Raw genomic sequence first — 72,089 nt, 5'->3', positions numbered from 1 at the left:
TAATCAGGGTGGATGGCTAATTCCCTGGAGCAGGGAGGGAAAGAGGAGCTTAATTGCTGGATGGTTGGAGGTCCATCAGACCAGGGCTGGAGCAAGGATTGCCAGTTCAAACAGATGGTGCTTAAGTGTATGGGACAGAAGCTTTAATTGGCTCATACAGTGTATTTCACATGTTTGCAACGGTGCCAATGCAACCAGGATGAATATGACCCTCAATATGTGGGCCTGCAGATTAAAAACAAGCTGTATTAGAGATAGAGGTTTGGGGACCTTTTCCCTTTGCACCAGTTCCCAGAGTCCTTTATATCAATAGACATCCCACTCTTTCTATTATATTATTCAATAATGCTTCTTGCTCACTTTCTTACAGGCTTATTTCCCAAAGAACAGGGGCTACTCCTTTCTCCATTACTTGCTGTAAATGAATCAAATCATATTTTTATATAAAAGTGTCAAAGAAAGAGTTTTAAAAATCCCAAAGATGGACATATTCATAGGGAGTTTAAAGCAAGTTTCTTTTAGTTTTCTACTTGAGGTAATATTAGGTAATAACTGGATATAGTCTCTACAGGTTTTGTAATAATTCTTTTTTTTAAAGAGTAAGAACTGGGCTATCTATATTCACAGCATGGCTCAGAGTGTCAGTATTGAGAAGAGTCTTAGATGTTGTCTTTCTTGCAAGCTGACAAGTTAGCCTGCCTCTGTTTCATGGACGTTAGCAAGACATGACATTCCCAGGTGAGGCACAAATGACTTGATTAGACACAACAACTTCAGTAGCCAGAATATCAGCATTTTCTTGAGCAAGTTCCTCAGGCTCAAGTTCCCACAGTGCATGGCAAAGATGGCCAGGTGAAGCTTGCACATGAGTGAGTTGTTCAAGAGGGAAGGGTCTGTGAGCTTAGGGAACCTAATATTCTATTATAGGTACTAAGCATGACTTCCCGTTGCTCCAGACATAGACATTCTTTCACTGTACTGGACAGTTAACAGATCTGCCCTTTGTGTTGAAAGGAGATACTATTTCTATCTTCCAAGTCTCTTTGCTGTGCAAACATCCTTGAAAGAAATCTATACCAAGATGTACAGAAATAAAAGACATCCATATAGGATTGTCTCCCAACAATATCTGCACCTCAGTTTTTATAATCTTGATTTCTGGGAAATTCCCTCATAAGTACACCTCTCCATTGACTATGGTGGTTAATCTGATGGTGAGTGGCTGGGACAAAATCTGTTTAATTTGACTCCTTCAGCATTTACTGTAGGCTGTTATCAACAAGACTTCAAGTAGCAGGATCAAGCCTACCTGTATATTTCAAATATGCCCTGGCATCTTGGTCTTAAACAGCTGAACAAACGAGGGTGTACCTTAGAAAGCCATGTACTGCTCTCTTTAGGTTTCTGAACAGACCATTCCACATGGCCTGAGGCATTAATCCAGTACCACAGGGTATAGTACCTGTGGTACACAGACTTCATCTTTGCCGGTAAGAAAGAATTCTAGGGCATATCAATATCCAAAACAGGCCAATGAATTGAGAATGACCTGAAAGTCTTCCAGGGCAAAAGGAATACTCCTTAAACACTTGATGAACAAATGGTGTGGCCAGAGTCAGCAGTTCAGACTAAAAATCAACTCTCCGACCTAAGAAAGAGTCAGCATGATGAAGCATGACATTTCCAGCTCCCGAGGTCTCCCTTTCCATGTGAGTTGGGTTTTCTAAGTTCAAAGGCAAATGGAAGCTGGCAATTATTAGATAAAGAATTCCCATAAACATCAATGTGGGGGCGCCTGGGTGGCTCGGTCGGTTAAGTGTCCGACTTCGGCTCAGGTCATGATCTCGCGGTCTGTGAGTTCGAGCCCCGCGTCAGGCTCTGTGCTGACAGCTCAGAGCCTGGAGCCTGTTTTGGATTCTCTGTCTCCCTCTCTCTCTGCCCCTCCCCTGTTCACGCTCTGTCTCTCTCTGTCTCAAAAATAAATAAACGTTAAAAAAAAAAGTTTTTAAAAAAAAACATCAATGTGTTTGTGTCCCACAAAGATCAATTTATCAGCAGGTTTGATTCCTTCAGAGGCCTCTCTTCTCAGTTTGCAGATGGTTGCCCTTTTGCTGCCTCTTCACATGTTGGTCCTCTATGCACATACCTGTCTGATGTCTCCTTATGTGTCCATATTCCCTCTTCTCATTTCAACACCAGTCAGTTGAATTAGGGTTCACCCATATGACTTCATTTCTTCTTAATTACCTTGTAAAGACCCTATCTCCAAATACAGTCACATTCTGAGGTACTTACAGTTAGACTTTCAACATATGAATTTTGGAAGGACACAATTCAGCCCATAATGGCTTGTTTCCTTAACCATTAGTGTTCTAAAATGTCTACTTCATCAGGGTCACTACCCCTCATTCCTTAGATGTCAGGAAAATTTCCAAACCTTAAATAGAATGAACCGGAAAAAGGAGAAGTCCAGAAGCCAAGACCCAGCAAAGGGAAAACAGGCATGTTTTGCCCATATTCTCATCATCCCTTAGAGGGCCATGCTGGTGACTGGATGATCCACTAGGCAAGCAATCTGATCCATGGAGGAACACACATAAGTTCCAGATTTGGATGCCAGGCAGTGTGGATTGGCTTCTACTTGTTTTCAGGAATTGTCCGAAAATAAGGGCATCTTGAGAATTGAATCCCTTTCAGTTCCACAGGAGCTAAATGTCATTGCAGTCACTTCTGTTAGAAAAATATCGGTCACGGTCCTATGTAAGCAAGGCTGAGGCCAAGTCTGACAGTTCAGCCAGTAAAGATACAACAGCCACTTTGAGACTCAGTTTATTACTTAATGTATCCAGTGAAAGGAAGAAATAATCAAAGCTACCACCTCCTTATATCCATATCCCACATGCCAAAAAGGATGACATTTGAAACAAGAAGAACAACATGGATGTGGTGCTGGTTGTAAGAAAATCTGCTGAGAATCAATTCTCAACTGCAGCTCGCTGGTTTTAGTGTTTGCAGCTATACTCTAAGTGGAGGGGAGATACTTCTTCAGAACCCTGGGGACAATGAGAAACTGCCTCAATGGCCTCCCAGGGGAAAGGGGGGCAAGTGAGAGATAGCCCACAGGTGGTACCTCACAAGCCTCTGATATTCTCCCTTTCAGAGGGGACTGCAAGGCAATCTGCTAAGATTCAGATAATAGTGCTTCAAGCCTTTGCATCCATGGCCTGGGTAGACAACATGTAAGGTTGCCAGAGCACCATGGCATGCCATTCCCCTCCAGATTCCATTGGATCATTTTTCATGCAGCTAAAGGCAAAGTTTCAAGGTCATTGTCAGACATTCTTACTCTTTGTATGAGTTAGATGTAATATTTTGTGATAACCAACGTCTGTGTGAATCTTCTGCAAGAGAGATGATTTCTGGGTATTGATTGCAAGATGGAACCTGTAATAGTCTGTAGACATAATTGGATCCCAGGGTAGCAAAATAACTCATTTTAAGAAAAAAAAAGTCAAGTTTAAGGTTGAAGGCAAAGATGCATTAATGGGGATTGCCTGTTATTTCTGTCTTTGTTATTACTGACCTTAATATTACTGGCAGGAATTTGGTCATGCTATGGGAGGTTACTAGGGCCCTTTGTGAAATGCAGGTTTTAGCAGATGTTTTAAATTTCAAAACACCACCATCCTTTTTAAGTCATTTTGCATTTAAATTAGTCAATGTTGGCAGATAGTTGGAGCCATCTCATTAATGGCAGCAACTATGGGTTGTTTTTCCTCTTTCATGTAAATTAAAGCCCATTGTGATGATGGGTTAGGTCACTTGGGGTGTCTGGAGGCCAGAAACTTTGAAAGAAACCCAGGATTTTTAGAAATACAAAAGCTCTGTTCTACATTTCACTCTAATATGAAAAACCACAAGATTGGCACCATCATAGTGAGATTAAAACAGACTCATTCAACAAAATGTCTCTTTGGTTGTGGCATGTATATTATCTGATTTTTCAAAATGTGAGAAACTTAATCTCATTTCCTACCATAACAGCATGTGATTTTTCAAAAATATATATTCACACAGATAAATTAATGTCATTAGCCAAATGATCATATAATTTTAGTTCATCACCTTTGCAAATTGAGAAAGAAAATGCATTGCATCATAATACCTTTCACTGAAACATTGCAAAAATAGTCAGTTTTAATAAGCTATAGTGCTCAAGAGACATGAAAATAGAGTATTAAGAGTCAGCTTGGGAATACACAATGAGGATTAGTCACATTGCTTATTCAGTACCATACCCCATAGCATCTAAGTAAATCTGTACTACATTTGGCATTAACATCTCACAGTAGAAAAAGGAGAGAATCATTAAACAGTAGGAAGTGATCTGTACCAGTTATCTAATATAATGGCTTCTAAGCAAGAAGCAAAATTGCAGGGGGTCTACAGTATGGCCCAGTGAAGTGCTGAAGGTATTAGATATTCTATTCACATGTGTTCTGTCTCTTCCATTTTAATTTAATTTTTGATCTATTAAGTATGTTTGTTTATTAGTGTTACATGAATACTACTGTAAATTGTATAGTCACACAGGCATTGTAATTGAAAGGAATATAAAATGTTAGCTATGTATGATTATTTTTGCTCATGAAAATGAGAAAATAAGTTTTAGAACTAAAAAGGTAAAATGGCAGATACCATACTACTTATATTACTGAAAATTGAATATTCAAAAATATTTCAACGACACAAGATGTTGATTAACAACCAACAAGCTCAAAACCAACTGTTAGAAGAACAAAACAAAACTCAGTGGCATCATTAGAAACCATCTTTCAAAATAACACATATTTGTTTCTGGTTACCACAGACGGTGGCTTAAAACAACACATATCCATTCTGGATGTTAGAAGTCTAAAATGGGTGACCAGGATTGTGTTCTCTGAGGCTGTAGTGAGATTCCATATCCTTGTCCTTTCCAGCTTCCGGAGGCCGTCTACATTGTTTGGCTCCTGGCCTTATTCCTCCATTTTCAAAGTTAGAAGTGTAGCATCTTCAAACTTCATTCCCTGTTCCTCTGCTTTGATAGTTGCATTGTCTTCTGTCTGACTTCAACTCCTCCTGTGTCCCTCTTACATGGACTGTTTTGCTTATAGTGGGCACACCTGGATAACCCATGTTCATCTGCCCATCTCAAAATCTTTCACTTGATTACATCTGCAAACTTGCTTTTGCTGTATAAGATAACGGTCACAGATTCTGGGGATTTGGATGGACAAGGACACTCGGGAAGCTATTATTCAACCTACTACACACATAAAACATTCTTAGCTTTTAACATGCTTCTAATCAAAATTTTTTTTAATTTAGTGCTAATACCGACTCAAAAATACATCTTTGCTCTCTTCTTTCCAATAATTCCTTGAAGGAGAAGAAGAAATTGTGTGCAAAGTCGGCTCAAACTAAATTTTACCCCTGAGATGTGGAATCCAACTGAAATGCTTACAAAATACCACCTACCAGGATTTATTAGACTGAGATTCAAATGAGGTAAGTTAAGTCTAGATAAGCCATTTTTATAATTCTCTTAATCTTGAATTATTAATCTTGATTAACCTCTTTGCTTTTGTCTCAATCTGTTTTCAGGAAGTTTTCCCAAGTGTCTATAATTTCCGTGTTCTAATATATGAGAATATTTTTGTGGCCTTCACGTGTGAAAGACAAGTTCATTTGTGGTAAAATTATTGAAGGAGCAGATTATTTTCTTCTTAATTCTGAACATATCACTTCATTATATTCTTAAATTATGGCCAATCTCATTTTCCTGCCATGTGGATAATTTTCCTATACTTATAAAATGCTTCTTTGCCTAACAAGCTCTAAATATGAGCAAGGAACTTACAGGTCTACTTTATTTAGATTAGGATATCTAGTCCTTGAAAAACTTTGAAGTATATGTACAATCATTAGCCATTTGAAGACACAAAAACCAAGTTGTAGAAGGATAAATATCTTACCTAATGTCACTCAATGTATATGTTCCTTATTAGTCAATATGGCTAAATTATGTTGTAGTAACTAACGCCAGAAATCCACAAAGGGTACCTTTTTATAAAAGTATGGTGCAGAAGCAGATAGCTTTTCAAGGCAGCTATGCTCCTGGTGGTGGTTCAGAGTTCAAATACTTTGATCTGATGGCCCAACTTGTGCTTCCATGTCCAATGTAGGGAAAGAAAGTTCATAAAGGCCTTGTACTGGAAATCAAATGACTCAAACAGAAGTGACATACACTGGCCAAACATATAGGACAAAACTAGTCACATGGCCTTGACTACAAATATGATGATACAAAATTATAATCCTATCACATGGTCTGGAGAAAAAGAGAATTAGTTACCAATAATATTTACAAGTATTTATGACAATGGCAGAATCAGAGTTTGAATTCCAGACATTCTAGCTCCAGAGTACTCTTAAATCATATGCTAAACTGCTTGGAAGAATTTATATATATATATATGTGTATATACATATATATACGTATATATATATATATATACACATATATATTCATATGTATACGTATATACGTATACATATATACATATGTATACGTATATACGTATACATATATACATATATTTATAATTTAAATTGATGTCAGAATTTATGCAATTAATTGAAAATATTTATTCATATTTATTACATACATGGCAACATTCTTGGAGCTATCAATGCTGTAGTAAACAAAGTCCCTGATCTCATGTAACTTAAATTCTAGGCTGTGATCTCTACTTATTGTGAGAGTTCTTTTCAATCTGGATATAGATTGAAAATTCAGTCTTTTTAATTTTGTTTCTTTCCTTTTTTTAATAGCTTCTTTTCTTCACTTACCCAGTTTTGTCAATTCTATACCCCCATCAGGGGTACAACATGCCACTATTTTATATTCACTATGAAAATAAAAGTCCTGCCAATTAAACTATGGCATTTATTTTAAGCTTCTTTTTTCATTCTTTCAAAAATACTAACATGTAGGAAACGATTAGGGTTTTAGAATTGATTATAGTATTTCTTGAATTATTATTTTGTTCTCATTTCTCTTTTTTCTAACTAAAATAGCTATAATTCTTATTTTGGCTTTTTTGTTCCTTGACTTAATATTTATGAAAGTCTGAGCGCCTGGGCGACTCTTGATTTCAGGTCAGGATCTCATGGTCATGAGATTGAGCCCCGCATCGAGCTCCATGCTGGGCCATGGAACCTGCTTAAGATTCTCTCTCTCTCTCCCTCTCCTCCTGCCCCTCCCCCCCAAAAAAATTTATGAAACTCTCTTTCGAAACCCCATCTCTTTTTTAATTTGGCTTAAATTTGAACACAGCACTTCAACAATCCTAGATTAAAAATGGAAGGTGGCTGAATTATGCTTCTTTCAGGGGTGATCTTGAAAGACAGAGTTTAGTAAAAATGCTCCCAGTGGGCAGTTTCAGGAGCAGCATCATGTCATCTACTTTATGTAGAACAAAGGGAACCTACGATTATCAAATATATGGTCATATGGCAGTTTCAAACGGCCTGGTCAGTTGGTCAAGGGCCTGGAAAGAAAAGGATTGGAAGAAGTAAGGAATTCAGGGGGAGAGGCATGAAGATGACACAGTGGAATCGGCACAATATGTGAAGATATGTCTATCACATGTTAACAACCACCAAAGGACATTCTACTACAGATATTAAACAACGAAGAGGACAAAATCACTGGGTAGATTAATATCTACCAGCTGCTGCCATTGACCACTCCAGGACTAACAATAGGCACAAGAAAGATGTTGTCAGTATGGCAGAAGTGGAGACGATGTATGGGCCTGACTGAATGGACACTCACTTATCAAGACTGATCTAGTTACTGCCATTGTCAAATCCAGTCTACTAGAAATAAAGGTAAGCACTGAGACCCAGTGTGGCACTATTTTTCTAGGAGGCAATCCAGCCACTGTTGAAGGGGACAGCAGTTTGGTCTCATAGAAACAAGTACATATTCTGGATATGAATTTGCCTTTCTTGGACTCAAGACTTCAACAAACACCACTATTTGAGGGTTTGCAGAGTGTTTAATCCATTGGCTTGGATTCCACCTTATATTTTCTGAGTCCAAGAGGCACACTTTTCAGGACATGAGTAGGCCCATGACCATGGGACCCACTGATCTGGTTACATACTATACGAGTCAGGATCTACTGACCTGATATACAATTGAAGCAATGGCTGATACATATGTGAGTCAGCAGTCTGTAGGCAATATTCTTTGAAAATGGGATGTCATCACCTTGTAGGCAGGATATACACTGACTCAAAGACCTTTATATGGTTCTGTGTCCCAATAGAAAGATACATGTTTCTGTAATACAAGGACAGGAAGCAAGAGGATTACTAGGGGCCATTATTCCAGTGACACACTAAAGGACTTTCTACTTCCTATCCTTGCAACCCTGGGCTCTTTACAGTAGTCTTTAGGTTTCTAAAAGATTCATGTTTTTCGCCAGGGCAAACAGCAAGTGTCCGACTTACCTAAAAATTATAGTTGCCTTCTGGGTACATTGGGCTCCTTGTGCCAGAGACAAGTAGATAAAAAGTTAAGTAACCATCTTAGCAGTGGTAATTGTTGCCAATCATTATGAAAAGGTAAGAGAAGCTAGGACTAGGGACACCTGGGTGGCTCAGTCGGTTAAGCATCCAACCTCAGCTCAGGTCATGATCTCACGGTCTGTGAGTTCAAGCCCCGCATCAGGCTCTATGCTGACAGCTCAGAGCCTGGAGACTGCTTCAGATTCTGTATCTCCCTCTCTCTCTTCCCCTCCCCTGCTCATGCTCTGCCTTTCTCTGTCTCAAAAATAAATTTAAAAAATTTTTTTGAAAAAGGAGAGAGAAGCTAAGACTATGTATGGAAGCCAGGTAGTCCACATAGGTGCCCCTTGGTAATTCCTTCCCCAATTGTGACTATAAAAAGACAAATACAGCAACCTGGCCTGAAAAGTTGTAATGATAAGGAGGTCAGACCCTCAGAGATGAGGGTCTGGGCCTAATTATTAAGTCAACCTGGAAGCCAGCAGAAGTGGTAGCTGAGCATGAAGGTGCAAGAGGCTGATAGTGGAGAAAAGAATCTGAGTGTCAGCTAGGCCCACAGTACTGAATCTGTAGTTCATTCAACTAACCTCTCTCTTCTGATTTCCTTCCAGAAAAGAGCCCCATGGATTCATGGAAGAGCTGATCACTGAAAAGTGTATGAAAAAGCAGATCCAAGAGGCACAGGGGGTGGACTGTGGTGGTCACAGAGATGCTTCATCCACATTCCCCTTCAAGAAAGCACTAGTGGCTTGACTCCTTCATGATTCATCTCAACTATAGAGAGCTGCCTTCCTGAAAGTCACATGCTGCCCAGGACAGCCCATATCTGATGACTGAGGTGGGAATATAAAGGTCTGATAGAGAAGTGATATCTGGTGAGTGATATTTGCTCTAGAGCTCCAAGTTGTGTTGGTCAGAACATTATTAGGCTTGTGTTGCATGGGCAACTGCTCTGTGGAGACAAAAGTGAAACAAATGTGAAAAACGTATACTTGAAGGACAGACGGAATGACTATCATGCTAGAGGTTCCAGATATTTTCCATTGCCCAGAGTTCCTTTGAGGGCTTGCTACCCTTGAATTCCCTGGCACAACCTGGATCCTTTCATAAAATCTCCCATGTGTTTTTTTTCCACCTCAGTCTTGTTGGAAGTGGATTTCAACATCTTACAACTGAAAGTTCTTGGATTTAGGCAGGCTACCTATTTTGTGCTTACTAGTTTATGTTCTTTTACAAAGGCCACTTTGTTCTATGAAAAAAAATCTTAATTTTCTTTGAGTTTCTACAATAGATAATTTTCAGATATTTGCTTTTCTCTTGAATCTTCATGATAATGTTTTCTTTACTTCACCTTACATAAAGTTTCATAGGAACTTTTGCTTTTTTTTCCCCCTTTAATTTCTTCATTATAGAGTGACCAAGAAGAGATTTATTCAGGTGCATCACTTCATTAATTGAGATGTGAGAATCGTGCCTTATCTGGTCATGTAAGCACTGGTTCAATCCCCTCCTCATATTTGGACTTAAAAGCTGATTTGTAGGATGCAGAGTTCTGCCCTATTCCCATAAGCCAACAGCATCCATAGAATACAGGTTTTCTGTACTAAGCTCTAACTAAAACCATTGTTTGGTTTTCTGATAATCTAAAATAAGGGATAGCAGGATGCTGAGAATGTACTATTTCCAAAAATGTTCTCATTTCTACCCCGCTGAAAGTGCTTTATTTTGGATGAAAGTTCTCCTAGGTTGCAACACTATAGCCTTCTTCACCACTTTCAGTCTCCCTGACTCCCTGCTGCATTGATTTCTTAGCATTGCAATTCCCAAATGGCTATAAAACTATGAACAAGAGTGCAAAAAAATCCCTTCAAACTGTATCAATTGTACAGCATAATGATAACTATCTGGTTTTCCAGTTAGTAGAGATCTGGGTCTCTGGGTCAGACTTTAAAGTCAGAAAATAAATGACATTTCTGTCTATGTTGCTGCTAGTAAGTCTGCTCGATGCCACCAGTACAGTATGGGTAAGTTCATAATTACTTTTCTCAACCTGGTTCAGTTACAGTTAAATGATTGTAGCTTGTGGAAAAACTTCCAAATTCTGGTATCAATATCTTCGTGTTTCCACTCTGGCTAGTGAGTTGATTGATTGTTTAAGCTAGCTTCGGGTCTGAGTCCACCACAACTATTTTGAAGTCATAAATTTCTGTGAATTTTTTTAACCCATTCTTTTTTTGTTCTTTTACATTCTCTCTTCATTTTTGACCATGCACTATGTTTGATTATAATAGCCTTCATACTCACGTCTTTGCTTTAGCTGTTTATTAAGCTGTCGCAAATATGCTTCAAACTTACCTTTCTATGTTCACGCTTGTTATGCTAAAGCTAAACCATCCTTCTTAGTTGGCTACCTGGCATCAGTGAATTATGAAGTGATATGGAATTTTAATTATGACATGCTGGTCGAGAAAGAAGCAAGATACGAAAAAAAATACATGCACACTGTATGATCCCATTTATATGAAATGCTAAAACCAGGCAAAATAAATTTAGGTAACAAAACTCAAAATAGCCTCTGTCTGGGGCACATGAGTGGCTCAGTCGGTTAAGCATCCGACTTTGGTTCAGGTCATGATCTTGCAGCTCGTGAGTTCACGTCTTGCACTGGACTCTGTGCTGAGAGCTCAGAGCCTACAAACTGGAGCCTGCTTCAAATTCTGTGTCTTCCTCTCTCTCTCTGTCCCCTCCCCTGCTCACACTCTGTCTCTGTCTCTTTCAAAAATAAATAAGCATTAAGATATTGTTTTCAAAAAATAGCCTTTGTCTATGGCATGCATGGTCTGACCAGAAGAGGAACAAAAAAATGGTGTTGATTAGACAGGTATGTACAGTTGTCAGAATTTACAAATTGTACACTTAGTATTTGTATATTTAACTGCGTGCAGATTTTAGCTCAGTTTAAAAAATACCTGGGAGAACTGTTCCATGCCTCAGAAAAAAACTGAGTGAACAATTACAAAAACAAACCCAGAAAACAAAACCAAAAGGACTCAACAAACAAACAACCCCCCGCCCCCAGCAAAATAGAGGCCTAAAAATTAACCTATGGTTTTCAAATTCAAAATAATGGCTACATTTCAAACACGCGAATAGTGACTAATTGCCAATTACTAGCATTTCAATATTTCTTGAGAGAATTATCACAGAACCTAACATAGAACCTAGTCATCCACAAATTGGATTATCAGAAAAAGAAAAAGGGAAAAGCACAAGAGAGGAAAAAAGGAAAGGCTGATGATCCACCAGACAAAACACAGGTAACCTTGTAAGAGGCAAAGTTTTGAGCAAACCAGGCACCCCTTTGAGTCTGAAGGAGCAGTGAAGTCTGTCCCACGCTTCATGCGATGTGAGCAATAAATTTCAGCTCTTCCTTCCTGGCTGACAGCTGTTTTCAGGGTAAGAAAAAGAGAAAAGAGAATGAGTTCTACTTGAAGAAAACAGATGGCTACTTAAGTGTATAAATTTCTGCGATTTAAGAGTACGAAAGCAAAAAGAAATCCACTGTGTACATAGCCTTTATTTTTAGACTTTGATTGAGACTTTCCCTCTAGCCTCACTGCCCATCGCCATTTCAGGTTGTCAATAATGTAGCCAATTTTAAAATGAGAATTAAACATCATGGTCACTACAGCTATTGCTTTATTTGATGTGCATGTATATATCATCTGTTCGATAGATGTATCTCTTTTGTTATGTGTTTATTTTCCAATTTTACATGCCTATGTGCATTATTTTTCCATATATATTAATAGATGCACTGTGAAGCTATTATTGGCATAAATATTAATAATTGCAAATCTGCTGTGAAGCCACAGTCATCCAATTTTTCTACACAAGAGAAATGCTTTTGCTCCGGTTCGGTAACTGAGATATACTGGTATAAAACTGTAAGCACTTAGGTTATTGTAAAGGTGTTTTAGAGATTTAGCAATATTTTTCGTAATCTATACTGGAGGAACCAAAAATATCAAGGTTATTCTTCTACTATAAATCTGTCAGCCTAAGTTTCTAGATGTCTATTCTAACCCCCTCCTCAGGAGCATTTTTAAACTATACTCTGTTACCAGGGACTTCACCAGGTAAAGGTTTTTGTTGAACCAGGTTCCTTTCATCCCTAAAAAAATAAAAACTGATAAAAAGCCATAGCAACCCCTCTCTTCAGATATTCCTACTAAGAAGGGAAATGTTTTGGAAAGGGACCTACTTAAATGAGATATAGAAAAAGTCATGCTACACATGTCAATATCCGGGTCCTTTTCCCCTCATGTCACCTGGGCAGTAAAGGCAATGTAAAGTCATGGAGAGGAGAGTTACATGTGTATCTTCTGGTTGAGCCTGAGAGATGACTGATTCTTTTGGGAAGGCTGGTAAATCTAAGAGAGATTTAAAACTAAGCTAATATCAAAGTAATGCCCTCCATTCACATCCACAGGCAGAGACGTTCCTTTAGTTTGCACAGAATGATGACTCCAACTGTGTCTTTATGAAACATGATCTGTTGACAGTTCTGTTTAAACTGGCTTATATACAAGGAGATCTGTCCAGTCACACTACAAAATTAAAGGAAATAGAGCAACAAGGAGAGGAGAGAACCCAGTCATCTACACTGATGCCATTGTATTTATAGAATTTGAAATGCAGCAAGAACAACACAGCTGCCATAGATGCCTGTGTTAAAACAAACAAGCAAGCAACCAAAGAAATGCTCCCATTTTAATTTGGATAATCTTAGATTATTTCTTGGCCTCCAAAATGCAAGTTGTTTTCAGTAATTTTCTGTTGGATTATCCCCGAACACTGAGGCATGATTGAGGTTATCTGTCAATTAAAGATATATACATATATGTGTATATATAAAGTTTATATACACATATAAAGTGCATGGTATACACACACATACACACATATATGTGTATCTATCTCCGTAATTATTATATTAATGTAATAATTTTTAATATAATATTAGAGAGAGAAAAAGAATGTGTTTATATTTAGTTTGAATTGGGGACAGAAGCTTCCAAACATCTTCATAATTACAGATATCTATGTGTCTTCATACTTAAATAGATATTTAATATGTATTTCTTTTTTTAACATACTGGTTACTATAAATCTAGATAATTTCTAGCAAGAACAGGAGCTAGAAGCAGTATAAAGATCTCACTTTCAGTATAAAGATTTGAGACTATATTAACCAAGAAAATATGTCAACGCTTCACTTTATTTTGAATAAAAACATCAGCCATTTCATGAAAGTTTACATGAAAACAGTCTAGGTTAATTTCTCTGTGAAACAGTGTTTTCTTTATTAGAGCATTAATTTTGAAATTTGGTATCTGTGCATGTCCTAGTCACTATTATAAACTATATTACACTGTACTCCATGGAAAACAATAGAAGAAATATAGACAATGGATTTTTCTCAGTTATTTTCTATTGAAAAGGGATATTAATAGCTAATAGTTGAAAATCGGTAACATTTATTCAGTACTTAATATGTACTGTCTGGCTTTTTAAGTGATTTATATTTAATAACTCATCAAATCTACATTGCACTCATGGGAAGTAGCTGATTTTATAAACGGATAACACAAGACAGAGAGAGGTAAAATCACTTATTCAAGTTCACAGCTGACTCAAGGTCACAGCTTGGAATGTCAGGAATTTGACTCTTGACATCCTAGCTAAATTAATCATATGCTTTATCCTATGCTTTATACTTTATTTTTTTGTTACTAATCATGTTTTCCTAGATTTAAAGATTTAAATCTGTATTAGCCTTACTTCCTGAATTTTCACCTAACATGATATTAAATTGTGAAAAGGAAAAAAAAATTGTGTGTAATTATGTTACTTCAAAGTTTTGAAGAATAAAGTTAGAGCTTTTATAAATATATAAAATGTATAGAAACAAATGTAATTCAAATGGCCTCATTATTATGCATATGGATGACATTTTTTAATCCTCAAGACAAATATATTAAAGGAAAAGAGGAAGTGATATAAATGCTTTATTATCTAAACCCTGAAAAATTCAAAAGTAATGATCCCGAAGTATCCAACTTTTCTTTGTGCATTCAGTTACTGGTGATGTGTTGAGAAAGATAAAAAAGTTTACCTGTTCTGGTCTCTGACATCATTCTCTGACATTAGAGGTATTCCCACTCTGGATCATGCTTTCAAGCAACTTTGTAAGCTATGAATATAAGCATGATGCCTACAAATAATAAGTAAAATGGAAAGACTTGTATGATTTTCATGCCCCAACACAATAACTACAAAGAAACATCAAGATGAATCGTGATCTTAGCTATCCTCCCTGGAAACTCATTCTAGAAAGGATATGTAAGTTTGTTAGACCTTTAATCTTACCCTATCACACTTTGTGCTTGAAGTTTCAATACGTTTCAAGTGATACATGAGACCAGATAGGAGACACAGTTAAGTGATGTTCAAATCTCAATCCTTAATGGGGATTTTGTTCTTCTTTGGTTCTTACAAATGGAATTTCCTTCTCACTCTTCCCTCAGCGATGGCTTTAAATCCTTTGAAAGACCTTCTACCAATCACTCTTGTCATACTTAGCGCTGAATAGCTCTGTGCTGCCAAGGAAAGAAGAAACCAAATGTTTTAGTGACATCCAGCTAGAAGCATATGTCCAAATAGATATGTACAAAATCACAACATTTATTAAAGTCATTGTCAAATTTCTGCCCCTGAAATTTATAATTAACTACATGGGAATACAAAGTCATTCTTCAAATCCCTTTGACTCATTCCTCCATAGTGCACATCTCTATCTCTATTTGTTCTCTTTCTCTTTCTCTTTCTCTTTCTCTTTCTCTTTCTCTTTCTCTTTCTCTTTCTCTTTCTCTGCCTCTGCCTCCCTTTCCCCACTGTGAGAAAAAAAAAATCATGATTTAGATGTGATGCAACATTTATCTTTTCAAGGGAAAGAACTGATACCCCAACATTGACATTGCCTCAAGTGAAGTCTAATATTCCAGAAAAAAGACAAGTATATGAACACAACATTTCTCCAACCTTAATTTTTTACTTGAAAAAGCAAGAGTTCACAGGAAAATCAAGTATGCGGTTCCGCCAGAAAGCAGTCAGTCTGTTTTTCCTATTGAGGAACACTAATTTTATTGCCATTGATTTGTTTTATATTATCTAGTTAATATGAAAATAGTCAACATTTTCAACAATGAAGTCATTGAATTCCCTGTACACACATATACCCAATTTCCTCCATTGCTGAATTTTTTACCTTTTTGAATATGCAAATATCAGCTCAAGTTAAAATACAAAGACTGTATCGTGTTGTTTCCATCTTCCCTGATGACTATGAATTACCCATTCAGCAAAACTTACATTAATAATTTTTGTTTGTCCTTACCATTCTCACCATTCTTGCCCTATAACATTTCTCATCATCTTTCACTTGGACCATCTCAGAATTTTTCTTATTCATTTGATCCCCATAAGTAAGTGTCCATAAGCTCCCAAGAATAGCATATCTAAAGGAAATATGGCCATGCCATAGCCCTGATTTAACCGCCTCAATGTCATCCTGGCATACATTGTGGTCCTACTTAAATGGAAAAGCTTAGCTACTGAGATTTTTTAACGTGAGTATTCCCAACCTTTTCTACTCTCTTCACCATTGTTGTACGGCATAAGGTGAAGTTACTCATTTCTAAATCTTCCTAGCTGATTCTGCTTCAGATATCAACACTACCTTTTAGCTATCCTTTCTCACCCTGATTTATTGGCAAAAGTTCCAACTGCTTAAAGTGACAAATAAAGCTTATCCTGGTCTGCCTTCAATGTGAAAACCTTATTTTAGCTCTCATTACTTCTTAAACTTTCACAAAACTTACCATTAATGGCTAATTGCTTCTAGATCTCTTTGCAAACTATATTTAGCTACGCTTTATACTAATGTCTATGCATAAAACAGAGGTCAGTGTTTTTCCTGTTTTTGTAGTTTTATTGGAACAAGACTAAACTCATTCCCTATGCCTTGTCTATGCCTGCTTTCACACTACATTGGCAGAGTTGAGTAGTTGCAATCGAGACTGTATGACCTTCAAATCCTAAAATATTTACACTCTGGCCTTTCCTTACAGAAAATATCTACCAACACTTGACTTAAAAGATAATTTTACACTTTCAACTATCTAATCCCTATTTATGTTCCAGATTCAGATAGGCAGTAGTTCTACAAGAAAGAAAGTTCGATAAGAGTTCAATACAAGTTCGATAAGAAAGGTGCACACTGCATGCTGAAATTGGGATATTACCACGTGTCTGAGCAAGCATTCATCTGAACAACCATATACTTTAAACATATATCTATACTACTGAAGTTTCATATAGATTTTCCCATGTTCTTCTCTACTCTACTTTGTAAGAAACACTTTCTTTTGACTTCTGTATCACCAGGTGCTAGGACACGGCAAGAAGACAATACTGCTTGCAGATTTGAACTAGATTAATATATGCCAATAACACATACAAGCATGCATGGTGCAGGGGGAGCACAGGAGATGGATTCTGAGTCAAGCTTAAGATTGATATTTTCACCCAGGCTTTCATCACAGCTTTGGGAAGAGGGATGAAGGAGCAACTTGATCTCATCGAGTAGAAAGAGCCTAAGCTTCAGAAAACGATAGACATCAATACTCATATATTTCCTACCTTTGTGACTTAGTCATATTATTTTCTCCTAGAGTTTTAGTCATGTTAGAAAAATGGACCATTACTTCTATCCCAGCTAGACACATTTGGCACACAGTTCGTTCCCAAATCTTTTATTTCTTTTACTGGTACAAAATTTCCTGACATGCTTTCTTCTGGCAATTGCTTTTTCCTCTTTTCTTTTTATCATCACAACTAGCTTTATTTTAACGTTGTATTCTAAAAATTAATTATCTACAATTTTTTTCTTATTACTCTGTCATCTCCTTGACAACAGTCACAGTATCTTCATCATCTTGGAATCCCCACTTCAAAGCAGAGAAAGTAATTGCCAGAAGAAAGCATGTCAGGAAATTTTGTACCAGTAAAAGAAATAAACGATTTGGGAACAAACCATGTGCCAAATGTGTCTAGCTGGGATAGAATTAATGGTCCACTTTTTTTAACATGACTAAAACTCTAGGAGAAAATAATATGACTAAGTCACAAAGTTAGGAAATATATGAGTATTGACGTCTATCGTTTTCTGAAGCTTAGGCTCTTTCTACTCGATGAGATCAAGTTGCTCCTTCATCCCTCTTCCCAAAGCTGTGATGAAAGCCTGGGTGAAAATATCAATCTTAAGCTTGACTCAGAATCCATCTCCTGTGCTCCCCCTGCACTATGCATGCTTGTATGTTGGATGTGGAGTGGGTGAAGAAATGTAGCCAGTTTTCACTAGGCTTGTAACTCCAGTCTTCTTGAGTGGGAGGCGGGGGGATAGGATCTCATTGTAGAAGGACCTGTCCTCTCTCAACTTCTAGTATCCAGTGTTCATTCTCTTTTTGATAATAACATTTTAAGTACAAACCTTGGATTGTGAGTAACTTGTTCTGTGAGCGTTCCACAAGATGAACAAAGATTTCTAATAAACTTTAACTTGATAAATGAGTGATGTCTTGCAGTATGAGTAGTTCGTGATGCCAAATGTCACATGATCACAACTGGGCCCATGTGAAATTCTCTTTGATATATGAGTGCTTTGGATTCCAAGCATGTTTCCAGAACAAATTATGCTCACAAACCAAGGTTTTACTGTGTTGTTAATTTGTCTATCAGAGTTCTCTGCTAGTGCATCCAGAAACAAAGAATATATATAAATAATAAGACCACCATAAGTATAAAACTCAACAAATGTGTTATTCACTACAAATTCAATAAATGTATACATTATTAGAATATAGGGATATATGTTGACTATATTCATTGACAATATAATCAAAATATATTAACTGAATACAATTTTAATACATTCAGGAAAAGATATGTGAATAATACATTCCAAAAATATTTTTGAAATAATTTTGCATATTTTCTATAAGAAAATATTCATGAGTAATACATTCACAAGGAAAATATTCTTGAATAAGAATATTGTCTTCAATAAGAATATTTTCAGAGACTTCCAAAGCCTTCCAATTCTTCTTCCTATATATAGGCTGTTAATTAACTCAGGGTTGTTGGTCATCCCTTCTCATTCTGATAGTGTGGGCTGCTTAAACCAACATTTCATGCTCAAACATCTCCAGCAAAGAAGAAAACACCAGTCTCTGTGATCATAGTCATTGCCCCAAATCACATGATACATATCAAGCTGTCCTATGAGCCCTCACCCCATGCTCTCCCCAGCTTTGTTAAACTGCTGATTTCTCAGTTTATCAAACTTCCTGCCAGGGATCAAGATTTCATTTCCCTTGCCTCTAGACATCTCAATATATAAGAGTGATTGTCTTAGGCATGGGAAAAGAACTAGCTCAGAAACCCCCAAGTAATATGATTCTCCATTTATTCTTCTCTGTCATCTATATAAACAAAGATGAGTGGGAAGCTTGGGCAATGGTTGTGGGGTAAGAAACCTAGTGTAATCATCTTTGTGTAATTTCTCATAAATGTTTATGACTGTTAAAATGTTTTGATGGTTCTTTCTTTGGAAGATGGAGTATTTACTGTCTCTTTTTCTTTATCCTTGAATCCTAGTTGCCAAATGTAGGGCAACTAGAAAATGTATCTTCACAATTATATTGCATAGGTATTGAAAGTTGGAGCATTAGAGAGAAAAGGCCACTTGAAAATAGAGCATTCATGTCACAGGATCAGTAGATTAAAATATATGGAGACATAAAAAGGCATGTCATGTTGAACAACCCTCAGTGTTCAGAATTTTGGAATGTAAGAATAATAAAGTAGAAGGAGGAAGATGAAAAGAGAAAGTTTAGTGGGAAACAGGTAAAGTGTCATATGCATATTTAAAGTTTTCAAGAATAGCTATGTTTTATATTTGCTTTATTAAACATGATCTGATGCAGATAGAAATTTTCAGAAAACATATATTATAACATTTTCCTTCAAACAAATTCTACCAAAATTGAGTCTTTTATCTTTATCCAGAAGACCCAATGAGTTTCCTCTGTATAATGGATAAAATTTATGTAAAATTATTTTTTCTTATTTTCTGTAAAATGTTACTTTAAACAGAAAACATCCTCAACATGATTGTTATATACTTTAAATGTTAGCATCAGAATCTGAATAAAAGTGTTGAAAACAGTTTAGTTTACAGCTCTGTGGGAAACTCCTAAGAGGCTAGACCTGAAGCAAATATCTAATCAGTAAGATGTTAAAGATGGTTTAACAATGGCATACTATTAAGCTGGAAACTAGTACACACACACACACACACACACACACACACACACAAATGAAAGTGCAATGGGTGTTCTTGAAGCTATAAATTACCCTGAGTTACTTACCTATCTAAAGAATATCATCTCTCTCTCTCTTTTTTAATGGATATTAAAGGAAGTCTCATAATGCAAAGAGCAGATTTTTATAACTCTGGAATACGTGGTTGAATACTTTATCAGTTTCAAAGATAGATTAGGAACATTCTAAAAATAAAAGTGTTGTCCATTTTTATGCTGCAGACTCCACTAAAAATAGCCAATGTTTCAAGTGATGACAATAAGTAGGAGCTACAATGTCCAACTTTATTCCACAAATAAACTATATTACATTTTAAAAACCAAAAATGCGTATTCAATGATAATAGACAAATATGTATAAACCTGAAATGGAATCTTCTTAATGACTCAAATTTTGAAATCTGAATATAGACTAAGCATAAATGTTATATCTCTTTTAATGATGCATGTGCTCAGATGAGAAAAATCTATTGCCACTGATGGACTTTAAAAAAAAATTCATTCTTAATGAAATAAATATATAAATAAAAGTATTTTAAGCACTAAACTAAAAACAAACAAACAAACAAAAAACAACAAGACACTTGGAGGACTTCACTCTTACTTCCACGAAGGATGTTAAAACAATCAATGGCAGGACTGTAATCAGGGATCACTTCTTATTTTATAATTTAAAATGAAGAGTTAGGTAAAAGATAAAAAATTTAATTTGCAGCTAAGTTTTTCAAGAAAAATGAGTTAGTCTAAATATGTATACCAATAAAATTTCCTACTCTGATTAAATAAATTGGATTTTCAGATTTAACTATGAAAGTCTTTTTTTTTTCTCAGAAGGGAAACATGCTTAAGCAAAGACTACAAACCATAAAAATCAATTCTCAAAAAGTTTACAGAAAGCTGGCCCTCATAAAATGATGCCACTAAAGGATGATTTCCTAGTGTCTTACCTTTTAGACACACATTGTGGCACACATCTCTTTTGTGTCGTAAGTTCCTCTGTCTCTGTTTTGTGCCTATGCTGTATTGATATGAATCATTACTAAAATTTGAGTTTTGAAAATTATTTCACACACTGAATGTAAACATAATTTCCTATCCTCAAAAATTACAAGTTCTTCATTTTGCTCCATGAGCCTCTGCTGATATATAGGTCTTCACTCACCCTAAACACTTAGAGTAGCGCTTATAAAACTCATATGATAAGTTCTACATGTAATATAGGAAAAAGTTTGCAATTATGACAAAATACATCTGTAATTGCTTTGATTCTTCATTTTTATTTTCTGGTATACTTCTGAATTCATAAATTGCCAAATCAATGTGTGTTCTAAACTTAACATAAGACATTTCTAGTGATTTATTCTCCACACAGACATTTACTTTATTTGATTTTAGTTATGATTCAATATAACTATCTTGATTGAATCATCTAGAATGTTGATTAGAATTTGTTTACGATTTATTATCTTTTGAGAATCTTATATAAGAGATGCACATGCAAAAATATCAAGATCCCCAAATGAATACAAAAACTAGAGTTAACTATCCAGTCTTATGGGAAAGACAGACACTTATCAGATTATTTTAATAACATGTAAGAAGTACAAAACAGAGATATTCTCATAGTATTGTGCACTCACAAAGAAAATGCTTTATTCAGACTTAGTAAGAAATGGTTTTCTGGGTAAGGTGCCCACTAAACTGGGTCTAAAAGCATGAACTGAGAAATTAATTTGGTATGGGACTAGGGATATGGGAGAGAAAGTGTTTTAGAAAACCACATGAACAACGGAAAAGAAAATTAGCCCAGAGTAAGGCATTCAAGGAATTAAAAAGTGGAAATACAAGACTAGATTCTAGAGACAGAAGATTTTAGAAAACAAAGGAGGAAAAGTTTGGTGGTGGAGATTTCCCTTAACTAAAGTGGTTTGGGAAACTGAAGGAAGGGTGTAAATTGGAAAATAGGAATATATTTGATGTGAGATATTGGGGAAAGTGAAGTGACAAAGATTAATCTAAGATTTGCACATTTGGTGCCCAGGTGGCTCATAGTAGCACCAAAGATACAGCAATACAGAAGGTAAATAAATGCTGACATAGTTTGCCAGTTAGAGACATGGGCCTACAAGCACTAGAAGGCACTCTGACTATCTGAAGCAGAAAGGAAATGTATTGAAAGGTATGGTATGCCTTTGATGCCCTAGGTGGTCTACTCCCCCTAAGGTTAACACCCTTGCATAATCTTCTCCCCAGGTGGGCTGGATTTATTAACTCACTTGGAATATGTAGAATAAGGCAGAATGGGTGGGATGTCATCTCAGAGATTAGGTTGTAAAAGTTCTGTGGCTTCCACCCTGCTTTCTTTTACTTCCTCTTAGATCACCCATCCTGATGAGCTAATTGTCATCAGAAGGTCCTGTGGTTAGGCCTATGTAGCAAGCTTGGAAAAAGATGCTCTGGGGCCTGTCAACAGCCACGTGAGTAAGCTTGGAATTAGATTCCACCTGCCCCAGTTGAACCTGATGATGACTGTTGCCTCACCAACAGCATGATTTCAAGAAATTTGAGCTGGAGGCAAACAACCAAGCCACTCCCAGATTCTGGAGCTAAGTAAACTAAAAAAAAGAGACAATAAATATTTGTCATTTTAAGCTGCTCTTGACAATTTGTTGTACAGCAACAGATAAATCATATAGGCAGATATCAGGTAGACTATATTTGGAATAGCACCCACAAAAACAGGACAGAAAGCAGGGGTTGGGGAGAAGAACTGAGGCTGCTAGAATGACTTAATCATACAAGAAGGATGCCACTATGGAAATCAGTAGACTTTGAGTTTTCAATCCACACATCACGTCTTTCAAAATGAAAGAGAAAGAATCCAGTGATGATTTCAGTCATGGGCTCACCCTTAGACAACAGAAGACGGTAAAAGAAAGGATCTAGCAAAAATGGCCTTTTTTAATTATCCAAAAATTCTTTTGGCTTCTGTTTTGAGAGGACAGAGCTCTTGGACTGATAAGACGCACCCAAATGAAATCAAGATATTTCCACAAAATGACACTGACATGCTATCAAGAACAGCATGCAAATTGATGTTGGGTGGTCAAGATAGGACGAACGTCCACTGTCTGGGTAAAAGGAATCCAGTATTGAACACATTTTTATGACGACCTGGTGAAGATGTATACACACAGTTTAATATGTGAGTCTGAACTTACATGAGAGAGACCAGGGACTTAGTTGAGTGGCATCAGCACTTAGATGGTATTTGAATTTAGGTGATTTCTTTTGATCACCAATGGAGAGCAGGATGAATAAAAAGAACATTTAATTGAGGAAAGAATGCTATGAAATACTAATATTGCAGAGAAATATTGCAAAGAAATATCAACATTGCAAAGAAAAAGTTAAGTGCATAAAAATGCATAAGAAATAATGGTCAGAGAGATTTGAGGAGAATTACCAGAATCCTGGGGACCAAAGACAAAGGATAAGAGCATACCAAACAGGAAGTGACTGGCACTATCAATTGTATTAGAATGTTTCAGTAAAATGTGAATGCAAAATCGTCCTCACCTCTGGAAATCGACGTTGATAAATTCCTTTTCCTAAAATGAATCATATCAATGGCCAAATTCTATTCATAAAAGTTGATGCTCTCCTTGGTACTAAGAATCAAGTTCAATATGCATAATGTCTAGTATCTTCCCTGGTACTAAAAATATAGTGGGTTACCAGTAAATCAATCTTAGATAAAAGAGGTTTTAATTGTCCACTCACTCTATGTCTGAGCATATGCATCTATGTATCATCTATCTATCTATTCATCATCTATGTACCTATTTACAAAGCCTAGACTGTTCATAAGCTAGCTTGATTAAGTTGTAAGGCTGACACTTCACAAAGTCCTCCTCCCTCATGCATATCTGGTGTAGTCAATAAAACAGAATTTCCCATTTCTTCACTCTTTCTCTCATTTTTTACTAATTAGCATGAGAGCAGAGTGTATCTAGATGCCAAGTTATGCTTTTTATAGTTACTTGTCTTTTCATGATTACTTATCCCTTTTTAAAAAGTTTATTTATTTTGAGAGAGAGAGAAAGAAAGAGAGAGAGAGTATGCAAGTGGGGAAGGGGCAGAAAGAGAGTGAGAGAGAAAGAAACCCAAGTGGGCTCTGTGCTAACAGCATAGGGCTAGAACTCACCAACCACAAGATCATGACCTGAGCCAAAACCAAGAGCCAGATGTTTAGCGGAGCCACCCAAGAGCCCCAGATAACTTATCCTTTTTGTTATAGAAAATAAACAAACAAAAATAAAAACAAATAATTGCCACTGTATGATTTATGCCCCAAATTAACTTGTATGAACTATATTCTGCACTTCCTTCAAAAAGACAGCTACACTGTCATAATCACAATAGTTTTTGCATAAGTCCCATTAGTTAATGTGTTCAAAAGTAGGCTTTCATACATGGACCAAAAAAGAGAAAGAAGCCTTTAATAAAAGTGCATAGTATGTGTTTTCTATACCTTTTCCATTTGTTAATTTCAGAAATGTTTCATGTCTGCAGATCTGCCAGTCCAAGGTAATAGAGAAACCAAGCATAAGAGGATCTGCTTTGGAACACACAAGCTTCCCGCTTTTCCCTACCTTTTGAGTCACCTTCTTAATAATCATACAAACTTCAGGAAAATATTTCATAAACCTGGTTTGAAAACTAAAACTTTTCTTCAGTATTTGTTTTGTATGGATATACATTTGGAAGCTCTTTTCCCAGGTTAATAGTAATACTGATTTGTTTCAGTGTCTCCCAATGTTAATATTTTATAAGGCTTGCATGCAATTTGTGACATGACTTATTTAAAGTTAGCAGGAGAGCAGCCATCCTCCTTTGCCAATTCCAGTTCGCATACTAAATGCAGATTTGCTCATGCAGTACAACACCTGCATAAATTTGAAAAATTGAGAATCATGAAAATGGTATTTCAATAGCAGTTCAGTTCAGCAAAGGGACAAAATTTACCATGCAGTCTAACACCATGAACAAGGTTAATGCCCTGTGGAAATTACATTTCCCTGAGATTTTGTTGTTGTTGATGACGACTTTAAGTAAACACATACATAATCCTTCTACTCCACATATTTTTCTGTCAGATGGATATCAAAATACTGCAAAGATATAGCTATATCATGAAAAGGGATACTATCGCTGCAGCAAAAATAATGCACAAGGCACACATAAACAGCACGCATACACAGGTGAGTAGGTGTGAGTCAACTATTCTCTTTAAATAATGAGATTCTTATATAATTTTATTTTCCTAAAGGAATCAATGTTTGTTAACTTTTAAAATTGCCTTATCCATTCCCAAATTCAAAGGTAATAGCAACTTTGACAAAGCAAATAAAGCATAATATATTTACTTGAATTGCACAGCAAATTATCATTTTGTTTACTTTCATTTTAACCTGGGAAAACTGTTCTATTTTCGTACACACACACATGCACACACACACACACACATACACACAGAAAGAGGGAGAGAGCACAACAATCCGTCCCCTTCTATTAAGTTACGAATCACTAAGATTATGAGGAATTTGGTATAGTCAGACTTTTCTAAAATTCAGTGCTTTATAAAACTTGAAAATGTGTCATAAACAAAAAAGTTTATTCTTAGAAATGAATTCTTGAACTCAGCCCAGGGTACTACACACTTTTTCCTCATCTCTGTTTCTATAACTTTCTCTCTCTTTCTCTCTCTCTCTCTCTCTCTCTCACACACACACACACAATTTTTTTCCCACAAATAATCAGAGAAAATTACTAAAATTCCCTAAAGACCCTAATATCTCTTAGCACAGAAAATAACAGATATTGGAAAAAAAATATCTTATAGGTAAACTCTATGACATCAAATAAATATAGACTAACTTTTCCAATAAAGATTTGTAAAGTTCCTGTCTTGTTTCATTGAAATGAAGGTGTGTGTAAGGTGTAGCTGGCCCACAAGTTTAAATTCCACACATACAAAATTACAATAATAATTTATGTAATAGTTTTCATTTCCTATTTTCAAAATTAGGTTTTAAGATTTGGGTTAAGAAATCAGCCCAAAGCATCAGTTTTCAAAGGAAAAGTCAATATTCTTTTTTTTTTTTTACAGTTACCATTTTAATGTTTATATTTTTTTTTGAGAGAGAGAGAGTGTGTGTACTTGAGTGGGAGAAGGGCAGAGAGAGGGGGACAGAGGATCTGAAGCAGGCTTTGCCCTGACAGCAGAGAACCCTACGTGAGGCTCGAACTTAGGAACCTTGATATTATGACCTGAGCTGAAGTTGGACGCTTCACCGACTGAGCCACCCAGCTGCTCCAGAAATGTCAATATTCTTTAAGAGACTATAACACTACTGTTTCCCAGTAATTGATGGAAACATCTCTGTCCTCAGCATGGTAACCAACAGAGAGAGGACAAAATGAAAGTTTAGATAGCTCTTTTGCCACTCTTAGATTCAATTTGAGTAATTATTTAAATCTCCATAAGTTTTTGAAAGTGTTTTAGGAAGTTATAGTTGACCTTCAAATCTCTTCATTGTGTAAATGTTTATCTTTGATAAAACTCTATATATTATATTATAATATTATTATTATATTATATATTATTAGTAAATATATACCTTTATAATAAATGAGGCTTTATTCAAAGGTGTAAATTTCCAATGGGAATCTCACTTAAGGAATTTTGTGTCATAAGTTTTACACATTAGAATGGTATTAGACTTTCTTTTAAAGTACTGGGATCTAGGCAGCATAAGAAGATGGTGACACATTTTCCACATTCAACCAACTAATAAAGTTATGGATAATCTAGTTAGCAGTGCACAATTGAATATCTTTTTTAAATAATTTTTTTAATGTTTATTTATTTCCAAAGGATAGAGAGACAGAGTGTGAGTGGAGGAGGGGCAGAGAGAGAGAGAGAGAGAGAGAGAGACCGTGAGTGGGGGAGGGGCACAGAGAGAGAGAGAGAGAGACAGAATCTGAAGCAGTCTCCAGGCTCTGAGCTGTCAGCACAGAGCCCAACACAGGGCTTGAACTCACAAACTGCGAGATCATGACCTGAGCTGAAGTTGGACGCTCAACTGTCTGAGCCACCCAGGAGCCCCTTTATATATATATATATATATATATATATATATATATATATATGTATATATTTTTTAATGTTTATTTATTTCCAAAGGGGAGAAGGACAGAGCTTGAGTAGAAGAGGGGCAGAGAGAGAGAGAGAACACAACTGAATATCTATGTCATGCTAATAGGTAAATGCATTACTGCTATAAAAGTATCTTGTACTTCTCTATATAGCTTCTTATTCTAGTGATGTAAAGAGAAAATAAGATATTTAAAATTACAGGTTAATAGATGGTGGAAAGAGAATATTTTGGTTTGGAAGTAGTAAGAGATATGCAAATCAATCATAACCATCTTAGAAAATCATTTTTCTTTGGCTTTTTCCTGAGCCAGACTCTGGGAATAGAAAAATCATCAAGACATATTGCTTAACTCAAGAAATTCAGTCTTATATTCATTTTCCCTATTTTCCTGTCCTTCTCTTACGAACATATTTCCCCTCTTTACCAACACTTTCCCTCCCTTTTCTACACACACACACACACACACACACACACACAGACACACACATGCACAGAGGGATACGGGTGACATTGTAGGGTTCCTGTAGAGAATGTTGATTGTACCAAGGATTTCCAAGTCAATAATTTCATAATTGTCCCTTTACATTTAAGTAATCTGGGAAATTCATTTATAAGAATGAAGAAATGTTTTCATCAGTGTGTCTTCTCCAACTGATAGTTATAAAATGTATTTACTTTAGGAATGGATTATTCATACAGGCTTTTATTCATTTTAGAAACGTTTATAAGCCATTTCATATAAATCACATACTCTGTTATGAATTAAAAAAATGAAAAGAACTGAGAATCTTAAGTAGAGACAATTAAGCAAACAAATTAAATAAAAGTAAAAAGGATGAGAAAATTGGTGTAAGAAAATAAAAGAAACAGAGAGGAGAATATGCCAACTCTTTCTACAGTTTGGCAAGAGAGCTTCTATGAAGAGATCAAAATTGAGTTGATTATTTTAGGTTGTGTGAGATTTTACCAGATGGCACCTGGAATTGGGGATGTAGGAGTAGCCACTTCTACCAGACATAATATCATATGACAAAGTGTCAAAGAAAGAGAGAGGAATAATAATTTTGTAGATTTGAAGCATAAAAGTAAAAAGAGGTCAGATCAGGGAGAGACTTATGTACTAACTGTAAGATATTTAAATCTTTGATAATCAGGAAGTATTAAAAATGAAATGTGGAAGTGTCATTCTTAATTTTAGTTTCATATTTTAAATTTTAGTTGCTTAAGTGAACACTTTTAATTTCATGTTTGTAGTTATATATTTTTTATACTTTGTAGGAACAACATTTAGAGTCAGATAACACTGGTGTTCCTCCTGAATGTTCCCATAATGTGCTGAATTGGTAATGTCTTCTAATTTGTCATACTGGGGCACCTGGGTGGCTCAGTCCATTAAGCATCCAACTTAAAGCTCAGATCATGATCTAGCGGTTCATGGGTTCAAGTCCCACATGGGGCTCTGTGCTGACAGCTTAAAGCCTGTAGCCTGCTTCAGATTCTGTGTCTCCCTCTCCCGCTGCCCCTCCATGGCTCACGCTCTCTCTCTCTCTCTCTCTCTCTCTCTCTCTCTCTCAAAAGTAAATAAACATTAAAAAAATTTAATCTGTCACGCTGTATTGTGATTTCTTGCATATAGTCCTATGCCACTCATGCTTCAAGGATAAATACCGTATTTCTGATTCACCTGGGTGGCCCCTAATGTTTCAAATAAAATAAAATTGTAACAATTATTTGGTTAAATAAATGAATGAATGATTCATTCTTCTCTTCCTCTACTCCTAGAAAATACTTGCTCCCTGCCCATTATCTTCTATTTCAGTAAATGTCACCACAATCCATCCAATTACTCAGGACATTTACCTGCGAATTTTCTTTATCCCACTCTCATACCCACATTAATCCATGAGAAAATTCTCTAAGTTCTTCCTTTAAATTATATCATGATTTGACAACTTTTCACATGGTCAACGATGGTCTGAACTATTGCAATATCCTGCTGACTTATTTCTCCAGTTTCTACTTTACAGCTTCTGTAGAGTAGCAAGAGTTATCTTTTAACAAAGTTATAAATCAGACCATGTCACTTGTATGTTCAAAATGGTTTTCTGGTTCAACATCTGCCTAGGAAATACAAATCAGGAAAGAATATCACACACACTTGAACAACAATAAACACCTAGGTAAACTATAATGTTAACAATTTTCTTGAACAAGTAACTCAGTTTCTACCATTACACATGGAAAGTTTAAGATTCAGTCACAAAATATGAAACTCATGAAAGAAGAAAGAAAAATATTACCAATAAAAAAAGCAATCAACAGGGCCAGAGTCAGAGACGACCCCTATGTAGGAATTCACAGAGAGATAATTTATAACAACTATAATTAATATGGCAAACTAGCCAGTGGAGCATGGGAAAATAGATGAGGGGTTTCACCAAAGACGATAACACTATAAGAAAAAGTGAAATGAAAACTCTGGGGGTAAAAACAAAAATTACTGAAGAGAGAACTGTGAGACAAGGATACCTAATCTAACATGCATATAATTCACATTCCAGATAGAGAAGAAAGGGAGAGAATGGACCAGAAAAATATGATGTACATATTTTATACAGACCAAAGGTACATCCAAACACAAAAAATGAAGGGCTCTGGAAATTTCTATAATATATGTAAATGTACAAATCCTTTTTTTTTCTTTTGTTAAATGACTTTAAAGCGGAAGTTCTTAACCAATGACAATTTTGGCTCCCCAGGACACGTTTGGCAATTTCTGGAGACTTTGTTATTTTTATAATTGGGTGAGTAAAAGGGGATGATATTGCAGTCTAGTAGATAGAGATCAGAGATTCTGCTAACATACTATAAAACAGGACAGCCCCAACAGCAAAGAATTACCTGATCCAAAATGTTAACAGCGCCAATATTGAGAAACTCTGTTAAAAAAAATTATGTTTTAAAGAATAATGGTAGTAATGTTCTGTAGCATATGTATAATTAAAAAAGATAATTATAACAGCACAAAAATTGGGAGAGTGAGATTTGAAGTATGTTGCAACAAGTTCATTAAAGATAAACTAGTATAATGTTATCTGAAGAAAGCCTGTGGCATATTAAAATGCTATTATAGTTGGTGAGGATATGGAGAAAGGGGAACCCTCTTATACTGTTAGTAGGAATGCAAAGTGTTGCAGCCATTCTGGAAAACAGTATGGAGTTTCTCAAAGAGTTAAGAAGAGACTACTCTACAATCCAGCAATTGCACTATTAGGTATTTACCCAAAGGATACAAAAATACTGATTCAAAGGGGCACATGCACTCTGAAGTCGATGGCAGCATTATCAACAATAGCCACATTATGTAAGAGCCCAAATGTCCATCAACTGATGAATGGATAAAGGTGAGGTGGTATATATAGACAATGAAATATTACTCAGGTATCTAAAAGAATGGAATCTTGCCATTTGCAATGACAGATGGAGCTACGGTGTCTCATGCTACGTGAAATAAGTCACTCAGAGAAAGATAAATACCAATTGATTTTACTCATATGGACAATTTAAGAAACAAAACAGATGAACAGAAGGAAGGGGAAAAAAAAGAGAAGGAAACAAACCATAGAAGACTCTTAACTATAGAAAACAAGTTGAGGGTTGCTGGAGGGGAAGTGGGCAGGGGATGGGCTAAATGGGTGATGGGAATTAAGGACACTTGTTATGTTGAGCACTGGGTGTTATATAATGTAAGTGATGAATCACTAAATTCTATTTATGAAAACAATATTATACTGTATGTTAACTAACTAGAACTTAAATAAAAATTTGAAAATAAAATAAAGTTGCTATTATAACCCCTAAGATCATGACTAATTTTTTTTTACAAAGGTACAAGTAATAAAACAGTAGTGGAGATAAATGTAATAAGAAAAATAAATACACACAATTCAACCACAATCAAGTAAAAAAAAGAAAAAAAGAGATCAGTGTAAGGAAAGTAGAACAGAACAAAAAAGAAATTAATAAGTGATAGATTTAATTCAACTATATCAAAATTATATTAAATTATAAAAACTTTAATATAAATTTTAGATGACTATAATTATTAATTAAAATACTATAAATATTTATAATATTAAATAAATTACATAAAACTGACAATCCTATAGCCCAACTGGTGAGGAGAAAAAGAGAGAATACATAAATTACTAGTAACAGGAATGAAAGAGTAGCCATTATTACAAATCATAAAGACATTACAAGTATAACAATAGACTATTAAAGCAATGTTATGCCCCCAAATTTGACAGCTGAGGTGGAATGGCAAATTAACTGAAAGACACAAAGTACTCAGGAGCACATTCAAGAAGAAATGGATGTGATGAGTAGTCCTAAATCTACTATAGAAATTGAATTAATCATTGAAAATGTTTCTTACAAAGACAACTCCAGGCCCAGATTATGTCACTGGCATATTCCACCAATTTTAAGAAGAAATAATAGAAATTCTACAAAACCTCTTCTAGAAAACAGAAACAAAGGGGCCACTGTTCAACTTATTTTATGAGGCCATAAATACCCCAGTAAAAAACCCACAGGATTCTACCCAAAGCATGCAGCTATCATTATGCTAATTATAGTAGACTAAATCCTTCCCTGCAAAGATCAGGAACAAAACAGAGATGTCCATTCTTACAGCTTCTATTTAAAATTATATAGTACAAAATATTGATAAGAGAAAGCAAAGGATATCTAAATAAAACATGATTTTGGATTGAAGGATTATTGAGATGATAGTTCTAAAGAATTGATGCAAATCCAATGAAACAGCAAATCCAATTACAACAGTTTTTTTTTTTCATTTATTTGTTTTGTCTTTGTTTTTAGAAATCAACAAGCTGATTCTAATTTTATCCAGAAAAGGAAAGGAACTAAAAGAAGCAGAACAAATCTCTACACCCTCCCTCTCCCTGATGCTCACTCTAAATAAATAAATAAGCATTTAAGAAATAAATGAATAAAATGGGAAAAAGAGTTAAACAGACAATTGATAGAAGCATCTGGGTAGCTCAGTTGGTTCAGCTTCCAACTCTTGGTTGCAGCTCAGGTCATGGTCACAGTTCCATGAATGCATGGAGCCTGCTTAGGATTCTCTCTCTCCTCCTTTCTCTCTGTCCCTCCCCCATTTCTGCTGTCTCTGTTTCTCTCAAAGATAAATTAAAAAAATAATAATCTGTTAAAAAAACAGGCAATTGATAAAAGAAAATATATGCATGGCAGATAAGCTCATGAAAAGAAATTCAACACCGTTAACTTGTAGGGTATTGCTAAGCAAAATTACTGAGATAATACTATACTTGCAAGTATAGATTTTGTCCTATGGTTTCTTCTAGAAATTTTATAATTTCAACTTTTAAATTTAAGTCTGTCACCTATTTGAAGTAATTTTTTTGTATGAGTTCTTATTTGTGGTGTTTTGTTTTGTTTTGTTTTGTTTTGTTTTGTTTGCCTATGATGTCACATTGTCCCACCACCATTGGTTGAAAAGACGATGGTTTCTTCATATGAATTCTTTTTGCAAAATCGTTGAGTATCTATGCACGCATCTATTTCTAGAAACTCTACTCTGTTCTTTTGATCTAAATTTCAATCTTTTTATTAATACCACACTCTCTTAATATTGCAGTTTTATAAGTGTTAGAGGCAATTAGTGCGAGTCCTTCAAATTTGTTATAGCATTTGTTTTTAATGTTTATTTATTTATTTTGAGAGATAGTGAGAGTGAAAGAGCAGGGGGGAGAGACAGAGAGAGAGGAGAGAGAGAATCCCAAGCAGACTCCATACTCAGAACAGAGCCTAACAGTTCCACAAACCATGAGATCATGACCTGAGCCGAAATCAAGAGTCAGACACTTATCCAACTGAGCCATCCAGATGCCCCTATAGCATTTGCTTTTAAATTTTATTTATTTTTACAAAAATATTAAATCCTTGATTGCAAAGTCAGATACAGTCTATTTTTGTCTATTTTATTCACTCCTTTTTTCTAGTGACTAGAATAATACTAGGCAAATGGCAGAAGCTGAATGAGTATTTTTTGAATGAACAAGACATATGAAAAGTCTTTATTAATTGGAATCCACCTATGAGTGAAGATTTTAATAATAATAATAATTTTAAGTATATCAAGAATCTGAAATTTCTTAGACTTCTGAGGTTTTGCACTGAGAATTCATAAGTTTTTAATTATTTATTTATTTTATAAGGACTCTTTTGGCAGTTATATGACACCTTTGATTTCCTTCTCAAAATATTTTTAAATCCTTAACCTAAAATGTTAAGAATAAATGTTATGGAAACTGGTCTGGGTCACCCGGCAGAAGAACCAAGAAGCACTCAGAGATCTTGGAAGACAGGAGGTTTATTTTACTCCAGTGGGCTCAGAGGAGATCGTTCTCCAGAGGTCTGCCCAGAGCATCAACAGAGGGGACAATTTACAGTCTGTTACTTCCGCATTCCTCATTGGTAGTAATTTGGTGACTGAGGCAAGCAGGGTGGGAACAAGAACCTGGCAGGGGAGTCTTCAGTCTGAAATTCCCTTATCAGTCCTGTCAGCCATCATATAACAGATTTTTCCCTATCATAAAAAGGAACACAAATATATTGAAATAAGGTTATAAAATAATTTTTAAATTGCGTGGTTTATTAATCAGTACCTCATTATTAAATACATTAATATTCTTTAGCAGAAAGAGTCTAATAATTATAATTACAAATTAATGATGACTGTAAAATAAAGCACATACACAATATCTCTAATGGGATAGGAATAGAACAATATGTATAATGATTTCTACTGGTAACAAAGTACTGCAAATACTGCTATAATTTGCTATCCACACTTATAACTGAAAAAAGAAAGTGCCAAATTTCATTTGGAGACTAACGAAAACAAATATGTATTTTTTTTTCCCATCTAAGTTCCCATGGGTTCCTTACATTCTATCCATGAAGCGACTGAATGACTGAAGACATCTGATTAAGAACCTCTAAGTAACAGAAATACATATTTTTCAAATGCTACTCATTTTCAATAGTAGAGAATACTGTCTTTAAAAATTTAGTCCGCACCCACAAAACAAATGAACAAACAAACCAGAAACAGAGTCATAAATACAGAGAGCAAACTGGGAGTTGCCATAGGGGAGGGGACTGGGGGTGCTGGGCAATATAAGTGAAGAAAATTAAGAGGTAAAAACAGCCAGTTTTAAAATAAGTAAGTCACAACAAATGAAAAGTGCAGCATAGGGAATATAGTCAATGATATTATAATGAAGCTGTATAGTGACGGTTGGTAACTATACAAATGTTGTGGTAAGCATAGTGTTACGTGTGGAATCGTTGAATTACTGTGTTGTACGCCTAAAACTAATATAACACTGTATGTCACCTCTACTTCAATTAAAATTTTAAAAATAGCAACAGTGAATAGAGGACCTGACTCTGTACCTCTTTTTCTCCATATATATATATATATATATATATATATATATATGTATATATATATATACATATGTATATATATCTTTATAATATTCCGTAGTAATTTTGCAAAGCAATACAAATTAAGAAAACGTATAGAAAATGTTCTTATCATGAGTGAATCGAGGACAGTTTTCAGCCTTTACAAAATGATGTTTGCTTTTAAAATAGGCATCTTGGGACCCTTAGCTATTTCACAGAAAAAAGATCTGAAACAGTCTAGTGCTCAGGTTCCGAAAGCTGGCTGCAGAACAGTTCTCTTGAAAGCACCTGATAGAATGCAGAGATAAAGAGCCAAAGGTAACAGGGAGGTCTGCCAAAAGAGTCCATAGAATTGAAAGTATTTGCAGAGAAGTGCCCCTCAGGTAATTGATAAAAACTAGAGATATAGTCCAGTGAGATAAGAAACTACCACACATAGGAGAAGAAAAAATTTCTGCTGGGAAATACTGAGTTAATCCATCAACTTTATTTATTTATCTTTTTTACTCCTTTTCTATTTCACTTTCCTTCAATAAAGTCTTTATGTTGACAATGTAGAAAGGTTTACACAAACAGCCTGTAATGGAAAAAGTACACTAATCCCTAAATTCATTTTCTAGGACAAGTTTACTTGCAACAAAGAAGGTAGGAACTTGGCAATTTTTAGCACATTTGGACTAACCATAAGCAAACAGACCTTTACAAAAATATTGTGGAAATTTAATTTGTTTGGTAAGTTGAATGGAATCTGCCTTTTTTTAGCGGGAAAAAAGTAGAGGTTACAATAAATAGCCAAAATGCATTTCTGCTTTTCACTCCAAAATAAGACTCTATACAATATGAAAGCTCTTGCCTTAATAAAAATTTGTACAACTAAAACCATTTTCCTACTTATACAGAATGGGCTATAGAATTGTCAGGGAAGGAACAAATATTTGATGATAACAATATTTACCAGATATTTTACCTGGTGTAAACAAATATGCCCTAATTCATATTAGGTTAAGGATTAAAGGAAAGGCACTTTAGCAGCCAGCTCCCAATTTCTTGGATCACTAGACATCACCCATGAAAGATAGAAGTCTCAGGCCACTACTCCGCTTGTGATTCTAGGAATCCCCAAAAACGTGTCATAAAAATTTAAATTACTGCCTGGTGGCCTTTAGTTTTCTAACTTCCTTTTTTTCTTAACATGCCATTGCCTTTCGTGTCACTTCTGTTCTGCATTAATCCACCCGCAGGGGTCTGCTACGTGAACAGTGCTTTCCTTGAACAAACCCTTGGGTATCACTTGACCTTGACAACCTTTGGGAACTGTTCCCTCTGCAGTTGCCACTCTGAGTTCATTATCGTCTGTGCCTGCTTCTGTGTTCCTGAGTCTTACCTCTGTCTCTGGAAGATAGGAAATTATATTCCCTTCAACATGTCTGACTCTTGTGAACAGATCGCAAAGTAGAATTGTTTGTCCACCACCCAGTGATACCGTCTTTTTATCTTATTGCACAGCCTTCTCCTTTCCAACATGGCAAGATGGGAATGTTGACAGTTTAATGAAAAGCCTTGCATTCTACCCAAAATGACTGCTTCATTCTACCAGGTAGACCCTCTCACAGTCTGGGCCCCATACCAGGCTCTCTTTTCATTAATACATTTTTTTCCCCTAGGCATCTCATGATCTTTCCCTGTAATCTGTGTTTCACAACATTCTATAATCACCATTTTGTCAGATGGGATTTGAGTTTCTTTCTTCTATATTCCATGGACATCTGTGACTGCAAATCTGGGGAAGTAGGTAGATACAAGCTTATAAAAATATTAAGCATTTGATAATGATTAAGGAATTTGTGCTTTGCCTAAAAATCCATTTGATAATCCTGAGGAGGCTACTAATCACACTAACCAGTGTAGCCACCGTATCCCAAACTCTACTAGAGCCGAGAAAAGACAACATGCTACACATATTTTATCTTGCTAATATATATTCCACGTATATTATCTCCCTAATTCTCACTATGGTCAGTAATGTTTAAGATTGCTGTTTTATATTAAATTTATGTTTTATCTTATATATATTTGTATATAATAAAATAAATCAAGATAAATTGAAGTCACATAAGAAGTAGCAAACTGGGAGTAAAACAAGGTATATCTAAACTCCAAAATAGATATACCGTTATTCAAAATGTCGTTGGAGTTATCATAACAATCGCCTGGCTACCAAGAATAATACAGTGCAACATATCTTTTTTCCTTTGTAATAGGACATGACAGCTCCTAATTTTGGAAGCTCGGAAGGCAGTATAACCTTCCTTATTCCTCCTGCCTCTCAACCAAACGGTTCAAACTCTTTCCAGTATGTGGTGGGAACCATAGCACGTAGTGATTAGGTCATGTCTCTCAAATGCACAATCGACCCCTCTCTAAATCCTACATCTATGGTTGACTGACTTATAATTTGAGATGGAGTATTTAACATCTTTGCTTTCATTTTCTTATCTGAAAAGTGGAATAATGATAGCAAGTAATAACATCATTTTGAAAATTAAATGACTTATTACCTGTAAAAAATGTAACCCATTGCCTGGCACTCAACAGGCACTAAACAAATAATAGCTATTTTAAATTTAACCAAAAATTACAAAGTATAAGTTAAGTCAAAAAGTTAAATAAGATGCTGAGGAGTGTGTGTTTTAACTTTCCCATTTCTGTGTTCCAAATACATTTACTAAGTTATTATGGAAACAATGATCACAAACAATATTTGATATCTGGCTTTAATGTATTAATACCATTTTTTCTAATACTGTTATTACTTATAAACTGTAGAAGAAGATGTTTAAGGACAGAAGAGAAGGAATATAATAATTGCTTGTGAGTGAGAGGTTAAAAAAAACTAGGAAAATATGGCTGGATTGCAGGGTGCCATTGAGGGGTCACATGCTGCTAGAAGTTCTGAATTTAAAGTCAGATCAGTCAGCAAGGCTTTTTCTTTTTCAGCCACATTCAGCCGCAAGCTTACAGTTATAGTAATGTGCTGGAAGCCGAGCTCTCCCAGCCTGAGTGGCAGGGCCCGGGCTGTGGACGGATTGGTGACTGAAGGCGGCCCACCGACAGTGAAGCTTCTTGTCCTCCCGCTTTTAGGTAATTTGGCCTTAAAAGTACCTGGGGTATTGTCTGTTGTGGAATTGCCCTTGGCAGGCCCCCTGGGAAAAGAACCTTTAGGGAAGAAAATAAGGTTCCGGAAGAAATTGTGCGGCCTTATGTCTAGCCCTTGCCATCCCCTAAGGAGACTCCTCTACTTACAGGAAGGATAGCCTCATACCTTTGCCAGCAAAGAGGGCCTGTAAAGGAGAGACATAAGGATTTGAAAGCCCCACTCTGGCAACTAAAGAGTGTATCTCTGGGCACAGATGACTTCAACCCCTAGGCCCACCTGGCCCCCCGGAGGCATTCCAGATGATGACTGAACCTAGTCTGTTTCTTGGTTCCTAGGTGCATTGTCTCTCCGAGAATGTATGAGGCATGGGTTTCTAAGGCCTTTTCAGCCCCTTTCTGGCACCTGGACCGAGGCAAACACATTGTTCTTTTGGCCTCATGTGGTTAGGAGGTCATGTCCCTGTAACTGTTCCACTTGAGGTGTTGAGAAATGGAGGGCCTTTCATGAGAACAGCAAAGCAAATGCTTTGTAGATTATAGATAAACGCCGATGCACAATGGAATAATGTAAGAAATTCATCTATAATCAAAGGGTATGCGGGAAAGTTAGGGGAAAATCACCATGTTATTTCTTAAAGGTTGTTTACACAAAATTAGGTAATGTTAGAAAAACATAGATGACGTATGTTACAAGGAAATCACTAGCATATATGATGCCACATTTACTGCAATAAATCGGCCAGTTCAACCCACTGCTGTTGTCTGTGTCCATTTTTATTTTAGTTTTAGTTTTTTATTTTAGTTTTTTTATTTTTATTTTTTTATTTTAGTTTTGTTTTATTTTCACCGGCTCCGTTTTTCCTTCAGGAACCCCTGGTTGCTGGAGCTGGCCTCCGGCAGTAATGAATAGAATTTAACTAAGGTAGATCTTTTACTATTAAGGTGCAAAGAATGGAGAGACCGGGCACAGCAGTTAAATAAACTATGTTATGCTGCAGAAAATAAAATAAATATGAATCAGCAGCCTAGAACATCCAGGTTTATTTCTTTCCTATCATAGCATTATTAGTTAAATTCAGGGAGGTCTGAACTTGATAGTTAAATGCTCTAACTTCAAGGGACACTTAAATCACTTCTAATCAGAACTCATTGACCAAAGCCAAGCAAACGACCCCACCTAACAACAAGGGGACCAGAAAGTGCCATTCTACCTGAATAGGAGAAAATCAGCATATCCAGTGACAATAGATGTTGTGACACCTTACAAGCAGAAGAATCATCTACTATGTACTGCCACCAGGAAAAACTGTGAGAGGATCTATACAGAAGTAAGGTTCATTTAGAAAAGAGTTAAAATCTTAACGAAACAAAGGGTAGTTGATCACAGAATCTATAAATAAGTTTTTTAAAAGGATGGAGAGCAGGTAGTAAAATCTAGTAAAACGTGTTTTAAGGCAGCGATGGAGGGATGCGTGTAGTCTGAGCAAATGAGGAACAAGAAAGATAACTGTTCACTTTCAGGTCCAGTTTTATGAGAGTCACAGGTAAAAATAATGACCTCAGGTAAAAGCCAAGTAGCAGTTGAAGCAAGAAGGTAAGTAAAATGACGAGGGTAGAGCTTAGGGTTAGAAAAGTTTTTTTTTTTACTGCTCATGGATCATGTGATTTAGAGGACACAATGAAAGGATTTCAGAAGTTGGGGAGGATAGCAGATGGAGTCAGATTAAGCAATGTGCAAATCCATATAAGGATGTGTTTCTAGGTGGATGAGGCATGACCTTGGATTTCTGGGCATCTTATGACCCTTGATGCACAAAGACCTAGGGCATAATGAGATATGTGTCCATGTTCTCCAAGACTGATTGTAGTGGTGATATTATGGAGAGAAAGAAGAAAGAAGCTCTTTCCATGGGCACAGAGACTCATTGGCTCCTTCAAATCTTTACCATCTTCACCATCACAAGTGTTAAAGAAGTCAAAAGAGTCGTAGGATAGCGCTGACAATTGCTGAAGAGATTTGCACAGTAGCAGCAACAAATTCAGATAATAAAATCTTAGAATGCATTTAGTGTCCCATGTAAGGAAGCCTTTCAGTTTACTGGGAAATCTGACCAGAGTTTAATTTTCTATATGGATGAAGAACCTAATAAAAGTCCTAATTAGCTTGACATTCACTTCTGTGAAATAAGTAATGGGTATGTACATAATTAGATGTTGGACCAGAGAAATTGCTGGAATTGTGTGTATGATTTCATTGCTAAAGATTTGTTACAATGATGAGGTTTTAGCCTGTGTGTTATATCTAGCAGCATTGTTGAGTAGGTAATTATTTTAAAAAATAAATCTATTCGACTAAGGGATTAGAATGAAAAGCTATTAAAGAATATAGTGATACAATTGGTTTCTGACCCAGTAAATGGTAACTTGAGAAAATAAAAAAATTAAATCATTTAATTTATCGCATACCTTTTTTTAGTTTCCTGTAATTTAAAAGCATCATTTTCCCCATCTTTACTTTTAATGAACTCCCTACCGATTAGATCAACCTGAGTGCTTTCTCTAAATTTGAATTAGTGGATGTTTATACAATAAACATCTCTATTGCATATTTCATATGACCAATTAAAAAGTCTACTCTAAAAATAAAAGGTTTGAATTAAGCAACTTCTAAAAGACCAACATTTTGTAGTTGCATAAAACAGCAGTAGTATGTTACCTTAAAATTAAGTTTAAAACTTTCCCCATATATAATATAAAAAGGGGTATGTTTTACTAATATGCAGAAATGAATATGCCAAAAATGTTTCTAAAACTAATAGTAAAAGAACAAAACAATGAATAACAATCGTCCGGGCTTTATAGAGAATTGATACATCAAGTTACTTTCTATTTACCTCTAATAATCAACCCACAGTGAGGTTTTGGTTGGCAGTAAGATATCATGGGATATCCCCTCTTTTGTACTTCCAAACCCAAGATGAGACTATATCTAACAGGTATTCTGTGAAGAAATTCAGTCTTCGTTACCGCTCTGTTCAACCTGCTTCTTATTCGTAATAAGTAAACTAGTTTATCTAATGGGGTGTATCTTAACCACCTGTAAGCAAAGAGTATAACATTTGGGGCCTACATTCATAAACAGCTTAAATGGGGCATCTGAAATGTATGAGAAAAGAAAGTTCTGGTCAAAAGGATACATGTACCAGGTTTCCACTGTATTCTTTATAATGGAAGTTTGTGCTCTAAGTTTGTAAATCAGATTCACTGCTAAAAGTGATGACAAATTTAAAAAGCAATAAACATTTTGACATTCACACTCTTAAAAATCAACTGGAGAATTTTAAGAGGATTATAAAGATTTTATTTATTTTGATATGTGCTCCTCAGCTGAGCTTAACATGAGTTGCCATTTCTTTCCTCTGGGACAAGAGCGATCAAGCCAATGAATTTGCAACTGCAGAGAAAAAATTGCTTTGCTGATTTTGTCTCTTACATATCTTCAACCTTAGACTTGATTATGCTGTGGGTAGTTTCAGATTGAACCAGTTCTCCTCGGCTGAAATGACTTCAACTCAATAAAATCATGATTTCAAGAATTGCTGAGCCATTTGTTGATTATTAAGTCACAATTTCAAAAGTGATTCACCGATTTAGATGGGAAAAACTCTTTAGGACATGTATGAATTACAAAGTTTCTCCCCAATAGGTGTGCTTCAGATTCAAGTGGACTAAGTGAACTAAAAGAAAATGTTTTGCCTCAACACTGATGACAGATGCTTAAGGTTTAAAGCTTGGGGGGAGGGATGGGGGAAGGGGGCAGGAAACTTATGAATTCAAGAACTATCTGGAAATTTTTATAAACAATTCTGGTCCATTTTGGGGTCCTCTGACTCTATCTAACCACTGATCATATAAATAGAAGTCAAAAATTCATTACTGAGTTTAAATTCCTCAAATTAAAAAAATTTTTTTAAATGTTTATTTATTTTTGAGAGAAAGAGGGACACAGCATGGGTGGGGGAGGGGCAGAGAGAGAGGGAGACATGGAATCCAAAGCAGGCTCCAGGCTCTGAGCTGTCAAAACTGAGCCCAATGCAGGGCTGGCACCCGCAAGCTGTCAGATCATGACCTGAGCCTAAGTCGGAGGCTTAACTCACTGAGCCACTCAGCCACCCCCATAAATTCCTCAGATCCTTAAATACTCCAATTCTTCAATTAAGATATTGACATATACCTTTATTCTCATTGGTTTAACAAAAACAACAACAACAAAACACTATTAATAATTAGCACTAGCCCTAAAACTATATCATTTGCTAAAAAGAGTACACAATTCAACGAGTAAAAATTATATTTAATACTGCTTCCTACATAATTTATTTCAGGTTCTGCAACATGGTCTTCCAAGTCCATCATGATCTTTTTCCTTGTTTCCCAAATTTATTTCTTCTATACCTTACCTTATACTTTATATTCTCACAATTCAAGCTGAAATAATTTCTGAACTCTCCCATGCTATTTTCTACTTCTTTTCACAGGTATTTTTTCATATACATATATATGTATATATATGTATATATATTCATATACATATATATGTATATATATGTATATATATTCATATACATATATATGTATATATATGTATATATATTCATATACATATATATGTATATATATGTATATATATTCATATACATATATATGTATATATATGTATATATATTCATATACATATATATGTATATATGTGTATATATATTCATATACATATATATGTATATATATACATATATATATGTATATATATTCATGTACATATATATGTATATGAAAAAATTATGAAAATGTATTTATAAATATGTTTATAAAAATATTGTCTTAAATTATATATAACGTATTTTATTTATAACTTAACATTATATGTTATTTTATATTACAAATATAGTTATATTTTTAATCAGATTTGAAAGATACACTCAACTCATCAGTAAAACATAAACTGCAAAAAAAGCATGAGCCACAAAAGCCAATAAAGACAAAGACTTTTCATTGACTTGTCAGAGAAAAGCAACCAAATGTGTGGTCCCAAAGAAGTCTGGTAAGATCTAAATATCTATCAAGAAGTCTAGACAAAAGATATGTCTCAAGAGGGTGTGACTATTGGCATAAGGAACTGACTGAAATCAAATAGCTAAATGCCACCACACTTGAAAGTTATATTTCCAAAAGTGTCACTAGCTTGGTTTAAAAGAGGTTGATTAAAAGGCAAAGCAATCTTTCAGCTCTCAACTTTCTAATGGGAGACTCGGGCAAAATTACTCAGCTTCCATGAATGACATATTCTCTCATGTGCCTTTCTGATGTGGTCAAGGAGAGTGATGGAAAAAGAGCCTCTCTGAGGGCAGAGTCAAATGAGAAACAAGGATTGATGGTTTACTACACAGGAGTGAGTAGAACTGGGGTCTAGTAAGGGAACATTCCCTGTGTTTAGTAATGATGGACTTGCACTATTGTGACACAGAGTAATTGCAGGAAACAGTGACTGTGACTGTCTCCTCTTCTTCCTCTATCTAAATGGGTATGTTTATTTGATTACAGTATTCCTATTTCACCATAAAATATTGGATATAGATAAGGAATATACTTGTATTATGTGTTCATTTGTTTTCTGATCAAAAGGAACTGCATCCAGATGTGATTTAGATCATGAGATCTAGCCTTTGCATCTTATGCCTTAACTAAATTCATTTGGGAAAGTGTTGAGTACATTTTTCACACAGGAGGAAATACCATTATATGCTATCAAGAGTGCAGATTGGAATAGTTGGTGTTGTTTGAAGATTTGCTCTTTCTCTGCTAAGAGTATTATCTTCCAGAAAGTGAAGCATACTTTCTTCGTCCAGTGTAAGGTATGGATAAGTAATTTGTTTTAGCCAACAGAATAAATGTAGACATGACATACAAGATGACAGTTCAAGTTCAATCTTTAGGTATATCTATATAATCTGTTTCAGACTCTTCTTACCTTAAAAACAAATTATCCCAGCTATTGGTCAATGTTTCACACTGTGTTCTGGAACTAGAAGGTGCATGGAGTTAAGTCCATGCCTGAGTCCAGTCAAGTCCAGCCTAATAGAAAGAGCTCAATTAACCCAGAGCTGACCTGTATAACTTACCTCCAGCAAGCCTTTCGAGTCAGTTTTGCTGTAGTAAAAACAAATGTTTCCTATTGCAATAGAGAAAAAATAATCAGGAAAAGCTTTGTACAAGCAGGTGGAATTTAAGCCATCTTACGAAGATCGGGCTTCTCTATAAATAAAAGGATGAAGCAAAACATATCTAAAGCAAATTAAAGAGCAGTTGCAAAGCCAAGGAAATAGGAATAAAGTTGGTTAGTTAGAAAAAGAATAAAATGGTAACTCTGATTACAGAACAAACTGCATATTGAAGAACAAGATATGGACTGAAACTCTAAACAAGTTGGTAAGATCCACCATCTCTGAGGCTTTGTTAAAGGCATAGTAATTTAACACAGCCAGCCTATGTTACGGTGCTGTGTTCTAGCTTCTGTTGTCCTATGACCTGTGCCTGTGCTGGCACATGCTTTCCTCTCAGAGTGCTCCTGATTTTTACAAATCAGCTCTAGAAAGCAAGTATATGTCCAGGGTTCTCACTTTCACATTATGATTTGTTGAAACATATTTAAGTCTTAATTTGTTGATGTGCTATCATTTAAACTTTCATTGACTCTGAGTTCACATCCATAGGAATTGGACCTAACACTAATCTGAATGTAGAAAAAAGTAATAAAATGGCAAAAAAAGAAAGCATCATTTCGGTTTTCTCCATTGTGTAACTGGAGTTTTACTGCTAAATACAAATATGTATTAGTTAGTGTAAAAACAGTAGTAGTAGTATTTTATTCAATAAGAGAATAGCACTGTCAGCTGCTGAGAAAGGTTATCTTTGAACTCTGTGACCTAATGTGCTGTGGTCCAGAGGGTAGAGCCATCAGTGACATTTCGTTCCGTCTTAATGTCATCAGAGCCAATGTTTTGGGGACACAAGTTTATTTCAAAATGACAGGTGAGCCTTGTAGCAATTTTTCCTTTTCTGTTTCTTAGAAAAGATGATTTTTCACTGTAGTTAACATTTTTTTTGGTCTTTTCTAGATAGTAAGTAGTCTACAATAATGACATTTATGCTTGTTTTTACTTAACCTATGAACTACCTGTGTCATTAGGTGATTGAACCCATCTTCTAAAAAATGCAATTTTACCTTTAGGACAAAGAAGTTTAACATGAGCAGATAAAGTATTAGACAGTATGACTTACTTAATTTAGTAATCCAGTGATTCATGGATTCAATTTAGTTATTTTATTTTTTAATTCCAACTGAGTGGCATCAGTTCCTTTGATTAAGATGTTACCTTATAGAAAAATGAGCCATTCATATTTTCTGTCTCTGTACAGTATAATTTTGAGATTGACTTAGCAACCATATAGATCTAATTAAAGTTTAGCTTTTTGAGGTGCCTGCACATCCTTTGGTCTCACCACAGTGCCCTTCTTCACATCCCCTCATTCTATAAAATTTGTGTACTAAAATTTGTGGATTTTGCAGAGAATTGCTGTGCAGCTACCTGAATCGTCACCTGTCCTATCCCCCCTATCAGTAAGTTACCCTAAATAAAACTCTGTGTAACCTGATGGAGTTATCTGCTTTGTTTTCTGGTCTCAAAGTGTCTTTCTTCTCAGTTTCAAGGATACCTTTACTGTCCCTCCCTTACCTTCTCACAATAGCACAACAGGCAAAATGGCCTTACAGTTTTCAAGAGACTTTCTGCAAATGCCTGCTGCTGACTCAAAACACATGTTTCCAGATACCTGCTCACTCTTTTTCCCCTTTACCCTATTTTTGTTTTCTGGGAGGAAGTATATGGAACTCTAAGTATTATTATTTCTATTTAGAGTCTGGATGCTTGGGAATTAAAAAATTATAGTCTCATCAAAACATTTCTCAGATACTTAAGTACTTCTCAGGTGCTATTTAGACCCTTTAAAGTTTTAGGATGTATTATAACCTCCATATAATCTCACCTCAATCTTCATTTCTCAAGACTTTTGCTCTATGAAAAGTCATTTTCTCTATGAAAATTTTTCTGAAGTTCTAGACTAGATTAGATGCTCCTGTTATTGCTCTCTGAAAAAGAGTATATCTTTCCAGTATTTATCTTCTAATCTTAATTTGTGTAAATTTATCCTTAAAACTATAGTTGGGATAACACGTTATGTTTGCCAATTCCTTCCTATTTATTTAAATTTGGGAAGAATAGTGTTTCTAATTAATTCATCTGATATAAGTTACCTAAGTTGGAGAAAAAGTATCTATGGCTGAAATGAAAACTTTGCTAAGTTCTAGAATTACAAAACCAAATATGACTCAGGAGAAGGTCTAGCACATAGAAAAGAAACATGTGATTAACTCTCCTAAGTATTTTCAGAATGTCTTACTCCATTTTAGAATGAAATTTGCAGTTTGTGCAAGCTCTTCACTAGCCCACTTTAATTGCCTGCCTTGGCAGATATTTATTTGGTAATTGCAATGTGTAGGTCAAATAAACTCCCTAGTATGTTTTTCAGCACTTTTCACAGGCTTCCTGCAAGTTAAATTCAAGTATCAAATAAGAAATTGCAATATCAGGCTTCTTTTTCCCCTAATTAGAGAAGAACTTTTTATTATCATTTTACATATTGCTATTTTATCTGGGATCTTGAAGTAGCTCTGTCTGATGACTCTGGTGGAGGAAAAAGGTCATGGCTAACTTCGTACTGGCATCTTGCCTTTGTCTAGTCACAGCAGGAGCCATTGCTCTCTGCAATGCTTAAAGAAAAGAAATCTGGGGCTTTTATGATGATTGAGAAACTGTATAATGCCTGCGTAGGGGGTTAATTGGGAATGAAAGGGCTTAAAATCCCTCTCAAAGCAGATATCTTTGGGGAGGTCATTTTCAGAGGGATGCAGATTTATGTATCTCTGAAGTGTTTTTTAAGAAGCATATTCTTTTAGAAAATGGAGAACCAGCCAAAAATCCTAAGGATCAGGATTACAAGGGATTCATTAATGAGTAAGAGGTAATTTCAAAAGTCCATTAGGAAATCCAGTAATTTCTGTTATAATAGTACTCTTTGTATGTATATCACTGAAGATACGATGAAATGATACTAATTTATGGCAGGTATTTTGTAACTGGTGGTTTCAGTCATTTTTCTCAGTTTACCTTAAACTGAGTGTTATTATGTTTGTATTTATGATTAAATTGTATTCAGAGTAGTTGTATACATTATCTTCCAGGGAGAGTCAGTTAATTTTGTCATTTTTCCGATTCACAACTCAAATTATGGACAAGATATTGTTGAAACTATAAAAGGAAGTTTGATTCATTGAATATTCAAATGTCTAAGGTCTTATGCTAATCACAGAGAACAAAAAAAGAAAAAAAAGAAACTTACATAAGCATTTTCTATATTCTAGTAGCTTATAATCTAGTAGAGTATATTTGGTAGTTTCAAAATTATTATGAGACATTGGGTGTCTACTGCCAGGTCCTGGAAAATGCCTCCACAATAACCTGTAGGTAAAGCAAAGCCTAAGTTTCTTACTACTGCAGTAGGAGGGGCCACTGACTTGCCAAGGTTCTAGTAGAATCTCAGAAGGAGACATTAATGGTAGTGTATTCAAAACGTTTTGGAGATCTCGTTTAGGACAGGCCTTCTGTAAGGACAAATGTAAATTTAAAATAAGAGGCTTAATTTACCCTGTTGAAAATAAGGGAAGAGATCTCACTTCCCTTTTTTTAATTTGAGCATTTACTTTAGAAACTTGTAAGTACTTTCTCCTCTCTTTGAAAAGTATATAAATCCCTTTGAAGACTAAATGGGCATTTTGTTAGTCAATGACCTAGACACGTCTTTCTCAAGGACCTGGGAACCATCTCTTTACAATGTGCTGACCAAGGGAGATAGCACCCCTGTCTCCCAGTCTCTGTGGGAGGGTAGAGGCCTAACTTCTGTGGCACCTTGCTGTGGCAAGTTGCAAAACTACCTCCTGTCATAAAGATACGAGAAGTTTGTTTTTCCTCTAGATAAGGCAAATTAACTCACACAGATGGTCACCCCAATAAGAAGGTAAACTTAAGATGAACTATGTGTGACAAATAATGCTATTAAGTCACCTGACTTGAGGGTTAGTCATTGCTTATCTTGAAAACATGTAAGTAATGGCTTGTATTTGGATGCATATATAAAAAAGAGTGAGATTTATTCTTGTCTTCACTGCCTCTTAGCCAATTGCTTGTGATCCATACCACGTTCTGGTTTAATTAATGCTTATTCAATAAGCCTTATGAATAAAAATTCTCTTTCTCTATTACCTTTGTAGAAAGCATTTCTGACTTGGGCATTTTGTTTGGATTATATTTGCCCAACATTCCCAGCGCAGGGGTTGTGTTTGGGACTAGGCAAAGATTGTGATACAATGGTTTAGGATTGGTGGACGCAGTGAGAAAATGGTTTTAAGTGAGACTTGATGAGTAAAGATTTGTTTGTTCTGCTGAATTGAGCATTATTATTCTGACAAGGAGCTATTTACTCTCGTAGGGGCAAGTAGCCTAGCTTGTTCAGATAAATGGATATCCAATAAGTTTCCAAAACAATTAATAAAGTTGTTACAACTTCATCTCTCTGGGTAAAACATTTCTGAAGTATTAGATTCATGTTAATTGCAAGCAGTAGAATATTAAATTCATGTTAGTGTAGACAACAAGCTGTGTGGCTGTAAATGGTTCGATTGTCATGTGGAAAAGTGCCATTTAAATGATATAAGCCAAATGTTGTCGGTGCTCAGAGTAAAGAGCCATCATATTTCAGTTTTGGTGAGAGAAAACATGTTCATGATTCTGTTGGAAATTATGTCTATTCTTGAAGACAAGAAAAAATTTCAATAGGAAGGCACGGTAGAAAAGATGTTCTAGCTAGAATTAACTGCAAGCATGTGAAGCTATAATCTGGGGAGATGAAATGAATACTTAGTTCCATGAATAAGCAGCCAGAGATGAGGCTGGAAAAAAGATAGGGGAGAGATTCTGAAGAATTCTGAGTGTTGACCTTAGGACTTTGGTTTTTACTTGGTAGGAATTAGGGGTGGGGGTGGGGATCAATCACCAGTTAATTTAATGAAAACATTTCAATTCAGCAATATCACTAGAGAAATCATACCAGTTAGAATGTTTTAGGAGCAGGATGTATTATTATTGACTTTAATTATTCAATATTAAAAGAAGCCTGAAGCAGGTAGTTCAAGGGTTATATAATTCAGCTGCTTAACAGTATCAGGATTCTAGGTCACCTTCATATTATTCTATTGTTTACACAATGACTTTCCTGTCGATGAGGCCCAACATATTCATATGACCAGGTCCAATCTGGAATTTAAGAAGGTGGCTTTCTGTTTGTTCACTTTTCTCTTTCTGTCTGTCTCTCCCTCTTTTCTTAATAAGAAAGGCACATCTTTCCAGAAATACCCCTTCCCCGAAGACTCCACTTCAGATGAAGGATTGGGATGCATGCTCACACTCTTGGAATATGAAATTAAGTGGAAAGAAAAAAAAAAGAGTGAGGACAGGAACCTTCCCCTACAAATATCAAATACATTATACAAAGCCACAAAAGCATTTAAAAAACATCATTTTGCCTGAAGAACTAACTGACAGATGGAAATGACAGACAACTTAATGAGACAGTCAAGATAAGATAGAACAAATGGTAATGATTATATACAATGTCAGAGGAGTTGTGATGATAGGCTAACTAATTAGAAAACAATCAAGGTATACCCCAGCCTCATGTCATATTACAGCATAAATTCCAGAATGATTAACATAATTAATTGTAAAAAATGAAGCTGTAAACTGGAGATGAGAATATATTTTCAATTTTGAGATCAGATTATATCACAACATAAAAGTGATATCATAAAGGAAAAGAGAAATCACAAAGAAAAATATATATAATATAAACTACATGCACAAAATAAAGCACCAGAAAAAAATGTAGATGAAAATGCTCTTGAAATACTTGCCATTTATTCTATGAATACTTATAATATCATTGTTAATTTAAAAAGCATTTTCAGAATGATTTTTAAAAACACACATAGATGCCCCCTAAATGGGTAAAAAGGAGAAAGAGAAAACATATAAAGAAAAAAAAAGTGAAAAGAAGGCTACTAATAATTGCAGATTTGAGCACAATGATACTTTATACCCTATTATCAAAGAAGAAAAACAATGAATAAGCAAGAAATGTTAAAAATGTTGGAAAAGTGATCTCTCATATCTCATTTGTTGAAGCAAAAAATGGAAACACACCTCATTTCTAGATGATTTGGTAATATATATCAAATTATTAAAATGTGCCTTGACTTACTATGATGCCCCATGGATACTGAGTAATACTATGGAGAAAGTACTATCCTATGTACTTTCTATGTAGTAACCTGTACCATCCTTACAAGTCTATGAAATCAGAATCATTATTATTCACTTTTACAGCTGAGGAAACTGTAGCACTGAGTGATAGAGCAAACTCAGGGGGCACAACTGGTAAGTGTTGGAGCCAGAGTTCAAAACCATGGTGTCTGTCTCAAGAACTCATACACATAGATGTCATATTACTTTGCTTCTCTAATTTTAATAACCTTAAAGAAATAAGGAATTGTAAATATGTCTGTAGAATACATTTACATAAGCAACTTTTAAGTATTTAAAACTTTGATATGAAGAAATTTTCCAAACAGATTTTGGCTTAAAATGTTTACATTTCTCGGGGCGTCTGGCTGGCTCTGTCAGTAGAGCATGCGACTCTTGATCTTGGGATCAAGAGTTTGAACCTCACATTGGGTATAGAGATTACTTTTAAAAATATTCACATTTCTCGAAATTGTCAGCAATAATCCTTTTCTTCTGGCTGATGATTAAACCCAGTCATATCCTTCACTTTACAGATCTTAAGTAAATGACAAAATTCAAGTTCTGAAAATGCCTGATCTATGGTCTGTTTTTCTTCCTTTCTTTCTTCTTTCTTCTTTCTTTCTTTCTTTCTTTCTTTCTTTCTTTCTTTCTTTCTTCTTTCTTTCTACAACAGTTTGGCAAATTCTTGGCAATATGTGGAGAAGCATGGATCTCTGGGACAGAGGAAGTGGGCTATAGGAAGGAAAGAGTGTTCATATTGTACAGTTGAATGCTCTGCTTTCAATCTTCCTCCTTATCTCTTCTCACCAGCCAAAACATTTCATTGCAAGTTCTGTTTCTGCGTTTTCTATTCAGCAAGTATGTTGTCATTTTGTCATTTCAGGTAGAGATCATAGATTTAGTCTAATGGGTTTGTCTGCCTATTCTGGGTAACCCTAACTTCCTCTTAGGAGATGATTAGATAGATGAGAGAAGATTATAGCTAGCTAGCTAGCTAGATATGAAGGTGATAGAGACAAAGGGAGAGAGTCCTTGTGTCTCTATCCTCAACTCAACTTATCTAACAACAAACCAAGAAATGAGAGAACAGAACTAATAAGTTTGGTCACTTACCTTCACTCTTTTTTCTTCTGTTTTCTCTTAGTCCACACGAGAAGGGGAAGGCATTATATTTCTGCCATGTCATATTGTCTTTTATTCAAGAATAAACATTACATAGCCCGACTGACATAGGCTTCATTCTGTGTTGGAATTCTCTGCTCTAAATCTTTCCGACTGGCTCTTCAGGAATTTGAAATATCTCTTTTTCTTCCTCTGAACCCTGGATTTCAAACTACTACCGTACTAAAGGGATCAAGTGCCCCACATGCTTTGGAATGTTATCCTCATGATTCAGCTGTCAATGGGATATAATTTAAAAGGGAAATTAAAGTGCATTTTAATTATTTCCATTATACATATATAGTAATATTAGACAAGCATCAAGGTAGCAACATTTTTTTTCTCTTGGGTTAAGTCATTTTTCTAAAATGCATGCAAAATATTTTAAAGCAGAATAATTAAAATCTTCAAATTTTTGAAACTGAGAAGTGGGGAGCCTATAAAAGACTGTACAAGTTTTCATAATATATTCTCATAAGGATTAAGTAGGAATTTAGATAATAGACTAATTAGCACATGAAGAAAGGAAGATGTGGTTACAGCAAAATGAAATGGACTCACACGCCAAAATTGGCCTATGAGTTTTAGCTGCAGACAAGGGGGAATAGCTGTGTAATAGAAGTGTTGTGCCAGATGTCCACTTTCCCTAAACCTGAACTAATCACTGATTCTGCTTTGGTCTTGGAGGAAAAAAAAATCATTCAAGAGCATTAGGATTCATGTTACATAAAATACCCATTCTTTGTAATTCTTATTAGTCATATCACTAAAAACGTCTGATGAAATTAGAAGTATGCTATTTGATTTTTTTTTTTTTACATTTAAATGATATGTGATACAGTTCAACTAATATATTTCTCTCTTAGGTGGAACTTGATACCCACATTTGAAATGGACTCTGTGGGATGTCGAAGAAGATTAAAGATTTGGAAGAGAATCTGACAAATAGAATTCTGCAGTTTAATTTTCTATTGAAGGATTTCCTGAGTCTAGTTTTATTTGTTTATGTTTCAGTTGAGAAGAGGCATTATATTTTATCCACGTGGAACACATTTTGGAGAAATATTCTCCTTTAAAACTGTGAGATACATAGCAATGCATGCATCACTGATATATGAACATGATTAAGGAAATTAAATTGCCCATGCCTAAATAATTCTTTAAAAGTGTGCCATTAGAAAAAATCAGGACATGACAAGTTGTAATTATTACCTTTTAAAAATATTGCTACATTTAGAAAAATAAATATACTATGGTAAAATAACCATTAGTTTTACAGACAAGGAAGAAAAACTAAAGCTAATAAAATATATACATATACATGTGTTTTCTAACTAGCTATTTTCTTAATTACCTTTAGTAATGACAAGTTTGGATTGGTACAACTAATCTTTTTATTTCAAATGATGTTCTTTGATTTTTTTTAAGTCTGGAGATGAAGTGGCTTCCTTTGAAATATCAATATCAATAAATATATAATCACAACTTTTTAGCATCTAATTAAATGAAAGCTGAAACAGACAAATGGAATTTTAAAAATTCAAAGATGTCACCCAGTTTATGCATATTTTATTGATTTATATTGAGGAGACTCAGGCATCTATCTGCTCTCAATCCACAAATACTAGCAAGAGTAGATATAGGACATACATTTAAATTATACAGATGAGGAAACTGAAGTGTACCGGAAAGAAGAAAGTGAATATTGGATCAAATCAAAGTCAGGAGTACTTCTCTACTGTCATTGCTCAAAAGAGTAGAATGGTGGTTGGCAGGGACGAAGGGGTGGGAGATATGGGAGATGATTGTCAGAGTGCTAAATTTCAGTTACAAGGTGAGTAATTTCCAAGAATCTACAGTACAGCATGAGACCATAGTTAACAATATTGTATAATTGAAAGTTGCTATGAGAATAGAGCTCCAATGTACTCACCACCAACAACAAAATGGTAGTGTTGTGAAGCGGTCAATCTGTTAACTAACGTTATAGAGGTAACCATTTCCCAATATATATGTGTATCAATTCATCACACTCTACAACTTAAGCTTACTCACCTAACATTATATGTCAATTACATCTCAATAACACTTTGGGCAGGGGGTGGGGTGGGGGCGGAAGCTCAGGAGATAGCACTTTCAAATTTATCTCTTTAGGTTCTTTTTGGGCAAATCAAAAGAGTAAACATGCTTGATTCTGAGATTCCTAATTCATTTAAGCTAAAAAGAAATCACTTGTATAAAGGGAGCAAAATTTGTTTGCTTGCTTGCTTGTTTTCTGGATACTAATTCCTGAATGAAATGTCTGTAGGGAGGCCCTTACTTAGGATGTAGAGACATATGTCTTGAAAATACTGTAGTGAGTTCTAATTATCTTTTTTTTTATACCTTTCCTCAATTAAAGGCAGTTTTCCAAGGGACCAAATCACGTATCAACATTCCAACTGCCTGATTTAAGAGTAAAATTAAGACTACCTGGACAAGTGATTATTTGGTCAAGACCACACAGCTGTTTAATGACTAACACTAATGTCATTAGTCATAGGTAAGGATATGTCCAGAATTAAATTTTATATGTCATTGGTAATTACCTGGTCAGCTGCTTGGATTCAATCTGATTTCTCTTCCATTTTTCCTTATATATTTATTTTTCAGCATAGTCTCTGGTAGATTTTTTACTTTGGAATGTTCATTCTTTGTTATTCTTCAAAAACTGCTTGTAGATTTCCCAAGTTACAGGTGAAGAAATAGATGCTGTCTGAAAAATAAATTGACTGAATATTCAATTTAGTCAAACAACTGCATGTAGACAAAGCTTGAAAAGGATCCATTTGCCGAGAATAAATGTGTAAACTCTTCGCATTACCGATCTTGAGGCCAAGTTTACCCATGGCTCGGATACTTCTTGGTTGTCATTTTACAACAGCATTTGTTCATGCTTTTAGGTAGAAAAAAATTCTTGTTTAATATTTTTTGATTTATGGTACTTCACATGTGTAACACACAATATATGTTTAATGAATTTTATATGAATATATAAATGTAAATCTCAAATCACTCTGTTTTACTGTCTATAATTTTATTTATCCATTAATTAGTTAATTATTAATAAGCCATTTATGTAAGATTTTAGCAATGGGAATAAGTCTTCTTAATAGGTATGTTTTATCAATGAGGATAATTTCTGGTATAAGTTACAGGAAAAAAAAATTGGATGGAACAGTAAGGAGATTTATTACCTTAAGTAACAAGAATGATCCAGGGAAGGATGGCTCTTTTACTGTTAATTTACTGGTTCAATGATATTATTAAAGACCTGAGTCCATTTTATCTTTCTGTTCTGTCATTCCTAGTGTATTTCTGGAAAACTTCATGGGTATGAGAGGACTGAAGCACCTCCAGGTAATGCATACCAACATTCTAATATGTAGAATGCCATGACATGTTCAATCACTGGCAAAGGGAATGGGATCACCAATCATAGTTCACTCTGAGCTTGGGGCTTGATATTGGCTAAAATAAAGAATAGTAAGATGGAAAATTTTTGCTGGGAACATAACTAAGAGAGTCTGCTGCATCTCTATATTGTATTGAGTAGGAACTTATTTTAATTTTCATAGTCTAGTAGAGGTCAGAATCATTGATTACATTTATTGTAAATGGAACAGCCTGCCTTTACCCCCCACCGTTGGAATTTATTTCTTATTTTTATCGAGGTATACTTAACATACAGCATTATGTTCACTTCAAAAGTCCAACATAATGATTTGATATTTGTAAACATTGTAAAATGATCACAATAAGTCCAGTTAACATCCGTCATCAGACATACTAACATAACTTTTTTGTAATGAGAACCTTTAACATCTATTCGCTTAGCAACTTTAAAAGATGCAATAGAGAAGTAATAGCTATAGTTGCCATACTGTACTTTATATCCCCATGAATTAGTTAGCATATAGTACAACAATGATTTCAGGGGTAGATTCCTTCATGCCCCTTACCCATTTAGCTCATCGCCCTGGAACAGCCTGCCTTCTGAAAATGTACCCATAGTTCTAGTGCTAGTCCTCCATGTCCACTTGGTTTGGGTTATCTAAAATTCATGTTTGAGTGTTTCCAAAAAGTTAGAAAAAATGTTGAATTTTTAACCTAGGTCCAGGTTTTCAGATTATGGAAACCAGTTTCAAGCTTTCCTGAGTTAAGTCCATTAAGGTTATTTTCCAGTCAGCTTTTCCTATATGAGCTAAAAGTGAACTATTACAAATGCTTCTATAAAAAAAAAGAAAGGGGGTGATGAGTGTCTCGGTTGGTTAAGTGTCAAACTCTTGATTTTGGCCTACATCATGCTCTCAGACTTCCTGAGTTCGAGCCTTATGTTGGGCTCCGAGAGCCTGCCTGAGATTCTCTCTTTCCCTCTCTCTGCTCCTATCCTGCTCCCTCACTCACTCTCTCTCAAAATAAATAAATAAATATTTTTTAAAAAGAAATAAAATACAAAGAAAGAGAAGGGAGGGAAATATCTAAATTATAAGAAATTTTGTCTTTTTCATTTTTTGCTAAGAAAATGATATTTAAGACAGAAAGTTAAATTTATTACAGAAATCATATGAACAGTTTGTTTACCTATTTAGTCATTCTGTAGCCATAACTGAGTGCACATTATATGCTTACCATGTGCCAAGCTAGTGTATTGGCTAGAAGATGGTTAAGATATACTTGTTTCTCAAATCCCTCAGGTATTTTAATATTTATTTCAGTAGAAGATAGGAGGTTGATGATTATTTATTTAATGAGGCCGTCTTCTTCAAGAATTTTTTTTGACCAGTGCTCTCAACATGTAGGGAAAAAATGTCTATGAATAAGAGAACATACAAATTTTGTTTTGGGCAGTATTGACCAGCTACCTGTATATTATTTTAAAATAAAATGAGAAGTGAATTTAGAAGACCTATGTCCTGTCTAAATAGAAAGCAAGGACATTGTCTCATCGCCAGCAGGAGTAAGTTATAAATGAAAATAAAATAAAAAATAAAAATAAATAGAAATAAAAATAAAAATAAAAACACAGATGACATATATATTAGCCAAATCTATGTCTTTGTTATCAAAAAGTTCTCAAGGATCTTAATTACTTTGCCTCCTCCATTTATACCCCCCTCCCCAATGAAGTGTAATGATGGTTAGTATAAGGACAAGAGCATTCATTGATGCAAATCTAAGTTTACATGAAGAAGTAACATTTTATTATGGTAAAAATAAAAAAAAAAACAAAGGTATTGCTATATCACAGAATAACTGGTTGTGGTATGACTGAAATATGAGTAACATGGTGGAGAGCTGAGGCTAGATGGGATTCATTAGAGTTGGTGGACAGTTTAAATTAAATTATGCATTGCCTTTTGTCATGAGCATTAGAAGAATCAATAATATATGCAGTGTGTATTACTTCCAAGAGATTTGGAGTAGGAATTGGAAAACCGTTTTGAATCCTGGTGCATCCGCTCATTCATTTATTTTGTACTCATTTTTTATCAATTTATCTATTTATTTATTATAATGAGGTGATCATTTTAACACATTTTTACAATGAAGTATGTTTAATCTAATTTTGAGTTTTTATTTTTTGCAGGTCAGATTTTCTTTATTGAATTAGTTATTTTATCATTAGCAATAGCATATTCACATGATAGCAAAACTCTGATACTACTAAAGAATAATGGTTAAGCCTCCTTTGGGAATCTTGTTGGGAATTTTGTTTCCTACCTGCAGCATTCTTCCCTGAGATGCAGGTTGTTGATGATACATGAATTTTGAGTCATTGTCACTCACAGAAAGAATGCAAGTCTCTGGATTATTGATTGCCCACACTAACCCCGGGGCTTGAGTTGCATATGTAGGCTTATGCCATAGTTCTTGCCCCACCATGTTCCACCTAAAGAGCTGCCTCTGACTACACCATCCAAGCGTATCTGAGTAGGTAACAGACACCCTTTACCTTGTGTGTTTCCCAGCCTGGTCACTGAGGGTAATCCCCTCACTCCCATGTCAGGCTCCTTGACCCCTCTCAGGCTGTCTCTCGGGATGGCCACACCCATATTCTCTGAAGGCTTTTCAGGCCTTGTTGCTCCATAACACCAATAGGCTCTTCTAGACAATGTCATATGCTTGACTCTGATCAATGTGATTTCATGTTTTCCCGGGTAGTTCATAAGCTGAGCTAGAGGCATTACTTGGGTGACTGGGGACATTCTTCTAGCTTCATTCAGGCCCCTCACCTGGTCTCCATTCCCCCTTCTATGTGATGAGTTGTACAAAAGTAGTGTGAAATGTCAGCATTGAAAGAGATTACAGTTTAAAAATGCAATGACTGGGCGCCTGGGTGGCTAAGCTGGTCAAGTGCCAGACTCTTGATTTCAGTGCAGGCCCTGATTGCACAATTTGTGAGATCAAGCCCCACACTGGGCTCTACACTGACCACATAGAGCCTGGTTGGGATTCTCTCTCTCCCTCTCTCTCTGTCCCTCTCCTGCTTGTGCATGCACATGCCCTCTCTCTCTCAAGATAAATAAATAAACATTGAAAGCAAATAAAAATGCAATGATTATTGCCTAAAATATCTAAAAGAATATGTGGTAGAAGATGTTTTCTTCTACATGTACTTTATAAACCACCAGTAGTAAATATAACATGACAAAAAATCTGTTTTTCATTCAAATTTTTGTCATACTCTGAATAAGATTGTACGTGTGGTCATTATCAATAAAACAAAGTAACAATCTTTAAGGAAGTCCTTTGAAGTTAGTATTCATGCCTGGCATAATGAATGATACAGTGTCATGAGTAATGGTGTAGACAGCATTAAAAAAATGGCATTTGAGTACTTTAGAGACAAAAAGGTCCTTACAGTTTCAATTCAAACAGGCTGAGAAGAGCCATTCCATTATGTGTAATAATATTGCTAGTTTTTTTTCTTACGGTAGAAGTTATGAAATTAGCAAGAAATAGCACACTTGACAATAAAGAAGAAGAGTAGATGGTCCACAGGCCTGAAAAGATGATTTAATACACTACAAAGAATCTTCCTGTGCACTTATGGGACAATAAATACATACATACATAAAAACCTCACTCCTATTCATTATTTTAAATTTTCATTAATAAATTACTCTATCTCACACGGGTCTGTGCATTTTTGATACAGTAAAAAACAAAACAAAACAAAAACAAAAACAAAAACAAAAACAAACTCCTGTAGATATATATGGTCCCTGCAAAAATTATTTACTTATAGCTACACATACCATGGAGCCAACCCAGAAATATGGTATTGGTAGAGTATGTCAGTGCAATCACATGCTCTGTAATCTACTTTCTAATTTCCAGTCCATGCTTCACTGCTATGAGATTTAAGGAAAATTAATCTGTTTGCATTTCTTTTTACCTGTCTTCAGAATGTATTTGTTTTTACTTCTCTTACATTGTTAGTATGGTATGAACACTAATTATCCATATAAAGTGTTTAGTAATTGTTGGCTATCATTATTACTACTGGTCTAGTGCTCCATGAATATACTACTAGTTGTGTATGACCACTACTACATCGGTAGATGGTTGGTCCTTGAATTAAAGAGACGATAAGGAAAAAAAAAATAAAGAATAAATAAATAAAGGGACCATAAGGGAAGATTTCCTAGAGGCAGAAACGTGTGACAAAACTTTAAGAATACATTCTTAAATATTTGTTATAACGTTGTTTCGCCAAACTCTTTTCTGAGTCTCCTCTATTGCCCCTCATGTTCAGTAAAGTCTGGTATACATACAACCTTGAGTTCATGGTCCCTGAGAAGAGGTGGCTTGTCAGAAGTAACAAGAAAGCAGTGACTTCTGGGGAGTGGCATCATGTAGAAAGTGGACTGAAGAAGAAGAAAAACAAATCCAGAAGAGAGAAATAGAACCTGAAGTAGGAATTTAGAGCTTGAGACCCTTAGGAGAAATATATAGGCAACCTTTCTTCCAAATCCCCAGTAATCTCTGAGGACATTGGAAACAAAGTATCTTCCCCTAATCCAACCATAGAGAGTTGATTTAAGACAATTTTACCTAAATAATAAAAGAAAAGGTGACAAGCAACTTGGAGAACTTGGGAACGTATAGCAAGTTAGTGTCTGGTTATATAGAAAGTTATTTCCTGTATTTTAAGAGTAAACAAGCCTGCTTAACTCAAGTCTCCACTTTCAAAGAAAGGAAGCACCTATGTGCTACTCAATGGAAAAAACCTTTTGGTAATGTTGAAGTTTGAGTCATGAGTTTGCTTAAGCTTTTTAAAATAATTAAATGTGATATTTACCCCAGTTTTTGTTGATTACTATTAATTTGTTCCTCCAACAGAATCTGAACATTATTTTGTTGCTACCATATCCTATGAGGCACCTCTGTGGCAAGAAAACTTGAGGATTCCAAGGTTTTAAGAGTTCATCTCTAACCAAGACTTTCATTATAGGACGTACAAGTAAGTTAACACTTTTGACCCAGCTTCAACCTGTCTTCTGACTGCCAGCATTTTACACACCTTTCAGTGGTCGGTTCACTGTCCCCACAATCTATGGTTAGCATTTCTGTGTATGGTCCCTCACCTTGACATCCTGTCCCTGAGGAATCTCTTCTCTCCTCTGCACTTCTCCATACTACTACCGTTTTAAAGGGCACTTCCAGTCTTTCTTCATCAGAGAATATTTTTTGATCATTTCAGGGTACTCATTTATTATAAATGCACAGTACTTATTTTCTAAAATGCTACTGGAACTCATATTCAAATATTTCCTAAAGAGAGCCTATAGTGCTGATTTGTATCTGTGGCTAACAGTGTTGTGTTCTATACCAGATTCTGAATTCAGGAGGATTAGGTCCTTGTAACATACTCCTTTGATTTGCACCATGCTCAGCACATAATAGCAATAATGAAGGCCTGATTTGATATTTTCCAAAAAAAATTAGAAATATCATCTACATTTAAGATAGAGATAAGCAATAGGATCACTGAACAAATTTTAGTGATACATAATTTATATCTAATTTTCAGAAAATGAAATATAAACTGGAAGTTATGACACGCAAGTATATTTTAGATTAGCTATAAGTTTTTTAATAATTAAACTGTATAAACACTCTCTAGACATTTCACAGTTGAGATGATAAATGCCTGGCTAAATCAATTAATAAATAAACAAGCTAATAAAATGCTGATGAACAAATATTAATCAACTGGAATATAGACTAGAAAAAATACTTGTAGTCGCCTAACTGTGAAAGAGTGAAATTTTGAGCCTGGAATCTGAGCTATTGGCTATGAAGCATTTATAAAATGTGCCAGATGTAAATATAAGTAACAGTTTTTTTGGAAAAAAGTTTTTTCTGTATTTGCTGACTTTTTCCTATGATGATAAAGGGCTGGTAAGTAGCAATGTAATTTTAAAATGTTTCTTTAATATAAGTAATAACATATTTAACATATAACATATTTACCATACATGAAGAAAAATATCTCTGAAAGAGACTTATGTTCTCTTTCATGAGAGATCAATTTGATAACGGAATTTGGAAACTTTTCATTCTATATGTTTTGTTACTGAAACTGATGTTTGTGGTAAATGTATCACTTACTAAAATTCTCATTTGAGGGCACCTGGGTGGCTCAGTCAGTTAAGCATCTGACTCTTGATTTTGGCTCAGGTCATGATCTCACAGTGGTGAGATTGAGCGTGCTCATGTTCAGGGCTGTGCTTTTGGTGTGGAGCCTGCTTGAGATTCCTTCTCTCTCCTTCTCCCTCTGCCCCTCCCCCGCTTGCATGTGCATGCATACTCTTGCTCTCTCTCTCAAAAAAAAAATCTCATTTGTGTTAAGTAAACACTTTACAGCCATATTATATAGCCTAGTGAAATTCTAGTGCCTTCAGAGTTTCAGTGTGTTTTGCATGTATTTATAAAATGCAATATAATATAAATATAAAATGTAATATAAATGTGTAATAGTAAAATAACTCACACCATTAGCTGTTAAAAATATATGATAGACATTAGGAAAGATGGAAATTTCATAGTTAAATTAAAACTACAAATGTGTTAAATTTTTTGTGGCTTAAGATAAATGTCTTGCTTTACCATGGGCAGCCGGCAGTAAATTGTTTATTAACCTTTCTATGTAATCCCAACATCTATTTCTAAACTATCACAACCATTAGGACAAAATAGCCAAACAATCTGAATTTAGAACCTGAGTTTTTACTCTCTGCATCACAAATTATTAAACCAACTTTAAATTCTTGTAGTAACAAAACGTGTGTTCTTGCAAAATAGATTATCAGCCATTCATTAATTAGCCAATTAATTATTAATCTATAACTTAGCGATACATTTAGAACAAGCTGTTTAAGTGCATTAATAAAGATAAAAATTTGAAGCAAGTATATTTCATCTTGACTTGACACTTTTTATTTTATTGACACATATTTATTTTATGTTTATTTTATTCCTTTTCACATATTTATTTTATGTTTATTTTATTCCTTTTCTATTTATGAGAATAGTAGTTCCCCTTTTTCCATGGGGGGATACATTCCAAGACCCTATGGATGCCTGAAACTGTGTATAGTACAGAACCATATGTATATTATACTTTTTCCTATACATACATGTCTATGATAAAGTTTAATTTATAGATTAAGCAAAGTAAGAGATTAACAACAATACCTTAATAATAAAATAGAACAGATATGTGTAATAGGTTATGCGAATGTGGTCTCTCTCTTTCTCTGTCTCTCAAAATATCTTCTTGTATTGTACTCACCTTTTTTCTTGTGATAATGCAAGATAATAAAATGCCTACATAATGAGATGAAGTGAGGTGAATGACACAGGCATTGTGACAGCGTTAGGTTGCCAATGAACCTCTGAGAATACACCAGAAGCTGGATTATCTGCTTCTGGCCCACAGTTGACCTTAGGTAACTGAAACCACAGAAAGCAAAACCATGGGGGGAAGGGGGACAGGGGACTATATATAATAGTACTTTATGTTACATACGTATACAAATACTCAGTGACCTGCAAAGTTTTTCCATCAATCATCTACAATCTGAAAACTTTAGCATCCCCTGTGTATAATAAAAGATAATTTAATATTTATTGAGTGTATTGTTTTATACAACTAGGTAAACAAATCTGAAGAAATTTCCTTGCAGATAATTTTAAATTATTGTTTAAAATAATTGCTCATTGTAAAGCTCTTGCTTATCCCAGAATCTTCAGGATTTCCAAACAAAGTTTAGGTACTCCATTAACACTTTTTTCTATTCTCTTTTCTTAAAAGCCTACTTGTATTATTACTGGCAACAATCAAAGGAGCTAAACCATGATAAGTGTGATCTTGAAAGAAATAATTTGCGCTATTTGTAACCTACGTGTCTTCAGTATTTAGAGATACAACTGAAAGAAAATTTTTAAGAATTTAACATTTTCTGTCACTCTCTTTGATAATGATGGCCTAACTCTATTGGGCCCCGTTGTTCCTAGGATTTGACAGAAATATATTGTCAGAATTATATGGCATTGATTCTAAAATACCAGTAGGTAATTTTAAGAAATAGAGATGCAGGGCGCCTGGGTGGCTCAATCGGTTAAGTGTCCGACTTGAGCTCAGGTCATGATTTCACAGTTCGTGAGTTCAAGCCCCGCGTCGGGCTCTGTGCTGACAGCTCAGAGCCTGGAGCCTGCTTCCAATTCTGTGTCTCCCTCTCTCTCTGCCCTCTGCCCTGCTCACACTCTGTCTCTGTCTCTCAAAAAGTGAATAAACAGTAAAAAAAAAAAAAAAAAAAAAAGAAATAGAGATGCAATGCCTTGGCTAAATAAGAGGATATTTCCCCAAAATGTCTCAGATGATATATGAATAGAACCACAGTCCCTGAAAGTGCATACTTGCCATCACAAATACTTTTGTCATTACATTTGTCCACAATTCCATAGGTTTTGACGCTGTGTCAACACCATAAATCCATCCAGGGTAAAATCATTAGATAGCCTGCTACAGAGATAAAAAAAATCAGAAAAAAATATAGTTGGCCATTGAATATTCATATTGGCAAAATATCATTTAATGTACTTTTGACTGCAAGTAACAAAAACTTCAACTTAAATTATGTCTTAATGAAAAGATTTACCATCAGAACAGAAAAGGCATGGTCAGGATGTAGTGATACCCATAGGGTATGCATGGTCCTGGGAAAATATTTTTAGCACAGAACCTGCCAGTATGAACAATTTGATTATTTACAAATGCTTTAAACTGTCGTGGTGTGTGTGAGGTACAGTGATTTACTGATGACTGTTTATCCTGATGGTAGAGAAGAGGGCCATAAATATTTGTTCATTGTCCAAGAGTGTACTTGAAGATTTTTTTGTGTGTGTCCAGGCACTGTCATTTCCTGTGTAAGGCTATCAACCATCTCTTTATGTACTTTATTGTCATTTGTGCCCTTCCTGGGTGTATTAGTTTTCTACTACTGCAAAACTGCACAAACTTAGCAGCTTAAAAAACTCAAATTTACTATCTCTCAGTTTCCAAAGGTCAGAAGTCAAGACACAATATGACTGGATTCTCTGCTGAAGGCCTGAAGAGACTGAAATGAAGCTGTGGGCAGGAACTGTGGTTCTCATCTGGGCTCTAGGCTCCATTTCAAGCTCATTAAATAATGATGGCAGAATCATTTCTTTGTGGTTGTAGGACTGAGATCCTTGTGGTCCTGCCAACTGTTGGCTATAGATGGCTCTTAACTCTTGGAGAACACCTGGATGGAATTCATTACCATATTGCTCCCACAGACAGTTCACAGAATGGATGTTTGCTTTCTTCCAGGGAAGCCAAAGCCCTCTTGTCTGATGTTCTTCAGCCACATAAAACATTCAGCTTTTATAAGGCTCGCCTGATTATGCCAGGCTCACCATGAATATTTCCCTTTTGCTTTAAATGTAGCATCCACACAGGAGTGAAATTTCCTTATTTTTATAAGTCCCATCCATAGTAAAAAGGGAGGGGATGATACAAGGGCAGGAGTCATTGGGGTCGATGATAGAATTCTGCCTATTGCTTGACTTTACACCCACCACAATGAGAAAAAAGTTCTGAAAAAATATGACTGCACTGCTACTGCTCACATTCCAGTGACTCTTTAGGAGTGATTTGTATTAAAACAAAATATACTTTTTTTGCCCCTGTAGTTCCCGAAAACCATTTACTTAATGTTGGCTTCATCAGTATGCCTGATACTGGATCATCTGTTGTGCCGTCCATGAATCCTGGTCTGAATGATTCCTTAAAAGGTTGCTACTGGGCTTTGTTGATAATGACCACAAATAGAAGTCTCACCAAGATTATGCAGAAAAATGTATGATGGTTCATTTATTTGGTCAAGTTAAATATATATTATATTGAATTCTCTAACAATCAATCTAAAATAGCACATTTTTCATCTATATCAACTCTTGAATTCTTTAAGCCATAATCTATGCAGTTTTAGAATTTTCTCTCTTTCAATGTTGACCATATATCTGCCTTCCACATACTACCACCAGTGAGGAGGATTAGATAAGAGAGGATTGTCTGACCCTTATCCACATCTTTCCCATGTTACGCCCCCTTTGCATTGGAGCAATGGCTTCAAAAACTTAGAGGATCTAGATACAGCCACCCCTGGAAAACTGGTGGATATGTGCCAGGGGTCGCACCTATGGTAAGGCAATTGATTGCCTGGGAACCTGCTCAAGGTGGCACAGACAGTAAGTGATTCCTACCACCACCCTCTTGCCCACCAGTGCTGTAGATCAGAGGCAGTGCCTTGTTGAATTCCTGTTCCCACTCTCTCACTCATAGCTCAAGCCAAACCTCAAAAGCTGAAAGTCAGTAATTCAGAACCCTGCATTTGGACAGTCACCTACATGACCAGTCATCCATTCTGGATGGATAAGGGATCCATCCATTCCCTATCTACAGTGATCCTATAGAAAAATATAGTTCTGACTAGTGGGAGTGACTGGTTCCCGTGCTCTCCTGGACCCTAGCCATCCACAGGGCTCCACATGACCCCATAGGGGTGAGCCCTGGACGTACTCCAGGCTTCGAGTTGACCTCACAAAGAGGGTTATAAAAATGTCAGAGAGGCCTTTAAAGGAAGAAAAGGACCCTGAACCCATGAAAATCTTTCTCCGAGTTCATGATGTTACAGTGAGACTACTGAAGACCTTGGCACACCTAGGCCCTGGAGCAGGCTTTACAGCATTTCAATGAAGAGGAAAGAGGCTGAGGCCATGGCTGGGGCAGAGCACCCACGTGCCCTGGCCCTGGGACAAAAAATGGTTCTGGGTGACTTTTCTCCTTTACACCCCCATTTTCATGCTCAGTTTCAGCTTACCCCACGAATATCTTCCTAATAGTCTACATACTTACCTCATTCCTGACCTCAGGAAAAATTCCATGTATCATTTTCTATAACCAAATGGACCATCAAAATATTTTGCTAAGACCACCTTTCTCCATTTCTCCAATTCTGTTGTCACTTTTTTATTATTTTTTAAAAATATTTATTTATTTTTGGGAGACAGAGAGACAGAGTGCAAGCAGGGGAGGGGCAGAGAGAGAGGGAGACACAGAATCTGAAGCAGACTCCAGGCTCCAAGCTGTCAGCACAGAGCCTGATATGGGGCTCGAACCCACAAACCATGAGGTCATGACCTGAGCCAAAGTCGGACGTTTAACCAACTGAGCCACCCAGGCACCCCCATTGTCACTTTTTATCTCCCAGCTCCATACATTTGAACGTTTCCCACAATATTTCATGAGTGTCATGGGAATATAAAACTTTTGTTTTTTATGTAGCGGAGACTGAATGCATAACGTGAGGTAGACAATTTCCTGTCATCTTCCTTGTTCAGAAATATCTCAAAATCAAATTTCTTCTCTGGATTTTGTAATGACATACGACTTTTAAGTCTGATTTTATCATAGCCTCCAAAATAAATCTAAAACCCACAGAGCTAGCAAATTCCATTTGTATTCATTAGATCTATTATTTTACCTTTAGTCATAATCCCACCCAAATCATCATCCATAGTATAGATAGGAAGATATTTCATGTTCTAAAGTCCTCCAGTTCTACAAAAATCCTTTAAGAGTCTGTTCACGTATTTAACAGCCTCTCTTGTCAAGAAATGCATTTTTCCATCTCACACTTTGTCAAACTTGTTATTTTCCCCTTTAAAAATCTCCATAAGCCTTTGCATTAGTCATTTCTGTTTTTTACCCTTTAGTTGAGCTACACGGGTATTGAGCATAGTTAGATGGAAGAAGGAATTATCAATTTTGAATTTCTTGAGATTTGATTTAATGATACTTACATGAGTAAAAATGAAGAATGAAGTTCAGAATATATGACAGGATGTTAGGAGAGGATCTGCCCTCCATTAATTATCCTTTCCCTTGAAAACCAACATCATGTTAAATAGCTAATGTAATTTATAAATTAAGTTTGTGTTGCATTTAGATCAGAAAATGATGAAGCTATAACAAATTGCAATACTGTAAAAATTTAAGGTAAGCTAAAATATGTGATTATTTAACTCACTATACGGGCAAAAACTTTGTCTCCAACTTTATGTCTAAGTTCTAAAATAATACTTCCTAGTTCTTTTCTTAATTAAAATTGAAACAATACATTACATATAAATAAATAAAATGATTGAATGAATATGTATTGGCGTCTTAGGTTTGCCTCCTAGTAAAGCTAAATGAGAAGGAGGTTTCCAAGTCCAATAATCTTATTTTACACAGAAACAAAGTAAACTCCTGAGATGTTGTGTGATCTGCACATTTAATTTTAGGTGCGGTTCAAATCAGGCAAAAAACTAAATGTCTAACACTTCTTCCCTGACCCAATAAATCCAATCATCTAAATAAATATGTGCATAGATGGTGACTAAATATATATGGAATAAAATATGAATTAATTTATCATTTTCTGATATATCGATATAAATAATATTCCTAGAGTTAATGGAAAGAGCATGACACTCCTAGTCCTCTTTATTCCCAAGATTATTTACCTGTATAACTATATGACCATGTATGTAATTATCATCTCATTTCTAAAAGAACAAGTAACAGATCAGTGTATTTGAGTAAGAAATAAGAAATTGAAGGTCTATAGGACCAGAATCAGGGCTACAATATAGCAAGGGATATGAGTGTGGTAAAGAGTCATGAATGAGAAAGATGCTACTGTCCAACTGGGTCTACTCCCCACAGTGTTGCTACACCAAGGAAGATTGGAAGTAAATTCAACTTCTGTAAACTTGTACTTGTCAATTACCAAATTGCTAAGGATAATTATTAGGAATACCACATAATTGATTATAACTTCTACTGACATGAAGAAAAAATTTCTTTCATTATAATGACTGAGATAAGAATAAACATTTGTTACTATTGTGACTTCTCATTCTGCCTGAGTCCCTACTCCTAAGTTTATCATCACCGTCTATACACATAAGGAAAAGAAAAACAGGAATAAGAGCAAAACAACAAATATTTTTCAATATTTATTTATTTATTTATTTATTTTCAGAAAGAGTGAGAGAGAGAGACACAGTGCAAGCAGGGGAGGGGTAGAGGGAGAGAGAGACAGAGAATCCCAAGCAGGCTTCATACTGTCACTACAGAGCCCAATGTGGGGCTCGATCTCATGAACTGTGAGATCATGACCTGAGCTGAAGTCAAGAGTCGGATGCTTAACCCACTGAGCTACCCAGACACCCCCAAATAACAAATATCCTTTTTTTAAAAGAAGTTTATTTATTTTGAGAGAGACAGAGACAGTGCGAGTGGGAGAGGGGTAGAGAGAGAGGGAGACAGAGAATCCAAAGCGGGCTCTGCACCATCAGCACAGAGGCTGATGTGGGGCTCAAACTCACAAAACTGAGATCATGACCTGAGCCAAAATCAGAGTTGGATGCTTAACCTACTGAGCCACCCAGGTGCTCCAAAACAAATAAGCTTAAAACTTGGATAAGCTGGAACATCATATGGATAACTCTTAACTTCCTGGAACAAAATATTTACACAAACAGAAATTGCTATATTTGCTATAGAGAGTATTTGAGAGTTAACTATGAGAGGTGAGATATGTAGCTTTAAACAAGATTTAATTGGAAAGTTCTGAGTCAAGTTGCCAGGGGTTGTGCATAGTTACACAAAGTCGGTGCCTTGTTAAGATTGTGCTGGACCAAGTTCCATGTTCTTCTTCTGTCGTTGTACCGGTGGATGAGTCTGTCTTTTATTATTGCTATTGTTGGTTTGGGAGTTTGAAGGGGTTGGGCTTTGTTTTGTGGGTTTGTGTTGTTTTTTTTTTTTTTGTCTATATAATGTTTTTCTCTCTTCATTTGACTATTGACATTGTGGAAGTGGAGGGAGAGAGAATGTAACTAGAGAGCAGAGTGTTTGGGAGGGAGAGGGGATATAATTATCTAGAGAGGTAGTTAGGAACACATCTACGAGAGTTTTTAAGGACCTTTATTAAATTAACAAATGTATTGAAATTATTGTGTTAAGTGTTCTGTGATACCAAAACTACAACAGTAACAAATAATAATAAAATAAATAAATGAGGCAGTAAAGAAAACAAGGGAAGATGAAACCTGGACTCAGTCTCCAAAGAACTCTCTTGACTGCTGAGGAAGAAAAAAAACCGTGTGGGTGGAGAAGTGCAGGGATATTGTAAAATCTGATACACTGCTGATATGAAATGTTGAGATTCTGAGCAAGGAGAAGCAAGGCATTGGGCAAATCAAACAGGAAATTTTTTTAGCAGGGAAAATTAGGCAGTTATTGAAAGAATCATCCCCAGCAATTCTATGGGGAGCATGGTTCAATTAATGAGCAATTAATGGTTCAAACTAGGACACTTTGAGAGTAAAAGGAGCATTATATGTTGGAAAAAGAAGAATAAACCAGAACTGTGTGTGTAAACTGGAATTTTATCACAGGTCAAAGCACCAGGGCCTCAGCAGTAGTGTTAATAATGGTAATTATAATATTATTGTTGTGTCATCATCTCCATCGTCTCCTTTTCTTCTTCTTCTTCTTCTTCTTCTTCTTCTTCTTCTTCTTCTTCTTCTTCTTTCTTATCATTATCATTATCATCATCATATTTTATATTGTCTTAATTCAAATGTTGCGATAATCTATTTTTTATATAGTTAAACCTTCACACTACCTTATAGTAGGCATTATTGTTATTACACTCTTCTTCTTTTCCAGGGAAGAAAATAGTGACTTAGGGAGATTAAATAAATTTGACAAATGTTATATAGCTAGGAAGTGGCATAGTCAGAATCTAGGTCTCTATTACCCTTCAAAGTCTAATGAACACTCTATCATATAACCCAACTCCAGCAAGGGAGTGAGCTGAAAGTTATTTACAAATACCATGCCATAATGAATAGATACAGATGGAAAAACTTCCCTGGAGCTGGGGGAACATTCAAAAATTAAGAACTGTAGATGCACGAATAGAAATATAGTTTTTAGTTCATCAGAAGTAATAATTTCATTGAACTCTGCAATGAAATTTTTGTGAATATAAAGATGATTCGTGAAAAGTTTTCTTTGAAAAAGAGATAGTCCAAGTAATCATAGGACATTATGTTGGGCAAAGGCCCAGCATAGCTGCAAAGAATGTTGCCTTGAAACTGTATCTTCTCTCTCAAAGAGATCTCAGATGTGAGTAATATTACTACCCAACTACCAATTTTCCCAAATGCTTCTTTTTTTCTCTTTCAATTTTTTATTTAAATTCTAGTTAGTTTACATAGTGTAATATTGGTTTCAGAAGTAGAACTTAGTGGTTCATAACTTACATACGACACCCAGTGCTCATGATAAAAAGTGCCCCCCTTAATACTCATCACCCATTTAGCCCATCCCCCACCCACCTCTCTCCATCAACCCTCAGTTTGTTCTCTATCTTTAAGTGTCTCATAATTTGTTTCCCTCTCCCTCTTTTTTTCCCTTCCCATAGTTCATCTGTTTTGTTTCTTAAATTCCACATATGAGGGAACTCATGTGATATTTGTCTTTCTTTGGCTGATTTATTTTGCTTAGTATAATACACTCTAGCTCCATCCACATTGTGGCAATTGGCAAGATTTCGTTATTTTTGATGACTAAGATTTAATTTTGTGTGTGTGTGCGCGCGCACGTACCACATCTTCCTTATCCATTCATCAGTCAATGGACATTTGAGATCTCTCCATAGTTTGGCTGTTGTTAACAATGCTGCTATAAACATTGGGGTGCATGTGCCTCTTTGAATCTGTGTTTGTATCATTTGGGTAAATACCTAGTAGTGAAGTTGCTGGATCATAGGGTGGTTCTATTTGTAGTTTCTTGAGGAGCCTCCATATGGTTCTCCAGAGTGGCTGGACTAGTTTACATTCCCACCAACAGTGTAAGAGGTCTCCACATTCTCTTCATCCATACCAACACCTATTGTTTCTTGTGTTGTCAATTTTAGTCATTCTGACAGGTGTGAAGTGGTATCTCAAAGGAGTTTCAATTTGTATTTCCCTGAGGTTTAGTGATGTTCAACATCCTTTCGTGTGTCTATTAGCCACCTGGATGTCTTCTTTGGAAAAGTGTCTATTCATGTCTTCTGCCCATTTCTTAACTAGGTTGTTTTTGGGTTTTGAGTTTGATAAGTTCTTTACATATTTTGGATACTAATCCTTTATTAGATATGTTGTTTCCAAATATCTTCTCATTCCATAGGCTGTCTTTTAGGTTTTTTGATTGTTTCCTTTGCTGTGCAGAAGCTTTTTATCTTGATGAAGTCCTAATAGTTCATGTCTGCTTTTGTTTCCCTTGCCTCCAGAGACCTGTCTAGTAAGAAGTTGCTCCAGCCAAGGTCAAAGGCATTGCTGCCTGTGTTCTCCTCTAGGACTTTGATGGTTTCCTGTCTCACATTTAGGTCTGTCATCCATTTTGAATTAATTTTTTAAATATTTGTTTAGGTTTATTTATTTATTTTGAGAGATAGACAAGGGGAGGGGAAGGGCAGGGAGAGAAGAGAGGGGGAGAATCACAAGCAGGCTCAGCACTGTTAGTGCAGAGCCTGACACAGGGCTCAAATTCATGAACCATAAGATCATGACATAAGCCAAAATCAAGAGTCAGACACTTAACCAGCCTAGCCACCCAGACATCCCAATTTTGAATTTATTTTTGTGTATTGTGTAAGAAAGTGATCAGTTTCATTCTTCTGCATGTT

The 72,089-nt window shown here is 35.5% G+C and overlaps 1 long non-coding RNA gene across 2 annotated transcripts; it reads right to left on the bottom strand.

The window, feature by feature from the left end:
• Positions 1-33,842: 33,842 nt before the first annotated feature.
• Positions 33,843-54,474, bottom strand: LOC122230591. Of its 2 annotated transcripts, XR_006207585.1 has the most exons (4): positions 54,312-54,474; positions 51,676-51,958; positions 44,209-44,258; positions 33,843-33,986 (listed from the first exon to the last, which is right to left on the bottom strand). It is a non-coding gene; the product is annotated as an uncharacterized LOC122230591 (long non-coding RNA). The 2 variants fall into 2 exon arrangements; XR_006207586.1 differs by lacking the exons at positions 33,843-33,986; positions 44,209-44,258 and adding an exon at positions 49,345-49,667.
• Between the last annotated feature and the right edge of the window lie 17,615 nt (positions 54,475-72,089).

The sequence above is a fragment of the Panthera tigris genome, chromosome C2 (assembly GCF_018350195.1).
Source record: "Panthera tigris isolate Pti1 chromosome C2, P.tigris_Pti1_mat1.1, whole genome shotgun sequence".
NCBI lineage: Eukaryota > Metazoa > Chordata > Mammalia > Carnivora > Felidae > Panthera > Panthera tigris.
Note: the sequence above shows the minus strand (reverse complement) of the source record. Positions and strands in the feature narration are given on the sequence as shown.